Source organism: Leiobunum rupestre, chromosome 2 (genome assembly GCF_980474605.1).
Source record: "Leiobunum rupestre chromosome 2, qqLeiRupe1.1.hap1, whole genome shotgun sequence".
Lineage (NCBI taxonomy): Eukaryota > Metazoa > Arthropoda > Arachnida > Opiliones > Sclerosomatidae > Leiobunum > Leiobunum rupestre.
The window spans coordinates 42,352,899-42,424,987 of record NC_143385.1 but is presented as its reverse complement, the minus strand read 5'-3'; the positions used below and the strand labels follow the sequence as shown (position 1 = coordinate 42,424,987).

At 35.5% G+C, this 72,089-nt stretch overlaps 1 protein-coding gene across 1 annotated transcript; it reads left to right on the top strand.

Annotated features, from left to right (window-relative positions):
- The first annotated feature begins 19,227 nt into the window (after positions 1 to 19,227).
- LOC149957552 (uncharacterized) lies at positions 19,228 to 52,982 on the top strand. The gene is made up of 3 exons (XM_090164833.1): positions 19,228 to 19,924; positions 31,289 to 31,489; positions 51,088 to 52,982. Exons 1-2 carry the CDS (start codon positions 19,426 to 19,428, stop codon positions 31,441 to 31,443), a joined length of 654 nt encoding a protein of 217 aa, XP_090020959.1. The 5' UTR covers positions 19,228 to 19,425; the 3' UTR covers positions 31,444 to 31,489; positions 51,088 to 52,982.
- The last annotated feature ends 19,107 nt before the right edge of the window (positions 52,983 to 72,089 follow it).

The window sequence follows — 72,089 nt, the reverse complement described above, 5'->3', positions numbered from 1 at the left end:
TTGTTTTCAATTTACTATTTAGAATCTCAGAATATTCCCATAACAAGCCATAACCACAACAAACCGGATAGTACAGGAGTTACTTAAGCCTTTGACAAAATATCATTTCGCAATTAGAATTTTTTGTTTTTAATTATAAGATTATCTGCTGATTTTTTTGGGTTTTGAAAGAATTAATTGACTTATTTAAAAATTATAATAAAAATTTACCTTATATTAAATTCTCACAGCCAAAATATTCGCGAATCACGTCAGAGTACCTAAAAGATTACAAACACGAACATGTGTGACGTGTCACGTGATGATTTTATATTTTCTCACCTGATCGACAGGCGTCGCTTAAACGTGGTACCACAGGAATACAGAACAAATACCGGTTGTCTGCTAGTTATCGCTCCCGTATATTTTTGGCAAATCAAACTCCGCGTAAGGTGTCTATTTCTTTATTATATCTATGGTTTTGCACGACCTTTATCTTGCAACCTACGATTTCTTCAGTTGGTTTCGCACCACGGGTTTGCCCAGGTAGTTAAATAGTAAATATGTTTTGAATTATTTAACAGTGTTTGTAGGCCTATTAATTTTATTTGGAATAAAAGTTTACGCAATCAGGTAAGATGTTAAAGAATAATCTAAGATCGTTTAAAAATTTATCACTGAGGCTTCTAACTTTCTATGATTCCTTTATTTAATAGACTTAATTTTTAATATTTTGATATCTAAATGATCACTCAATTAGGTCTGATGTTGAAAATTTATATCTTACAAAGTTATCACTACTGAGCCTTCTAATTTTTTATGAATACACGTTATTTTTGTTACACTAGGCTTAACAAAAAATATATCTGATTATCTTTAGATCAGATGTTTAAAATTTATTAAACATAAAACAGTTATGACTGAGGTTTCTAGCTTTCTACGACTACGAAACTTAATAAAATATATTTTACACAAAAATGAACTTAAATATTTAAACAATAAGTGAAAGATTTTGTAAATTTAAAGTTAAAATCTAAGGTACTGTTAATAGGTTAGAGACTAGAGTACGGGAAAATTCATCATTCATAATTGTTGAGATAACGTAGGACTCGAGTTCGCGTTGAGAGAGAAGCTTAGACTAAGGCAAACAAGGGAGTATGTATTGTTTTTGAATTTTAAATATCTTACGTTTTTAGTTAGTGTCTGTAAGCGAGTCTGTAAGGGATTTGATTTTGCTTTACAGGATGGAAAGAGGTTTGGGCTAGCGGGAGAGGGATCGAATATAAATGAGGGGTAATCGGGCGGAAGAAAAAATTACTTACCAAGTGTCAGAAAAATTGAACTCTACAACCGGGAAATTTTAATTTAGCGAAAATATTATCGAATTTTCCACGGTTTTAACGCATTTGACCATAATTATCCACATCTGATTTGAGTTAAGTTCGTACCGCTTTTTTCTAGTCCTGAATAAAACAAATTTGTTTTATCTAGAATCCAAATATTGCGATTCGGTCTAGCATTTATGTTCTAATTTTGAATAAAAACGTTTTATTTAATTATCATGTATTTGGATTCAATGGATTCTTTTTTTTTCAGTGAGAAACTGAGAATAGTTAAGTAAAATTTTATTTCTTTTAATTACCTAAAATTTACAAAACTTTGATCCCCCGTGGAAATTCTCACCCAAAAAGAGAAACAATAACAAAAAAAAAATTATATCTGGAGGGTTCTTGTCTTTGAAAAAAAAATAGGCTTTTTTCAACACTGGGGGAGTTTTATCGGTTTGCCCCCCCCCCTGAAATAAAGACCTTCCTACGCCCCTGGTGTTCCGTTTTAAACTTGCGCGAGGAGTTGAGTAGCTATTTGAAGTGGGGTGGCGGAGTGGTTAGCACTTTCGCCCCGCAGCAAGAGGAGCCGGGTTCGATCCCAGCTTGTGGCACTGGCTGAAAAACTCGGAACAACGCCTTCTGCGTTGAGTTTGCAAGTTCTCTCCCCACTGGTTTAAGGGGTTTTCCCCCGAGTTCTTCGGTTTCCCCTTCCATAAAAACTTGTCTAGGTTAACGGTAATAGTTAGTGTAGGGAGCTGTTGGCTCGATCTCGTGGCATGCAGGGCTTGCCACCACCCTCCTACGCATTGTAACCCGGCCACCTAAATTAAGGGCTTCAAAAGTCGCATGATGACTTAGGCCATGGTGCCTTGGGTATTAGCCTAGCTGATTTTCCTTCAATATATTCGGAGATTTGAGTATTAAGTGTACTTTTGCTGGTTTTGGGGTTTTATTACCGTCTAGTGGCTCCATATCTTCTCTATTTAACAGAAAACTATAAATTATTAAGTTATTTACATTAGATTTATTTCATTTAATTAAAATTTTAACTTACCCAACGTTAAATATCTTAACGAAGGACCACAGAGAACGGTAACGCCGCTAACGCGTGTGGCGAAGCTTACAGTTTAAAGCGAAATCTGGGATTTAAGTTGGCTGTTTCAAAGAGGGTTGGCTGTACGACTACCCGATAAAATCTGGTAGCCGTGTAACAGAAATTAAATCACCTATTTCTGGTTTTACGCGGCGGGCGGGATGGAAGGGGGACGTAACTTTTATTGAAAGACCTATTAGCTATTCTAATACCAAGGCACCACTTTAGGCCCAAGTCATCTAGCGACTTTAAATGCCATTAATTCCAGTGACTATGTTGAACAGGGTCAAATTACTCTCGGCACGAGTGAGTAAGGGAAAACGTCCATACTATGGGATTGATTCGCGTCGGAAAATGTAAGTTTTAGGGAACCAATGAGATACCGAGCTGAATTAATTTATCTTAGGGGAAAGGAGTTAACTGCTAGAGCGTGAGCAGTGGTTTGGGAGCAAGGCCAAATGCCAAAATGTCATTCTCCCGACAGCAGATATAAAAACCTTTTTGGGAACCAACTCTAAAATTGGAACGAAAAAGGATGATAATCCTACATAAATTAATCAGTTTGTTTTTGCTCATGAGCTCGAGTCATAAGTACGTAAATTAGACCTCGTTGTCAGGCAAAAAAAATGGTCTGCTTTGTGCTTAGACATTTTTGTGGCGCATACAACTGTGGTTGCTAGTGCTTTGACATTTTGATAGCGCATCCAAATGTGGTTGCTTAGTGCTTAGACATTTTTGTGGCGCATCCAACTGTGGTTGCTAGTGATTAGAAAGTGATTAGACATTTTTGTGGCGCAGGCAACAGTGGTTGCTTAGTGCTTAGACATTTTGGTAGCGCATAGAAATGTTGTAAGTTAGCGCTTAGACATTTTTGTGGCGCATCCAACTGTAGTTGCTTAGTGCTTAAACATTTTTGTGGTTGCTTTAGCAACACTGTTAACCTGGGGGTCTATTTCCTTTAGATATTTGTTTACCCGCTATACAAAGGAGTGGGGTCCATTTTTGTAGCATGGGTGACGAAATTTTAAATTTAATTAACCTATCTACCACCAGGTTTAACAGAATCAAAGGATGATTGATGCTAGTTACCTTAAAAGCAAGTCATAGAGCGTGATTTCTGATTTGGTTCATACTCTATTTATAGAGTAGTATCGCTCCGTAGCTTTGGGTTATGGCCGCCATTTTGAAGGCAGTTTTTTATATATAGGAAAAAACATGGGTGACGTCGACATACGTCATGCCGATACTACTCTATTGTAGTTATATTTTTATTATAAGATTTTCGCAGATCTTCGAGATAAATAATTTGACTACCATTTTGAAGGTCTAAATCGATCTGTTTATTGTAGTTATATTTTTACCATAATATTTTGGTATATTTTTACTATAATATTTTGGTATATTTTTACTATAATATTTTGGTATATTTTTACTATAATATTTTGGTATATTTATACTATAATATTTTGGTATATATTTACTATAATATTTTGGTATATATTTACTTTAATTTTTTGGTATATTTTTACTATAATGTTTTGGTATATATTTACTATAATATATTGGTATATTTTTACTATAATATTTTGGTATATATTTGTATAAATATTTTGAAGGTCGACAATACGGTTTTCAAGGTCAAAATCGCCTTTGACGAACATTTGAGACACCGTGGTTTTATAAAAATTCGTGGTGACATCGAGCCCTAAAATCGAATATCAGTTACATATTGGCCGCAAGGGTAATTAAAATTATTATTATTATAGTGACTATACGGGCCATTTAATATATTTTATGGCCCGCGCACCTGGACTCCTCCAACTTTACTTTCTTCTAAAACAGCGCGGTGAATATGGATCCCCTGGGAACCCTTTCCAAAGTATAATGAACGGAGCGGATTGTGGTATACACGGGTTTCGGACATAATGACATTTCAGGACGTCAATCAAACAGAGCGGACAGGAACGAGAGATTAAATACCTTCTGCGACGCCCATATTAACTGTCCTGGCAGCACGGTATCATGCCGTGCTGCCAGGACAAAAGGATCCTTGTCCCGAACCAAAGAGCGTTTGAACCGCACGATAATCTCCCATAAATCTGCTTTCTTGACGTATAATTACTTTTAATAGGTAGGCGTATGTCGCGATAAGCTGTAAATTACACCCAGACAGCAACGATATTACATTGAAACGGCTAGATCGTGCGACCACTTTCACTATTTAAATGACACGCGAAAAAATTTAACTTTAACTCGGGTATTGAAAAATTGCTTCATGTCGTTATTGGATTCAGAGCACCTTGCTTCCTGCGGTCTAAAGACCATAGACCTGTTCGCATTGGACACAGGGCTGGCTGATTTAAATCCAGTTCCATTTAGCAGACGATTTTTTGAATCACTGTTATTATTTACCAACGTTTTCTACAACCATATGGGGTAAAGAATTCGTCAGGACTGCCCTATACAGTTAGAGTAACGCTCAAATAAAGTGTCTCCAAGCAGAGGCGAGTAATATCCTGCTACTTTTATTTAATTTATACCTCGGGTGCAAAATAATGAAATCGAAAAGTATTAATTCTTTCGTGTTTCGAGGTTTTCAAACTGAAATAATTAACATTAAACGGAATCTGTAAGGTGCACAAATAGTTAAAGTGTGATTTAAAAACCATTTTTTAAATAATTTTTATAAAATAACTAAGGGTCTTAACTGGAAATGTGCTGTAAGCAGATTTTATCTAGCAAAATTTAAATTTAAAAATTCACAAAATGTTTTGTTTGAGTTGCTTCGTCAAGTTCAAGATTTATTAAAACCATATTTAAAGGGTCTATTAAACAATTTCTCTGAACAAATACGAAATGTTACTATTGCTACACGATTGTTACTGATTAATTCGTTTACGATGATTACCTTTATTTCGATTTGATTCCTCAATTAATATTTAACAAATTTCATATTTTCCATTGACATCAGATGAGTTTTTCTTGAATTCAATATTACTTATTTTAATTGCAGTCCGTTTATAGAACTGCAACCAATTACTTTTCAAAATTGTCTTGAATATAGTGGATTACCTTCACTTCTTTATGATTTCTCAATATATCTATCTGATTAAAAATTTAAAAAAATTCCATAGAGTTAAGCAAATTATAATGCATTTTGATGATTACCTCATTTCTATCTTAGTTTTCAATATTTAATAGATTTTCTATAGTAATTGCATGATCGGTCTTCAATTCCCATGATTAGCTTAAACAACTTAAAATTAAATTTTTACTATTCAAGAAGAAATTGAAGTACCAGAGGTTACATGGCTCGTTAAAAATTATCATTGTTACAAAAATTAGTTCCTGTACTTTTAGTAATTAGTATTCTTAATTAATATATTAATAATTTGATATGATGATTTAGTATTCATTATTTATAAATTCTTAGAAGCCTTTTTATACATTAATATTTATATTTATAATCACGATTTAAATAAATGTTTTTTATTAATTTATATTAATTCTAAGAAGCCTTTTATATATTAATAAATATATTTATAAATATTACGATTTAAATAAATAATGTTTTATTATTTTTTTTACAAATTCTAAGAAGCCTTTTATGTATTAATAAATATATTAATAATCAGGATTTAAATCCATGATTTTTATTTATTTATATTAAGTCTAAGAAGCCTTTTATATATTAATAAATATATTTATAAATATTACGGTTTAAATAAATGATTTTTTATTATTTTGTTTATTAATTCTGAGAAATCTTTTATATATTAATAAATATATTTATAAATACGATTTTAATAAATTATTTTTATTAATTTTTGTATTAATTCTAAGAAGCCTTTTATATATTAATAAATATATTTATAAATTTGATTTTTTTCATACGAGATTTATCCTTTAAATGCGAACTCCACTAAAAATAAACATACAATATCAATGTTATTTCGAAACTATACAATAACGAGTGGTCGCTATATCGTGTCCAGGTTCGGAGAGCCGCTTTGAACCGAACGCGCGGCGCATAAGTAATGTTTACCATTCGATTATTTGTCGTCGGTAAACAAAGGTGGGCATTATGTCGTGGCGCGCCGTTCACGCGGATATATTTCATTTCCAGTGATAACATTAGACTGATTAACCCCTAAGAACAAAGCGTCCTTCTCTCGCGCGTTTGTAATAAAAGTGCAGCTTATCGTGACTCGGCCGGCTTTTCCTGTCAGAAGTGGATGTGACGCGGTCGTATCCTTTGTTTGAATATGTCATTCTTTGTTTAATATATTGACCGAATTAATGGATATTGATATAGCGACAAGTATGTACACGGGATGACGGAGAATATGTGGCTTTAGCTAGAGCCTCGTGATTTACCGAAGATATTCTCCACACGGAGACAGAGAGCCTGCAATGGTAGCGGAGTGTATTCCCCCTTACCGGCAGAAAGAGGGATATGTTACAGGTGGAAAGGCAGACGGGCGTGGTTTTTCTGCCGGAAATCACGAAGCTAACACGGTGTTGCCTACAAATCCTATGTTTACTTGGATGCATTCTTACTTTTTTAGGGGCACTTAGTGGAAAGAAGCCGACTTTTCCATCCCATATGCCACGCACACACTGACACAAGCTCGTTACATAAATTATGTTTTTTTTTGCACAGGTACGATATTGCAAAACCAGATTTGTATCACCATAAGTGAATTATATTGTTACAATATTATAGACTTGTGGTATTACTTTATCGACAAATTTTACGGTACCAGCACCACCATCCGCTAATGCGTATATTATACTAACAATTATAATATTTCGTACAAAAATTATTGGACAATGTATTTCGTGATAGTCTGGGAAAATGACACAATGTGGTTCTCATAAACAAAATTTTAATGGAACTAGTGTTAAATTAGAATCAATTGATTTTGTTTAAAACCCTAGTTTATAAGCAATGCATTTGAAATCAACAGAGCCACCGAGAGCGGACCCGGGGCCCCGGGAAAATAGTAATTCCGCTCCCCAATCAGTAGCAAAACTAGGCCAATGCACCCAATGCGATGCATTGGGGCCCGTCAAATTTATAGGGCCCCGCAAGCTTAGGCGTCCATCACAACGGGTCAACTGTCACGGGGGTAAATATAGCGGGGCCCATTTTGCATTGGGGCCCAATTTTTCTAGTTACGCCGCCACTGGCCCCAATAGAGCCTTAACTATACATTTTAGGGGTGAATTATACCTCGTTGGTTCCGAATCCGGCCCCCGAGGCTGCACGGGCCCAGGCCTGGCAATCAAACGCGTAACGAAATTAATTATTAAATTAGATTGTATTTAAGAATTGAACAATTTTATTAAACCTTTAATTGTTGTATCTCATTAAAAGAAGTCTGTTGAAATAATAGAAATATTCAGATTTGAAATCTATTAATTTCTATAATTGAATAATAAAAATCATTATCAACTAACATTTTTTTATGTAATTTTGTTTTATTTAATTTGAAAAACAATTTAAAAAGATTGATCAACTAAGAATAGAGAACCAGAGACCTCTAGCGGTGTCTATAAAAACTATCAAAATAAATTTTTTAATCCAACGATTAATTTTCCGTTCTGAAATTTTATATTTCTAAAATATTCGACTTCTGTACAAGAATTAACCCTGGTTCACTTTTTAGGTCAGTTTTGCTTTTTTTTTTAGCTAGACTTTGTTTCGTTCCCAAACGTTGCCGCCGTTACCACTCACTGATTGTAGGTGGTGATTTTGGAAAATTTATCCCATGTTCCGCAGTTTTGGTTCTAAATTCAATAAATATATTTTAAAAGAAAACAATTGTACATACGTTTCGGGGGGCATGTGAAGCTTGTGGCCCCCTCGCCTACGCCTCTGACTCTGATGTTCCAATAATCATCGTACATGTTTCTGCTGAAGAGTACGTGTTCTTAGTTTTGAATATGAAGCTGCGAAAACTTGACTATATTTTAAAAATGAATGCGAAAAACCACTAATTTAACAGCGAAATAATAATCATTATCAGCTAGGCTAATTCGCAAGGCACCACCTTAGGCCTAAGTCATCGAGCGACTTTTAAAGCCATTAGTTCAGGTCGCCGGGTTACAAGGCGTAGGAGGGTGGTTTCCAGCCGTTCATGTCACGCGAGCCGCTCCCTATTCTAACTATTACCGTTAACCTCGGCAAGTTTTTATGGAAAGGGGAAACTGAAGAACTTTGGGGAAAAACCCATTAACCAGTGGGGAGAGAACTTGCATACTCAACGCAGGAGTGGCTCCGATTTTTCACCCAGTGCTACAAGCTGGAATCGATTCCGGCTCCTCTTGCCGAGGTGAAAGTGCTAACCACTTTGTAAAAAAATACCTTTTCTATTCAAAATAATAGAGTGTTAGTGTGTCAGAATTTATAGGCTGGTGTACCTAGTAACAGAGACCATACCACCGGAGGTCCATCATCATAGTGCCCTACGCCAGCGACCCCAAGCCCAGAAAGGTGACAAATCCAGCATGGGTAGTAGTACCCTACTACTGATGGTCGTACCGTCGACGCAAGCCACTCAACCAGAAGATGCAACAATGGAACGACCAATCCCCACTTTGCACACAGCAGTGGGATTAAGTGTGAATGCTATAGCAACTCAAGCCGACACCCTACCTACGTAGATAAAGAGTCAAACCCTTTGGAGAGAGCTCCTAAAGGGGAACGACGGCACACAGCGGTCCACATAACCCGGCACAGCTGGCACCGGATATTCCGGTGCGCTCCAGATGACCGGGAAACAGGACCACCGTGCCCTCATAAAGAGGCCTGCCGCCCCACAGCAGGCTACCCAATCCGCCGAGGTGGCCAGATTGTCTGGACCCTCTCCGTTAGCCTGAGCCGAAGCTCAGTTTCTAGCCCATACCTGACCGAAATTGGAGGTGGAGGTAGGACCATTTGATTTCCCAGTGCGCCACCGCCCTTATGGGTTACAAGGGCCGGACCACGACTCCCCGGTAAAGCCACCAGCTAGTGCACACTCTCACCCAATTAGGGCCATCGTAGAGTGTTAATATTCCTATATATAATTAATATTGACAAAAATAAATAGACATAAACAGAAAGTCTCGCATTGGAGGCAAAGTTCGCGCCCTGTAATCTGAGAAACTACTTTATCCCCTTTCGGTGGTGCCGACCCCTTCGCGGACCGTTACAAATTTAGGGCATTGCACGAGGTAAATGCGAAATCTGGTTTTAAAAACGTCGATCTCCGCGAAATAGCTAGCAGCTAAGTTCGTAGTGCCGGGAGTAGTGGCTCACTCCTGTAATCCCAGGCGTCCGGGAGGCAGAGTTTGTGGAAGGCCGTGTGAGGACGACCACTAATCCCCCAACGGGTGGTTGTCATACTTCCGCCACGGGTGTCCCAACCCTATCCCCAATTATCCCCCCGTTGGCGTGGCCGTAACACATATCTCGCACCTGATTAATCAAGTGGACGAGCGGACTGTATTGTCCCACCCGTCACAATGGCTCATAACGAGCAAAAAAAATAAGTTCGTAGTCTCCGCGCGCACGTGTGTACCAAAAACGAAACTTAATGTTTTAGTTTTGTGTTATAATGATGGAAAATTCTCGGAGAGTTATGGATGTTATTATTAAGAATTATGCTGAAGATGTAAACCTATTTAATTCATCCCATTTACTTAAAGGAATTATAAATTTGAATATTTCAGTGTTCGTTTTTTTCTCTTCCACAGATTTTGGATATTCAGTTACTAAGCCTAGGTCTACCTTATGCCTTATCTAAGTCTTCTAACACTTGCTTTTTAAAAAATATCTTCATTGTTTTCAATTTCAACGAGTTCAGTTTGGACTCCAGTCGTATGCAACTCTTTTATGTAAAAATTACATTGACTTGCCTGGTTTTTAGCATTTTTAGGCATTAATGCCAATTGAGCAGGGGTTTTTTTCAAGTCATCTAGAACTGAAAATTAAGCGGACGATCGAAAGAGCTTATAGGAAAACCCACCAGGGTGTTTAGCATCGCAAAACACTACTTTTACAAATTTCCGACAAAAATTTTCCAATGCTTTACAGGCGATCTGATTGGGTGGCACTCAAAGGATGGGAAGCATAAGGGGGTTTGCACCTTAGATTTCATGGAAACCAAAGGGAAAGGTACAGAATACCGCAAATGCGAGAATTTCTGTTTGTCTATTTATTTTTGATATTGCTATATATTGAAGAAATACTCAATGATAAAGTTTTTACTCCGACTATGCTAAAGATGGCGCCACACAACACTGGGAGCCAGGGAGGTTTTCCAGTTTCATTTTGAAAACGGCACATGACGCACGCCCTTGTCACGCGCTAGCGGGAGCGTATTGTGTGCCACCATCTTCTGCCTAGTCGCAGTACATTTCTTCCCTTTGGCTAAACGTGAAAATCGACCGTCTGGCTGGCCATTGAAGTGTATCCAATTTAATGCTACTTAAGTACGGCTCAGACTAGGTAATTTTATTGATGGCGAATTAGTTGTTCATAGATGTACCGACTAATTGGTCACCGTACGCTGCTCACGCCTTTCAACTAATAATGGATTTTATATTCAATTTTTGTCGGTCGCGATAGTAGGAAAATTGTCCACACGAGGGCGAATTTTCCCTCTATTAAATTTTGAAATTAGGTTTAGCATGGCAAAATTAGTTATGTTTTTAAAAAATCCAATATTAGATAGCCAGTTGTAGACGATGGGTCACATGTTTCAAAGTTCCCGATTACAGAATACCTTGATTTCATTTGTTGAATTTCAAATAGTTGCATATTTCAAACAAATCAGTCACCTATCCGAAACACGTTGCGTATTTTGGTCCACCAAAAAGTGTATTAAAAATTGCTGTTCACGCTGCTTAATTCACTGGACAAGTTTGGGGCCAATCTAATTGGCTTCTAAAAGTGTTATCTAGGAGCAACAAACACCCCATACAAAGATAACGCAACCCGTCAAAAGTCGTGGATTTTCTTGTGTACATTTTTCATTCGTTAAACGATTTAGAGCCTGCTGCCGTCGGAAAATTCGGAAATGGTCTTCGTAAAACGTTCAGCGTAAATGCTCGTCCAATGAATTTTGTACACAACACTGCCTTAGCGTGTTTAAAGGCTAGCTGAGTTCTCCTTGTGTTTGTTGTTCCTAGGTGTTATAGTCTGAACGACCCTATAGTGTTACAGTTCCCAAGAAAATATACCTGTAAGCAACCATAATTTCATAACCGTCGTGGATTTCAAAAGTTACCCGGAACCTACCTGTTTCTTTGATATACATTTCTCAAAAATTGCGTTAATTTTTAAGCGGCAAAAATATTTTGCAATAAAGCCTGATTTATACAGAGGAAGAGAAAAAATTGTTAATTTTAAAATATACCCATTCATTTCATTGTATAGCGCCGCCTACTGCAAAAGAGAAAATCAGACGGCAGCCCTGTCGGCTCTCCGCGCGTGCTGCGGAACACATCAAAGGTGAACAGTGTCCTTCGGCGGAGTCTTCAAATTCCCTTCGTTCTATATAGCTTATCAGCCGTTAGTCATATCGCTGACATAATCGAACGTTGTCTGGAATAAAATTACCTTCGGAAAAAAATCTTTCTACCACGTCTCGTCAAATGTTTTTTTTTAAACAGTTTTCTCGCGGTTTCCGGTGTTTCAATAGTTGGGATTTTAAATGAATTCGGAGCTGATTCATTGAGATTATATCGGTACTGCAGTCGATTCGCCTTCCAGCAAAAATATCTCTTGAATGGTTATAGAATCGTTCATTTTTCTGTATACAGGGTTGGACATAAGGCACTAGTCACGGCATTTGACTACTAAAATAAATGCTCTGACTACTAAAATTAATCGAAATCTGGGGGCTAACTATAGTCAATTTGACTAGTGAAACATTTACCTAAATATTCATACATAATGGCGAATATGGCGTTTTAATAATAATAAGCACCACCTTAGGCCTAAGTCATCAAGCGACTTTTGATGCCTTAAACAGGTGGCCGGGTTACAATGCGTAGAAGAGTGGTGGCAAGCCCTGCATGCTACACGAGCCAACAGCTCTTTACACTCACTATACTACCGTTACCCTCTACAAGTTTTTAATGAAGGGGAAACCGAAGAGCTCGGGGGAAAACCCCTTAAACCAGTGGGGAGAGAACTTGCAAACTCAACGAAGGAGTATCATAAATTCATCATTCATTAATCCCATTTTATTTCAAAAATTGTGATTGGCCATCAATTGATAATAAATTTATATTTGGATTCTGAAGGGTAAACCAAAATGTTGGCTGTCCTTCTTGTTTATACCCCCATTTTTACACCCTAGTCAATGACTACTGAAATAAATTAAGAAAGGAGGCTCACTAGACTGATCGGATAGCTGGCGTAAGCAGACGACTTTGCGATTAAGATGATACTCCCTTTATTACCTTCTGTAACATATAGATCTCCCTCGTTAATGGGGTTGTTAGGTAAACACTTTCGCCACTATTCAAGACTATCAATGGGATAAATAGCTCTAGTCAAGACTAGAGATGGAATAAATACTTGTAAAGATCACTAATGGTATAAATTCTGGTGGTTAAGGTTTGTAATTTAATAATAATGGAATAAATACTTTTCAAACCTACTAATGGAATAAACACTTGTTGTCGAAACTATACTAAATGAATAAATAGTTGTTGACAAAACTACAAATGGAATAAATCGTTATTGTCAAGATTACAAATGAAATAAATAGTTGTCAAGATTAAAAATGGAATAGTGGTTTTTGTCAAGATTACAAATGGAAAAAATAGCTGTTGTCAAGATTACAAATGAAATAAATAGTTGTCAAGATTACAAATGAAATAAATAGTTGTCAAGATTACAAATGAAATAAATAGTTGTCAAGATTACAAATGAAATAAATAGTTGTCAAGATTAAAAATGGAGTAAATAGTTGTTGTCAAGATTACAAATGGAATAAATAGTTGTTGTCAATATTACAAACGGGATAAATAGATGTTGTCAAGATTACAAATGAAATAAATAGTGGTGTGCCTGACGAAGACCGCGAGGACGGTCGAAAGCTTGCCACGGCTTTTTGATTTTAATAAAAAGTTTTTTACCCATGAGACCTTTTCGAAACTGTTTTCTTTATTAATAATTACCATGGACGTACTAGGTTTTCAAGTAAATAAATAGTTGTTGTCAAGATAACAAATGAAATAAATGGTTGTTGTCAAGATTACAAATGGAATAAATAGCTGTTGTCAAGATTACAAACGGAATAAATAGTTGTTCTCAATATTACAAACAGAATAAATAGATGTTGTCAAGATAACAAATGAAATAAATGGTTGTTGTCAAGATTACAAACGGAATAAATAGCTGTTGTCAAGATTACAAACGGAATAAATAGTTGTTCTCAATATTACAAACAGAATAAATAGATGTTGTCAAGATTACAAATGAAATAAATAGTGGTTGTCCAGATTACAAATGAAATAAATAGTTGTTGTCAAAACTACAAATGGAGTAAATAGTTATTGTCAAGATTACAAATGGAATAAATAGCTGTTGTCAAGATTACAAATGAAATAAATAGTTGTCAAGATTAAAAATGGAGTAAATAGTTTTTGTCAAGATTACAAACGGAATAAATAGTTGTTTTCAAGAAAACAAATGAAATAAATAGTGGTTGTCAAGATTACAAATGGAATAAGTAGTTGTTGTCAAGATTACAAATGGAATAAATAGTTGTTGTCAAGATTACAAATGAAATAAATAGTTGTTGTCAAGATTACAAATGAAATAAATACTTCTTATCAAGACTACTAATGGAGTAAATACTTCTTATCAAGACTACTAATGGAGTAAATACTTCTTATCAAGACTACTAATGGAATAAATACTTCTTATCAAGACTACTAATGGAATAAATACTTCTTATCAAGACTACTAATGTAATAAATACTTCTTATCAAGACTACTAATGGAATAAATAGTTGTTGTCAAGATTACAAATGGAATAAATAGTTGTTGTCAAGATTACAAATGAAATAAATAGTTGTTGTCAAAACTACAAATGGAATAAATAGTTGTTGTCAAGAATACAAATGGTATAAATAGTTGTTGTCAAGATTACAAATGAAATAAATAGTTGTTATCAAGATTACAAATGAAATAAATACTTCTTATCAAGACTACTAATGGAGTAAATACTTCTTATCAAGACTACTAATGGAGTAAATACTTCTTATCAAGACTACTAATGGAGTAAATACTTCTTATCAAGACTACTAATGGAGTAAATACTTCTTATCAAGACTACTAATGGAATAAATACTTCTTATCAAGACTACTAATGGAATAAATACTTCTTATCAAGACTACTAATGGAATAAATACTTCTTATCAAGACTACTAATGGAATAAATACTTCTTATCAAGACTACTGATGGAATAAATACTTCTTATCAAGACTACTAATGGAATAAATACTTCTTATCAAGACTACTAATGGAATAAATACTTCTTATCAAGACTACTGATGGAATAAATACTTCTTATCAAGACTACTGATGGAATAAATACTTCTTATCAAGACTACTAATGGAATAAATACTTCTTATCAGGACTACTAATAGAATAAATTGTTGTTGTCAAGACTACTAATGGAATAAATACTTCTTATCAAGACTACTAATGGAATAAATACTTCTTATCAAGACTACTAATGGAATAAATTGTTGTTGTCAAGACTACTAATGGAATAAATACTTCTTATCAAGACTACTGATGGAATAAATACTTCTTATCAAGACTACTAATGGAATAAATTGTTGTTGTCAAGACTACTAATGGAATAAATACTTCTTATCAAGACTACTAATGGAATAAATACTTCTTATCAAGACTACTAATGGAATAAATTGTTGTTGTCAAGACTACTAATGGAATAAATACTTCTTATCAAGACTACTGATGGAATAAATACTTCTTATCAAGACTACTAATGGAATAAATACTTCTTATCAAGACTACTAATGGAATAAATACTTCTTATCAAGACTACTAATGGAATAAATACTTCTTATCAAGACTACTAATGGAATAAATACTTCTTATCAAGACTACTAATGGAATAAATACTTCTTATCAAGACTACTAATGGAATAAATACTTCTTATCAAGACTACTAATGGAATAAATAGTTGTTGTCAAGACTACTTATGGGAAGAATTATTGTTGTGAAGACTACTAATGGGAAGAATTCTTGTTGTGAAGACTACTAATGGGAAGAATTCTTGTTGTCAAGATTACTAATGGGAAGAATTCTGGTTGTCAAGATTACTAATGGGAAGAATTCTTGTTGTCAAGATTACTAATGGGAAGAATTCTTGTTGTCAAGATTACTAATGGGAAGAATTCTTGTTGTCAAGATTACTAATGGGAAAAATTCTTGTTGTGTACACCACTTTATGGTTTAAAAATTATTTCCTAAGCATGTAAAATATTTCAATTAAGCTAATTAATATATCATTTTCCGCTGTAATAGTTTTAGAAATTCATATACATCTATAGGGTGCCCTATATTTTAGAAACTCGCCGTATGATGAAATTCAATCCGCAATATATTCTTCCCAGAAAGCTTTGTGAAAAATCTGAGTAAGCTGGCGAAGGTCCATGTTCCTAACGAAGAACATTAGCAGGATAGGGGAGGTGAATACTTATATCGTAAGAAATATATCATACACTTCTGGTAATATGGTTTACAGTAAATCACTGGAAGAATTGATCGGAAAAAGAGTTTACAGTTATCGCAACAACTCGTCATCTACGAAATATTCCCCTTTCTAAATTGCTCGTCAACAAATTTAAAACTGAAATTTCCAACTATATATCTTATCTAAGAAGATTTCAACTGGTAGATATAATATATTTATGATGCATTACTGGCAACACTGATTGGGATAAACGCTAAAAATCATCTCAACATGGTCCTTCTCCCTAAGTATAAGTTTGAATTCCTTGTTTACGCTAATAATTTTCGAGATCAGCGGTCAAGCTGAGTTTGTAATGAGAGCCAAGGTGAAAGTGACGCAAGTGGTACCAACTTTATTTCTGTGTCGTCTAAAACGGCGCCATATTTTTAAAACGGGAAATTTTTAATTTTACGAATCTTCCGTTGAGCGCGCCTGTACCGTGAAATCCTTTTAGTTTCTTTCGTAATAACGATTTGAGGCGCTTTATCAAGAAAAAGTAAACAGCTTTTTAGTCGCCTGTCTAGACAGCAAATTAAAGCTTAGGCAACAACATCAGTGTCAGACCACTGACCCTATTACAGCGCCGTGTCGCGAACAAGTGAGTGGATTGCATAGCTCATTCTATCACGACCACTTTAATTATAAACTATTCGTTAGATTTTTTACCCAGGTGCATTGTTGAAAGAATTTACAATCGTCTTTCAACTTTATAATTTGAAAAATAAAAATCTGTCAATTTTGTGCTGTAAAATGCTATTGTTTGGTTAGGTTAGGCTTGTAGATCTAGTAGCGATTGACCGGATTGCGGATAGTCCGTGAAAAATACAATCGTTCCAATCGGTACGGTACTACGGTTAGGGATAGATGTATCGGAACAATTGGATGGATTAGTTGGGAACGAACTTCGATGTGGTAGGACGGATAGACTGGATGGATTGGATTTGGTTGAACGGATTGGATTTGGTTGAACGCATTGGATTTGGGTGGACGGATTGCATTTGGTAGAACAGATTGGATGTAGTTGAACGGATTTTATATGGTTGGATGGATTGAACGGATTTTATATGGTTGGATGGATTGAACGGATTAGATGCGGTTGGACGTATTCAACGGATTGGATGCGGTTGGACGTATTCAACGGATTGGATGCGGTTGGACGTATTCAACGGATTGGATGCGGTTGGACGTATTCAACGGACTGGATGCGGTTGGACGTATTCAACGGATTGGATGCGGTTGGACGTATTCAACAGAGAGGATGTGGTTGAACAAATTGAACGGATTGGATGCGGTTGGATGGATTGAATGGATTGGATGTGGTTGAACGGATTGAACAGATTGGATGAGGTTGGACAAATTGAATGGATTGTATTTGGTTGGATGGATAGAACGGATTGGATTTGGTTGGATGAATTGAACCGATTGGATTTGGTTGGATGGATTGAACGGATTGAATTTGGTTGAACGGATTGAACAGATTGGATGCGGTTGGACGAATTGAACGGATTGGATGCGGTTGGATGGATTGGATGGATTAAACGGATTGGATGCGGTTGGACAAATTGAACGAATTAACCCAAGGCACCACCTTAGGCCCAAGTCATCGAGCGACTTTTAATACCTTTAAACAGGTGACGGGGTTATGATGCGTAGGAGGGTGGTGGCAAGCCCTTCATGCCACGCTGTTAGATTTTTCTCATCTTTATTCGTAAATTTATCTTTATAAATAATGATACATCGTTTGCTTTATTTTAATAAGTTTATTTAAGAAAAACGTTCTTGTGACTTTTTAATTTGTCTGTATCAGATGCTAGTTCTTAGACCCTACCTCGGAGAAGCTAGCGCCGTTACGCCACCTAGACTCGTTTCGGTCGCGAATAAACAAAATAAAGTCCAATTTTTATAAAAATCTGTTGCATTAAAAGATCAAAATTTTAACCAACTCTCAACCGAAACGTGTCTAGGTGGCGCTGCGGCGTCACGATCTCCCGAGATGGCGCCTATGATCTAGCATCTGCTTTTTTGAAGTTTCGCCTCGAGTTTTGTTAAAATGTTTAATTGTAGGCGACGCATTTGCTCTGTGTACTTGGAGGAAATGTAAAATGGTGTGAAATTATAACAATATTAGAATGTTATTCTTCATATACCTCTAATACGCGTAAATTATTACGCTAATTGGCTTCAAAACTCGAATAGCCTCTGCTAATATGCTACCTTTATAGTTATCGACGGCACCCAAAAGAGGGCGTAGTGATAGTTTCCGGTCGCGAATAACACGCAGTACTTATTAAATGTTATTGGGTTAGTTTTGAATTATAATTGTTACAAAACTATTTTGACGTTACTAAATTAAAGTAATGAATTATTTAAGAAATAATTTGATTTAAATAGTGACTTTAAGAAATTTAGTAAACTCAGTCCAGCCTGTGGTTGTGAAGCCACGACACCAATTTTATGGCGTAAATTTCAGAATAAAAATTAAAAATGTAATTAACTAATTATTGATTTTTAAAATGTTCGTTATGGCGACGGTTTTTGGAATCAGGAAATTTTGACGCAAAGTATAATTTTACAGGGTTGCCATGCATTTTCTAAACCTTAAAATGCATGGCAACCCGGTAAGGTATTCCAACGATTAGAAAACAGGGTTACCATACAGTCATTTTAAAGGTGAAATCAATCATTTAGAACGCAAATCTGATAAAATAGCGTTCGCTTCACCCTTTTCCACTTCTAAAAATCGCCGCTTGGAGGAAATAGGAATAGCTGCGCAATCATTGATTAAAATAACTTTATTTTAAATAAAATTATAATTATATTATCACATTATACCTATAATAAGTATAATTTTCATACCGCCTTTTTGGCTACAATATACCTATGTCCATTGTCAGAGTAGGGAAAAATACGAAAAAAAGAACGCGTTCCCTGTGACGATGACGTAATTCTCCCGCGAGGAGGCATTGTGCGAATCGAGCTCTGTGATTGGCTCCCCCCAAAACATCGTCCCGGGGACGCTATTGACTGGCATAGTAGAAAACGAGTCTCCCCAGGCCGAGAGAGAGAGAGAGAGAATCCCGCGAAATCGGTACGCCATTACGTCGGTTTCCTCAAAGCTGCGGTTGAGTCTGCTCGTAGCTCGCGAGTGTTTCAGACATACGTCAGTAGAGTTCCGCGTTTAATAACAACGGCTTATTAAGTCTTAATAGTTTCGCATCGCCCCGAAATCAAAGAGTCTATAATACAATGGTGATGGGACCAGTGCAGATGATGGCCGATAACGGTCCGTCGTTATTCCCGTTTTCGAGTCGGCTGCAGGCGGCGATGGTTCGTCCAGCCGCGGAGGGCCGTTTACGAGTCCGTCGTTGTCTCTTCGGGCCTCGGGTTCCGGGCGAAAGTCAGGATTTCGTTCGACGAGAGGCCCAAGCGCAAATGGAGAACGACTGTCGCAAATACAACTTCGATTTTCAGAACGAAAAACCGTTCGTTCCCGCCGAAAATCAGAATTTCGAATGGATCCAAGTTACGCCTAATACCACCACCACCACCAACGACAACGTCAACAAACCCGCTCAAGAAGAATCGTCAAAGGATTCTGTCGTGACTTCGAGCGGCGATTGCCTCAGTCGTCTTAAAGGGGAACAACAAGAAGACCTTAAATCGAACATTATCAATAGCGAGAATGCGCCTGAATCTTCCAAAATTAGGCGCGCTAACGGCAAATTCGTGCAAACAAAGTTATCCGGTAAGTCTTATCGTAATTTTGTAATTTCTTTAGAACGCTTTGGAAAACGTACGTATTATTGTCACGCGTTATTTGTATGACCTATTTTTCGTGGAAAGTACGAGAGAGATTTTGCAGTAGAAGTATCGCGCACGCTAGCCTGACTGGCTGCAATCGTAACGATGGGAGGCTTTTAAAGAGACGAAAACAAAATAGGCCTGTTTGGCGACCCTCCCTCTCCGCAAACCATCGCGTCTGATCCGGGTCTTATTTTAAAGCGATGCTTTTGAGCTCGACGTGTTTTTTTTGACGTGCCCGGCCTCATTCGTTCCGTGTTGTGATAAGTTTGCCTCTGTACAGACCCTGTTAGACCCTGGATTTTCTTTATCGATAAATACTAAAGTTACTACATTATGCAACAAAAGTGCATATTACGTTGCGATTCTAATGCAAATAAATAGGACAGGCTCGTGGGAAAACATACTAAAAGCCAATTTTGAAAACTTCTGAGTTAGTAGTAAATTTAAACTTGGGCTACGTTAAAGCTAGAGTTAGGACTTTTTTTTTAAACGGGTGACGACATGCGAATGGAGTTAGTCAGTAAATACGATTTACATTACCGTAAGAAATAATTATAATCAAACAAACTGAAGTATCCCAAATTAAATAAAATGGCGTAATTCGAGTTTACTAGGTTTTGAAATGAAATGATCAAATAATCCTAACAGTGTTGCCACAAATTTAGGGAAATTTGCAAATTTAAACATGGATCTTAAATGTCAGAAAATTTTCATTTATATAGAAAATAGTCTCTGAAATTGGCGAAAATAGTCTCCTGAATTGGCGAAAATAGTCTCCTGAATTGGCGAAAATAGTCTCCTGAATTGGCGAAAATAATCTCATAAATTGGCGAAAATAGTCTCCTGAATTGGCGAAAATAGTCTCCTGAATTGGCGAAAATAGACCCATAAATTGGCGAAAATGGACCAATAAATTGATGAAATATAGTATCATAAATTGGCGAAAATAGTCCCACTAATTAGCGAAAAAAGACTCACAAATCGGCCAAAGTAGTCCCACAAATTGGCGAAAATGAGCCAATAAATTAGATATGGCAAAAATCACCGAACAAAAACGGCTTTATTTCGGAATGGAAATCGCTGTTATGTCACCCAATTTCGACGACTCAACCCGTTGCGTACAAAGCAATATGGATGTCCTAATATCCGTTTTGATCTGGCACCGCTCCCATCCTGTTTACGAGATTAGAAAACGGTCCGCAAACTTTGTTATGAATTTGGGCGCGTGCCTCGAGGGGAAAAAGTGTCCGTGTTTTCAGAGAACCTCGCGACAACATTTCCAAACCGAGAGCAGAGAGCGATGCCAAATAAATATACACTTAAATTGTATAAATTATACCGTCGATAACGCGAAGATCTGCTTTTTTAAACCGCGCAGGAAGTCGCATGGGGGACTGGACACCCTTCCCTCCCCTCTCGGTCTAACCCACTCGGGCGCGTGCCAAAATATCAATCGTAAATTAACCCTAGCAACAACAATGAAGTATTGCCTAGCTCATGCTTTGCCGTACGTACAGGGTGCTTGGGGTATAACCCACGCTAATTGCGCGTCTAAGGTACGAAATTACTCCGAAATGTCTATTGGATATTGGGGCCCTACAGTGTGCACAATCAGGGGAGTGTTATTAGGGTCGACGTTGGTCGAAAATTACTAATTAACACGGTACCCTACATGGTTCAGTTTCAAGGTGGTGGTGTTATTAGGGTCGAATATGGTCGAAAGTGTCCAATTAATTTTAGGTCTACAGTCTTCAGTTCATTGGCGTGTTATTCGGGTCGAATATGGTCGAAAGGGTCCAATGAACTGAGGGGCAGTTCACTTAGATGATCAAGTTTGCACCATTGATCGATTAAATCATGATTTAAGATTAAGATGATTAAATGGCTTAAATGAAGTTAAATCACGATTAAATAGTGTGATTAAGCCGATTAAATCATGATTTAAGATTAAGCCAATTAAATCATGATTTAAGATTAAGCCGATGAAATGACTAAAATCACGATTAAGTCGAATTAGCGATTAAGCCGATTAAATCGAGTTAGTGATTAAGTCAATTAAATTACGATTAAGCTGAATAAATCGCGTGAAAATATTTTCCAAAAATCAGGATTAAGTTTATTAAATCGCTTTTAAAAGATTAGATCGTGATTAAAAATTATTATTAATTTAGTCACAAGTTAAACATTAAATCAAGATTAAAAGATTAGATCGTGATTAAAAATTATTATTAATTTAGTCACAAGTTAAACATTAAATCAAGATTAAAAGATTAGATCGTGATTAAAAATTTAATCGCGATGGGCTCCTACAATGTAAAATGCGCCCGAAATAATAACCTTTTAAAATAATTGATTTAAATTATAATTTAATTTTAATTATTTTTAAGTTCAATTATAGTTTAAGCCACCCTTATACGTTTTCCTGCCTATTACTGAAAAGACGCTTAAGCAAAATCTCGGTTAATTAGACCAAATATTACATTAAATGCTTTTAAAATCCAAATAATATCAATAATATATTCCCAACTTCTAAAACCAACGAATTAAGGTCGAACACTATCAAATGATCGAATCATCTTATTATTGAAATTAATTTGATCGAAAGTGAATGCTCGAAAATACAATTAGGGGAAACTAGTAAACCTGTAGTAGAACTAATTAAAAATTTTTTTCAAGTGATAACACAGTACTACGTGTAAATACACATTTCAAAACTATAATATAATTCGGCCGGAAACTGATATCGCCTAAGAAAAAACCTATCAATTATAACCTAACCAAAAGGGTAACAAAAAGATACTTTTAGTATAGTCGTCCAAACCACTAATCCCTTTAGCAGAATCTTCATCAGTGTAACTACACTTATTTTGTCCTAAAACAAAATTAAACAATACATTTTTAACTATTCGATCAACTGAAAATTCTATCAAATGCAACTCCTGCCAAGGTGTATTTGCATCCACGAATATGTGGCACACTTAGCATAAACACCCTGTGTGTGATAATCACTTACGTATGACCAAGGTCACCCGAGCAAACTCTTCCAAACTTAATTGCCTTTTCTTTCTGTTAGTCGTCATTTCAATATTCAATTTGGTCCAAGGCCCAATTATTCATGGCTTTTAGCCACTTTACCGACAATTGTGAGTTTACGGCCAATGTGAAGATTTAAAAAAATACTATTTGGAAACCAAATTTAATTTCGTTTGCTGTAAAATTATAATACTAGACATTACTTTTGTACATTAAAGTACAATAGGTGATTTAAATCGTATTGATTTAACTCAAGTTTTATTTTATTTTAAATTCATAAAATATAATAGTACAAAATAGTTAATCAAGCAAATTAAAATTAAAACAAATACAATTACAAGTAGTCATTAACGTACGTTAAAATGAATATAAATTTTTAATACCATGAACAAAAGAAATTAACAAATAGTAATTAAATTTTATTTTCCATTACTTATTTAAGCAATTAGCAGGCGTTAATTACTATTCAATATAATTCCTCCTAAATTATTTTGGTAAAAAATATCAACACTGAATTAATATTACTTTTTTAATTTTAATTAATAACGTGGTAAGAATAATATACAATAACAATGCATTTCACAGTTAACCCTAATTTAGTAAATTACCAGATATATTTTTCTTATGTTACTTAAAGGCAACCACCCGTCAAAAGAGTGTACAATACCTGTATTCAACGCTTTTTTAAATAAGGTAGGTACACGTGAACGTTGTGAGTCATCGTCAAATCTTTCTTTTTCCCTGCTGATTTATTCCGCGAAATTTTCCCCAAAGTTAAAACAACGTAACTCCGTTTTGAACGCAAAATAATCTATCTTTAACACCTAATACGGATTATTTATACTCTAATTTAGTAATTTGATAATAACCGGTATTTTAAAATTATGTTCATTACTTAAAAAATCTCGATGATATTGTTTTTTTGGTTTGTGTTTAAAGGGAATATGAACTAAATGAAAAGATCGTCCGTTAACACGCGCTAGTTGATCTAGCAGATTGCAGGGCTTCCAGAGTATCTATAATACTTATAAAACCTATATTTTCAAATTGTTTTTATTTTTTCCATATTTTTCGAAAAAATATCAAAAAATAATTTCTTCTTATATACTAATGTTTTAGAAATAAATATTATAAATTTAAGTTTTAAAGTATTTTACTTTTATTACACGGGTTTTTATGTGGAATATAATCATATTTTTCAAGATAATTCAGAGGTTCAATAATTCCTATAAAATCCTATATTTTCAAAAATGTCCCATAACATCCTATATTTGTAGCAAAATCCTATGATTTCGATATTTTGCCCATTTTAAATCCCGCAACTCAGTGAAATTGCTAAATTTAGCTATAGAATAATTTCCAATACAAATTAAGTCTAGTCTATACTTTGGTTATTGTTAACATGGTTATCTACTAGTATATTTTTGTGATAAAATGGTTAAATGTTTAAAATTTTTAAGTGAAAATCAAAGATATATTTCACTAAATATAGATTTTGTCTATAAATACATAAAGTTAATAAATGAAATAGCAAATATAGTCCTATAAAATCCTATATTTTTAGAAATATAATCCTATAAAATCCTATAATTTTGGTCCTATATTTTTAGAAATATAATCCTAAAAAAACCTATAATTTTGGTCCTAAATTTTTAGAAATATGGGCCCGGAGAGCTTTTTGCATATAACAGGGTTGCCACACGTCAGGGAATTTAAAAAAGGGCCAAAAAGTCAGGGAAATGCCAGGCAATTTTAAGAATTGGTAAAAATTCTGGGAAAAGTTAGGGAATTCAATTTTACCGTGGCACTTTTTGAAGGTAATTTAACTCTAGATCTATGACAAATTCTACGATTATCATTTATTTCCTTGAATGTTTGGCTACTTTTTTCAACGTTGCAATAACATTTTTACTAGAAATATAAGTGCATCTAAATTTATTAACTTCTGATAAAAGTAAAATATAAAAAAAACATTTTGGCCTTTAAAAGTTAAATGGTCAGGGAATTTGAATCTGAAAATTTTGTGGCAACCCTGTATAAATTCCTATTTTTTCTGTGTTAAGTTCCTATAATTCCGATAATTTAAGAAAAATAATCGCTGGGAGCTCTGAACGAGATAAATCGTGATTTTGGTAGTTGCCTCGTTTTGATATCGGCTGGCCTGTATTATCGTAGCCACGCCTAGCAGGTTTATTTTGGTGTCTTCAATGTACGCCAAAGGGAGATTTTCTTAGACTAGCCCGAACATGCCCAAAAACGGCTCGCAGTGTTCTTGAGGAGCCTCCACTCTTGCCTAACATTTGTCTGAAGATAAAACTAGAGATTCTCAGCCGAGTTTAGGCTTGTTTCACCCCCTCCCACCCTTTGGCTTGTAATCGTTCGAATACAAGCGAGTTCTTGGTAATTTCCTTTCCACTTCGCTGGGGAGAGCTTAGTCATTTATTGCCTTGTTTGTTATTATTATAACCTGTCCATTATAAATCATAGGGCGGTGAGTAACTGCCTGCATTTGAATTTGACTAGACTTTTTTGGAGAGATTTTACGCGGTTGCTTGATTTAAATCTAGTGATTATTTTTAAAAAATCATTGATTTAAATCAAGTGGTTCTTTTTAAAAAATCATTGATTTAAATCAAGTGATTCTTTTAAAAAAAATCATTGATATAGTCAAGTGGTTCTTTTTTTTAAATCATTCAAATCACCATTTATACTTCAATGTATTTATGCAAATGTATGTATTTTACAATGCTAATTCAGAGCCAACTCCAATAATTTTAGTTTTAGTTAATTAAATTTTAGTTAACATATCAGCTGCACTCAAATCATTATTGAATTTCTCAACAAACACAAGCGTAAAACCCTAAATTCAATATCCAAAAAGCTATAAAAAGTGTATTTTAAAAATAGATTTATTTAATTGAAATTGGATTTTAGTTGATTTTTTTGGTTTTATCTAGAGTGGTATGCCTACTTTGTCTTAACTAATTATTTAATGATTAATTAATTGCAATAAAAAATAGATTTATCTGAATTGGCTACATAGCCTATTTTTGTAAAATAAGTATAAACATTGGTTTAAATCAATTATTTATTAAATAACTTGATTTACCCTGCTGAAGATTGTCTCATTGTAATGTTGACTGGTAATATTTCAAATGCAAAATATTTCTTCAATTTCCTATTATATAGGTAACTGCAATAAGTTTTTAGGAATAAATATATTTAAATCATTGACATGTGTAATATAGTTCATTTTAAAAAATAATTATAACGAAAATAAACGGTTATTAAATTTAATGAAATTAAATAAGAATCGTAGTTCAGATTATTGTAATTTCGAGAAATTGATAAATTAAAGGAATTGAATGTTAAGATATTATTAAGGATAAAATTAATCCATTTTAATTAATGATGGATAAATTAGGAAATATCGATAAAGAATCCTTACATTTTCTAAATTAACATAATTTCCTGTTAATTAAAATATAGCTGTATTATTTCATCATCTAACTATTTACTATATCCTTAATTTTCCCAGGAAATATCAAAATCAAAGGTCTTTGTATTTTTATCTGGGCAATTTCCTCAATTCCTGTAAAAATATCCGAATCGGAAGCAATCTGCAGTTTTCAATTGCGGCCTACTTCATAATAAAGGCCGGTTGAATAAAACACACATTTTTAGACGTTATTGAACATTTCTGTGTCAAAATTATTTTGCGGAAATGATTATATTTTGGTATTCGTCCATGAAATTTTTTTACACTCGTCGTGTGTTCGGAGATAGTTGCTTTACCAAAATTTGCAGAAGAGCACGTGGGTCAGAGCAAAATTTTTAAAAAGTAACATTTAGCGTACGCAAGTTTTACTATTTCTGCAAATAAAAATTTGAAAACGCCTTATTTTTATTTCATATTTATTTCATTTATGCCCATCGCGTATCCTACTATACCGCAAACGGAAAATGATGTTAGAAAACGTTAATTTTCGAAAATTAATATCTCGGCGTATTTTCATTTCCGCGAAATGATTTTGACACGGAAATGTTTAATATCGTCATAAGTCGCAAGTGTATAATATTGTACCATAAGTGTGACACTTCCAATTCTTCACATGCCAAAGTTTTACTGAGAGCTATTCACAAGACAGACTGCATTACGGGCTTCGTCGCGGTTTTGCGTGCGGTTACTAACGCGTCTCACGTAGCCTTTGACAGCGCCTCGCTAGGGGGAGATTTTCTTCTTGTGATGACGTCACTCCGTTACTAGCTCTCAGTAAAATATTCCCCAAAGTTACAAACTTATGTAACAATATTATAAACTTATGGTATCGTCTAAAGGATCCAAAAAAAAATAATAAAAATTGGACGTGCGTTTTTCTGTTGGTATTTTGCCTAAAGGCCAATACACGCCTCACGAAAAATAATTGACGAAAGATCTATGGCTCTCTCATCTAGGCTTAACATTTTGCCTTGAGACAAAACAACAATTTCTATTAAAACCAAATACGAGAGAACCTAGTGGCCAAAATAGTCGAACTAGATTACCAGAAATTGAAGAAAATTCCCATACACTGGTCTTTATAATAACGTAAGCAATAATTCAATCGAAGGTCATCCAAATTTATAAATCCTTGGTAGTTTTTTCTGAGATTCTAGACTGAGATATCCCAATTTCCCCCCAAAACTAATATATGCCCAATAGTTTAATTGAGTAATATTGGTTCGACAACAACATGGTTAATCTTATCGAGCGAAATCGTCTGTCTGGTGGGATGGGCAAAGACCTCTTTCGATACCGGCTTTTCGACGCAAAAACGCGCCCGAACAGGTGAAAAATCCGAAGAAAGTCTCGATTGGAAGTGGAACGCGGGGTGGAAAAAGCGCGGGAAAATATCCGGATCACGCGTTTGGTTGCCAACAGAGACTGTTGGGGGGAGGGAAGGGGGTGAGTCTTTTCGCAGCGCGCGCTTGTGCGTCATCAAGTTATCGACGCACTCTACGTAGATGGAGGCTTTTGCTTTTTCAATTATCTCGCCTTAATTTCCGGCTTTGGTTTTGCTATTTTTAACGCGGTCTTATGTCGATTTAAATTTAAATAATTTTTAGCGATGCGTTGGAATAGCAGCAGGGTTGCCTGATTTTCTTTATCGTTGATTTAAATCGCCTACTATTTATGAAAATAGTACAAAAGCAATGCCAATTCAAAGCAAATTAAAGTTAAAGTAGTAATTAAATATAATTAAGATTAATGTCAATTAATCTATATTCCAAGAAAAAGTTACGTTGTTTTTTTTAAATTGATATATTAGATTTAAATTGCATTTTTATTGATTTATTAAAATTTCAATCTGGGTCAATATTGTGAAATTGGATCGTGACGTCACTTCCTTCTCTTAAAGTATATATCTATTGAAGTGAATTTAATTGATGCTTCCAATTTAGGCACATGTTCAGGAGAAATTTGATGCGGGAATAATTAATGTTTTGAAATTTAAAATGTTAATATTTGGTTGTTGGAATTTAAGAGAAAATATAAGCCTTGATTTAAAAAATTCTTACTGTTTTACTATGATTTTCACAATTAGTTCATTTAGAAAAGAAATTATAAACTCTTTTTATTTCAAATGATTTTTACATTTAATTTAAAATAAATAAATTAAAATAAAATAAATAAATCACGAATAACATTTTAAATATTTAATTTAGCGTAAATTAAATTAAAATAATTGAAAGCAAACCAAATTACATCATTTATTTAAGTCAGCCATTTCAAACCTATTGTTTTATTTTAATTTTAGTTAATTTTAGAATATTTAAATTCATCTGACACTATTGAAGTCAAATGCGGACAATTTTCAATTATTAGCGATAAAATGAGCGGTTTCAATATTATTAAACTTCTTTCATATTCAAGTTTTTTTTTACAACCCAGTATTTATCCTTGGAATTTTAAGGCAAATAATTGTCTGTGCATTTCTGATTGCGATGAATTCTGAGTTCTTGTTTATCTGAAGATGCGTCTCTTTATCGATATTCGATGTACAACACAGTATAGGCTATGAAACTTTGGAAATACATAAAGATAAACATTTTACCCGCTGCCCTAGAAATGTCGAAATCTGCTCTTAAAGTTGCCAAGATAATCTCGCAACGTAATAAACTAATAATGCTCCTAAAATAAATAGAAGTGCTAAAAGTTATCAGATAACCATTATCCCTCGTTGTAATCCTTTTGAATTTAGTTCTACATTTACTGTGTTACTTAGAGTAACATTATATATTTAATTTTAATAAAATGGCAATAAAAATCAGTACATATGACTGAAATTAAATTCTGGAAGATACCTGAAATAAAGAGTAAATTTATTCAAAATATATAGAGCAAATGTATCAGATCAAAATATTGCAATCAAACAATAGTGAGCAAAATATTGCATTCATGCATTAGACAGCCAATTACTGCATTCAGGCATTAGACAGCCAATTATTACATTCAGGGTATAGAGAGCCAAATATTGCATTCGGGCAATAGACAGCAAAGTATTGCATTCAGTCAATAGACAGCAAAGTATTGCATTCAGTCAATAGACAGTAAATTATTGCATTCAGGCATTAGACAGCCAATTATTGCATTCAGCATGATTCAGGAAATAGAACAAATTTTTGCATTCAGCATAATTCAGGCAACAGAGAGCAAATTATTGCTTTCAGCACAATTCAGGCAAAAGAGAGCAAATGTATGATTTAAATATATAATGATCAAATGATTGCTTATGAAAATCAAATGAATAATTCAAACATTAAAGTGCAAATGAATGAAATCAAAGTATAAAAGAACAAATCCCGGATTTAATAATCGCATCCGTTTTCTTTTGACCTTTTTCAGACTTCTGCCGTCTGTGCAAGAGAGGGTAAATAAAAAGTCCAATTAGTACTTCTAATTACAATCCCGAATAACACGCGAGCCTTAGCAGACGTGAATAATACCAAGAACTATCTTGCCATTTTTTTGTGGTTTCCACGGCTGGCGCTATCCCGGAAGTAATCCAAACACTTCTAATTTGAATGCCTATTTCCAAGCACGCGAGGTCGTAGCACTACCGCTGTCTTTGGATATGAATTCCTTCCCTCCCCCCGCCGCTGCATTCCCCGAACGCCGAACGAAAACAAATTCACGTTTTCTTTCTCGGAAAGAACGCGTTGTTGGCGCGAATTCAAGCTGTTGCGAAATCCGCCATCGAAATATCTTCTCATACATTCCTCGGGTACTTGATTTATTGTAACAGAATCTTTCGACGCGATTCAATTCCGGAAGACCTTGGCATTCATTTTCGTCATTGGCCTTGTACCGCTTCAGTGTATCTTTTCGACGAAACGTGATAATCTTTTCTTTTTGCGCGTTTAGCAGTGTTCGTACAGACCTGCCAATATCGGGGAATTAAAATTGACGACAGAAAAGTCAGGAAAATATTAGTTCAATTAATTTTTTGAATTCGGAAAAATATTCTAGAAATTCCACCCTTTTTTTAAATAAAAAGTTCGGAAATTTATGACGGTTCAAAACGTTTGCCTTAAAGAGTACAAATTTAGATCATTAAGTTCTTCTCTTTATTAAAAATATGACATAATTACTTAAGTCAATTAAGTTGAAGTGTCAATTATGAAATGGTAACCCTAAAACTCTTCGTGAAATGATGGTTTAAGTTAGCAATGACGCTTGGGAGATTTTGCGACATGATAAGATAAAACCATAGTTTTTATTTTGTTTATTTTGCACGTGGTAAAACTGGGAAATATCAGTGGGGAAAACTGGGAAATATCAGTGGGGAAAACTGGGAAATATCAGTGGCGAAAACTGGGAAATATCAGGGGGGAAACTGGGAAGTATCAGGGGGGAAAACTGGGAAGTATCAGGGGGGAAAACTGGGAAGTATCAGGGGGGAAACTGGGAAGTATCAGTGGGGAAAACTGGGAAATATCAGGGGGGAAACTGGGAAGTATCAGGGGGGAAAACTGGGAAGTATCAGTGGGGAAAACTGGGAAGTATCAGGGGGGAAACTGGGAAGTATCAGTGGGGAAAACTGGGAAGTATCAGGGGGGAAACTGGGAAATATCAGTGGCGAAAACTGGGAAATATCAGGGGGGAAACTGGGAAGTATCAGGGGGGAAAACTGGGAAGTATCAGTGGGGAAAACTGGGAAATCGGTTTCCAATAAACTCCTGTATACATTCTTTTACTCATGGGTGTCTTTCTCTTTGTGATATTTGGTAGATTTCATGAAGTCCAGGAAGCGGAATCCGTCGGCCAGCACGAGCGGCGCGTCCAAATACGCCAGCGAGGCTTCCACGACAACTCCCGGTGTCTTTTCCGCGTCATGCAGCGCCTCGCCTCCAGTCAAGGTCAGGAGGACATCGACCACTTTCTAATCGCGGAAGGTGGCCTTCCTTTCGTGCTTCGCTGACTGCCTATCAGGTAATTACTCTCTTTCCTTATAAGTAGCTATCCATTCTGAGTGGCAAACTTATCTGCACGGCTCTTATCAAATCATTTATTCGGGGGTGATAATGCACGACTTGATTTAGACAGTCCACTTCGAATAAAAGGCTTGAGAAGTATTCAATTGAGGTCTCAGTTGATACAGAAATCGAGATTTTGCTAGGAATAAAAATCGATTTCTTAGTTGCTACAAAAGTATCTTTGTATCGAAAAATCAAAATCGTATTTGGTACAAAATCTAGATCTAAGTTGGCAGAAAATCTAGATTTAAGTTGGCACAAAATCTAAATTTAAGATGGTAGAAAAATCTAAATCCAAGTTCGCAGTAAATCTAGATCTAAGTTGGCAGAAAAATCTAGATCTAAGTTGGCAGTAAATTAAGTTCTAAGTTGGCAGAAAATTGAGTATTAAGTGGGAACCAAAATGCAGGGTGTGTTCATAGAAGAAGTCATTACAGAAACTTCGACACATTAGCATAAACTGGAACCGTTTGCGTGTTAAGACGCGTGGCTTCCAAATCTGTTTCCATAAATCATCGGCAGGCGGCGCCACTCTAACCCGTTATAAAACTCAAAAGAAGCAGGCACCTCATTAAAGCGAAGATACTGGAACTCGGGGTTCGTATCAGACGCAAATTAATTTCTGGGGAACGTCTCTGGCCAGCCTGGCATCTGTTGTTTCGAAGGCTTCACGTTTTCTTGCTAACTGCCGCCTTTCTGCGAAAGGGAAATTCTGACGTATAAACAAATAGACAGGTTTAAGCCATTGAGTTGGGAATAAATAGAGGTACAACTAAATCTGGCTGGCGCGGGACCAATTTCTTTCAATAAGGAAACTTTATCAACTTTATCGTTCTACCGTGGCGTCATCTGTCTCTAGTGGTGGCCACTATATGGCAATTGAATTTTTGCGCGAATCTGATGCGAAATTGAAATGTATGATTTCTCCTAACAAACAAACCTTTGAAGTTGTTTAAAAATAATTTTATTCTGTCAACACGATCCTTTTTAACTCAAGTTACGGTGAGTTAGCTAATAATTATTTATTTTTAAACATACAACTTTACAAAATATAGATGGCGCTACCGCCTAATTATAAAGATGAATTTCGTACAGTCTTCTCAGAACAGGTCCCGCGTAACCATGGCAACCGAAATCGTAATTGTAATTCTAGCAGTATTATTCCCAATTCAATGGTTTAAGCCGCCTCGTCGAAAGCGCGTTTGAATGTAGACATAGGGTCTGTGGCTAAAGTATGCTTGGCGAGGATTATTGGCAAATCCTAGACCAACATTATAACATGCTTTTGCAACAGGCTCTTCCAACGAGTATAAAAAAGTAGGCTTTTTGTTTGGCGCAATTGATTCGATACTTTTCCCCGGGTAATCTTGGCCGTGCGTAAACTCTGGCCTGGTAATTGTAATGTATGAATCAGGCATTCCTCCGACGTTGGCAACCATCAATCCGCGTCAGTGCATTTAGTCGCTGTTTGATGGGACAAATAAATCTTCCCTCGCGATCCGCTTCGAGCCAACGGAATTGGCCCCTCTTCCTTCGTCAAAACCCCCGCCCTCGCATCAATCGCAACTTCATTTGAACCCTGAGGCCCCCTACTACCCTTAACTCCGCTTTGGCACTGACTATAGCAGTAATTTGGACGTATATTATCAGGGTAGTCGATTTTTTATATTATGATAAATCTATTTGCTTTGAATTGTTATTTAAATTTATTTGATTTCGTTGATTTTTAAATATCTTTGGGCAAGGTTACCACACGTCAAGGAAAAGTCGGGGATTTTAAAAATAGACCTAAAAAGTCAAGGAATTTTAAGAACTTGTAAAAAGTCAGGGAATTCAATGTTATCTGAAGGTAATTTTCACTCTAAATCTCTGACCAATTCTGTTCCTTGAAAGTTTTGCTAATTTTTTTCGCGTTGCCATAATCTTTGTTTTGAAATATCACTTTTAAATTTTGATAAAAGTACAACATCAAGTTAAAAATGGTCTAATTTTGTCTTTAAAAAATCCCTTCAGGGAATTTGAATCTAAAAATATTGCTGCAACCCTGTTGGTCCTTCTTTTCCTGATAATTTGTTTAATAATAAGAGCGCATTAATCCCCTTAATTGCATTTAATCAATTTATTTTATTTGGGTCTAAATTGGCATTGCTACAGAAGTTATTCTTGCAAATTTAACCGGGCTATTAGCAGATTTAAATCAATCACTTTTAGATCACAATAAACGTTTTGCGTTTAATTACTGTACTTATGTAAGTAATGAGTACTTGTGGTAGAAGTATTTATTAGAGAAGACAACTTCACGCCTTTGACGTCAATAAAGTATTTCCCACGTGGCGATGACCAGAGCTGCCAGTTGGGTTCTTGTACAGCTCTTTTTATGTCTGCTTGCGGGGGAAAATGAATAGACGCTTAAATAAAACCTGTTCAGCGATTTGCCTAGAAGTAGTAATACAGAGAGTCAGGACATACTTGTAAAAACGTTACATTTTCAAGCACGTGGTGCTTAATATTTCAACATAGAAGGGCTCGTTCAATTTCGCACGCGCCTCCTCAAAGAAAAAATGCACTCGAGCTTTAGCCTTACAAATAAAACTAACATAAATAAATGACTATTTTATTCAGCGACTCGCGCATGCGCGTAGGGGCAGTAAAGAAGAAGAGATCGGCATTTATTTAAGCGCCAATTGGGCTGTTGGGCTGGTTTTAATGAATGAATTAATGGCTTTAAAAGTCGTTTGATGACTTGGGCCTAAGGTGGTGCCTTGAGTATTAGCCTAGCTGATTATTATTATTATTATTATTATTATTATTATACGCTTTAAAGCACTCCGTCGTATATTACTCTCAATATATGAATTCTCTTTATAAAGAAATTCTAATCTTAGGGGAGGGGGGGAAATATTTCGAATGATAAAATATAAAATTTCCCATGACACTTAAAACTGTTGAGAAAGTGCAAACAACAATAATTTGAAAAGCGCGTTTTTGAAAAATAAACTCTCGCCCAATTGGGCTAGAATTTGGGATTTTTTTTTATAAAATATGGCCTATTTTAAATAAGGCTCCTTTGAAGAGCTGTTGGGCTCCATCAAATTAATGGATTCCTTTGTTCCAATACCAAATCGAGACGCTGTCCATATTCGTCTCAGGGCAGCGCGTCGTTGGGTTCCCATTCCTTCGTCGCAAATCCCGTTTCTGGGGCCCATCTCGGTGTTATTGAACTTGGTTCCAGCAATTACTCCGGTAATTACCGTAGCGTGTAACCTAAAAAATACGGTTCATTTTAATAGTAAGGCCTCCCTTTCAGCGTATACACCCGGGATCCGGCACCCTGAGAATGTTCGTCTTTTAAGCGTACCGCGAATGGCTTTACGTTTTAAAGGGACATTCCTTCGGTTGGACGCGGGATGGTGTTACCGGAAGACGACTTTTAACTGGTACGAACCGTCTCTGAGGATACGTTACGCATTATATAACGAAGGAAATATCGTTCGCATGGCCGCGGGTACCATATACGCATGGCCGTGGCTCTGTGAGAACGGCGCAGGCGACGTGCTCTATGAGTTTTAGGGGGACAGGAGGAATTCTCGCCAAAATCCGTATCGCTTTGGTTTTCCGAAATCGCGTCCTGGTTCCGGTAAAGCGCTCATGCCGAAATATTCGCTTTTGTCTCCGCCTCCCACGCCACCCAAAAAACGGACTTTAGAACTTTCGCCGAAGCCCTCGTCATTGTGATCTTACCTTTTATGTTGGCTTGTTTTTTCTGCGGCGGTTAAGCGTGAGAAAAGGAGTTCTTGGATTGGGCACCGTGTCCCCGGTTGATCTCGACGGGCAGTCCATCCCCAATACGCGTAATCCGTCGTAACGCACCGACATAGTGACGTTTTGATTCTTTACCAGGGCCACCTAGGAGCAACAAACACAAGGAGTACGCGGCTAGCCTTTAAACACGCTAACGCAGTGTTGTGTACAAATTTCATTGAACGAGCCTTTACGCTGAACGTTTTACGGGCGGGGGGATGACAATTTTCGAATTTTCCCCTTCCGACGGCAGCAGGCTTTAAAGCGTCTAACCAATGAAAAATGTACTCAATAAAATGCACCACTTTTGACGGATTGTGTATTCCTTGTGTGGGGTGCTGTGTTTGTTGCTCATAGGTCGCTTTTTGTATTCAAAAGCCGAGGAATTTCATTTTTCTTGCAGCTTTTACTGAAATATAGCTTAAAAATTGCCCGATTTTGGCTCATAAATGTCAGGGAAAATTTCAGGAAAAATCTGAGGCCTTAGGCACTGTGCCTAGTGGTAAAATCGGACCACACATATATTTTTATAATTAAAACTATATCAGTTCAGGAAAATCAGTAGAAATTGATGATTAGTTCCATTGACGTTCTGGAAATTTTTAAACCTTGCAATACGCTTTTATGTTAAAAAGTAACCTTTAATCTAAACTGTTTGTAAGAAACACTGTTAAAATAGACGGTTAAATAATGACCAAAACGGATTTTAGAACAATTCCACTACAAAGCAAATCTCATCAAACTAAACTATAAAATAGTAATTAAATTTAGTTAATATTCAATTTTAAATTTCTTTATTGCTCATATGATCAATAAATTGAAAAAGGTCCGATTTGATTTTGATTATGAAGTGTCAACCCTGAAACGAAAGTTCGTTACGGCGACATTGTCATCCGTGGCTGGCTTTTGCAAGAAGTCGAGTATGTAGGCGAGCAGCAGGTGCGATACTATCTCGAATATTATTTCGCATCCGCGGAACACGAGAGGGCGGGTGCGTACAGGGGACTTCAAAGTCGTTCCGGGCCTGGAACGGCGAAAAAAGACTCTTCGAGGCTCGCTCCAGAAAGTGGCATCCGCCCTGTGTACATCCGCTGGTGGCGGCGGACATGCCTCGATAATTCCACGCAGCCCACTTAGTCCTCCTCCACTTTCCCCGTTCCGAGTTCTTTTGGCGTTAATTTCAACGCCCAGTTCCCAGCACTGCCCCCTCCCGACCGTGTGCCTTACGCGCAATGGCCCCCTCCCGCCCGGGATCTCCGAAATCCGATTTCTGTCCATTCCTCAACCAAGGATGTAATATCAAATAATAGAAATTCAAACGCCCAAAAAAACACGAGCTTTTTTTCGGCGGTGTGTGCATTGTTGACCTTCGACTGAAGTTTCTGTTCAGTCATCCTTGAAATAATTTCACCGACCACTGACTTGATGTGGGTCGTTTGTTTTAATGTGTGTATGGCAATCCTTTAAATGGAGGGAAACCTCTGAAGTACAAAGGGTTGGATATCTACGTCCGGTTGCACTCGTGGTACTAGGCGGCCAAAGTATTATATTCAGATTTCTTTACGTACCCTTTGGTTAATATCAGTATTCCAAAAATAGAACCACTGGTAAATATGATACATATATTAAATAATGGTAAATATAATAAATATGGTAAATAATGGTTAGTATAGTAAATAATGGTTAATATAGTTAGTATAGTAAATAATTGTTAATATAGTTAGTATAGTAAATAATGGTTAATATAGTTAGTATAGTAAATAATGGTTAATATAGTTAGTATAGTAAATAATGGTTAATATAGTTAGTATAGTAAATAATGGTTAATATAGTTAGTATAGTAAATAATGGTTAATATAGTATAGTAAATAATGGTTAATATAATAAATAATGGTAAATATGATAATGGACAAAAAAGGAATATATCAAATTAATATCTTAATTATTTTAATTAGTCTACAAGTCGGTTCTAAATCGCAAAGGTTTTATCTCGACAAATGTACGTTTCTGTTTTAAATAGTGTAATTAATTACCACATTATTTACCACTTTTTCAATACCACTTTGGGAACCTCGATAATATTTGTAAATTTTTGAATTATTGGCAGTACGACTAAAAATAAAGGTTTCACTCGAGCTCAGTATCGTAAACTTAATTTGAAAATAATCTTCATTACATTTAATTACTAATTAAAACTAAATTTAGTTTGACATTGTAGCTTGAAACCTGGAATTCCTGTAAAATTCAGAAGATTTTAATATGGGTCTAAAAGTCATGGAATAATCATGGAATTTTAAAATTTCAGGAAATTTAATTTCTTTTAAATGGTAAAACTAACCCTATGCATTAAAACTAATAAAAACGAAAAACCACTGCTGCATGATTGCAGGGCCCCGATTTTTCCTATAATTTCTATAAAATCCTATATTTTAAAAATGTCCCGTAACATCCTATATTTTAAGCAAAATCCCCAAAAAGTCCTATAAAATCCTATAATTTTGATATTTTGATTGTAAATTTAATTTTGATGGCAAATAGGAAACCTGTACTAAATTATAGGGTTAAAATGGTAAAATGTTTTAGGGAATATGAATTTGAAAAAAACTATGGCAACTTTGGCCACTGATTTAAATGATATTAGAGAAGCAAGTATCAGTCGTAGTTGAATAAAGTGCGACTACGGTAACCTTGGTAACAGGAACTATTTTTGTAATTTATCCTCGGAGCAATTAGCGACTATTCTCGTCCATTCCGTAACGCGCCGTTGAGAGAAAATCCTCGTTGGCCAAATCCGTGTGAGTAATATCCGCGTTTGTATCCGTTCTACATTGGATGGTGCGAGATTGTCTACCCCTCCCAAACCAGAGACTTGACTTTCTGTCTCCGTTGAAGGCGTCGCGAATCGTCGAGCGTGACTCACCTTTTTGAAACGCCGCGTTGACTAACACGCTGCTCTACATCTTCTCCGCTACGATTTCGTTATTGCCAATCTTTTCCACTATCTTTCGTTCTCTGACCATTATTTGTAGGCTCAGGGTTGCGACGATCCCTTGAATTTGAAATTAGGCGAAGAACAATATTGGTGGAAAATGTTTAAAATTTTGACAGGGTTGCCACACGTCAGGGAAGACAGGAAAAAGTCAGGGAATTTCAAATTGGGCCTAAAAAGTCAGGGAATTTTAAGAATTTGTAAAGATTCAGGGAAAAGTCAGGGAATTCAATTTTATCGTGGCACTTTTTGAAGGTAAATTTACTCTAGATCTATGACGAATTCTATGATTATCATTTATTTCCTTGAAAGTTTGGCTAATTTTCTCAACATTGCAATAAACCTTTTAGATTTATTAACTTCTGATAAAAGCAAAATATAATATACAAATTTTGGCCTTAAATAGTCAGGGAAAATCTCTTAAAATAGCCAGGGCAAAACAGGGAATTTGACTCTCAAAATTTTGTGGCAACCCTGGTAGAATTTAACGAGGGTGTAGTCACTCAAGTACTCAGGTGTACAAATCATAGGTAATCACGGGAATTCACTTAAAACAATCACCGGAAATCACCCAAACATTATGAGCAATCTCCTATTATTTTACCTAGGAATACGAAAATCAGTAATGAGGTGTACAAAATATTTACGAGTGACTGAGTCGCCCGCTCGGAATTTAATTTTGGTTGCAAAACATTTACCAGGGTTAGTACACGACCTGGAAAACCTGGAAAAGTCAGGGAATTTGAAAATGTTTCCAAAAGGTCAGGGAAAAGTCAGGGAATTGGAAAATGATTCCCAATGGTCAGGGAATAGTCAGGGAAATTTAAAATGGTCCGAAATAGTAAGGGAATTTTAAAATGACCCCAAAAATAAATACGGAAAATAAATTTTTTAAAAATGTTTTAAAAATACATAATTAACATTCTTCAAGATTTTACCTCAAAACATAAATTTATTCTACAAAAATGGTCAGGGAAATTTGGAAATTTAGTCAGGGAAAACCTGGAAATGTCAGGGAATTTTATTCCGGAAATTTTGTACGAACCCTGTTTACAAAATACAGTTTAAAAATCGACAAATTTTGGTTTAAAGAAAACGTTATTTAATTTTGGTTGCAATTGTAAAATATTGGTGAAAAAAGTTCATAGAAATTATCCTATATTTTCCCTTATTTGGCAAATCCCACTACAAATTTATTTTTCTCTTTTGAGCTTTTTATGTTCTACTTAATTAAGTGCGGATAAGATAGGAGCAACAAACACAAGGAGAACACACTAACGCAGTGTTGTGTACAAATTTCATTGGACGAGTCTTTACGCTGCACGTTTTACGGAAAGGGGGAAGACAATTTCCGAATTTTCCCCTTCCGACGTCAGCAGGCGCTAAAGCGTCTAACCAATGAAAAATGTACCCAAGAAAATGGGCGACTTTTGACGGTTTGCGTTCTCCTTGTGTGAGGTGCTGTGTTTGTTGCTCCTAGGTGTAAGTAACATAATACCAATACGGCTTAAATGCTAATATTCCCTGACACTCTCGCCTATTTGAGACGCGTGTCGGCTCGCAGTCTCGAGCGAAGAGATGATTCAGTGACTCACGAGCTGATAATGCCCGCCAAACCACAGGCAGACTTAATTTCACTCACGTAACCATAAATACAGTCACAAGGTGGTGCAATTTGAATACATACCTTACGAAATCCTTAATAAATATGAGACATGCACCTTCGCAGGTTCAAACCGCGGATGTGGACACCGCGTACTACTTTCAGGGTTGATTTTTTTAAAGGTTTTATGACGGTTTTTCTAGACCATTAATAATTTGAATGCAGCGGTAATGTAAACTTAAACTTTAATTAATCTTTTATAAATTTATTTTTTAAATAAATGAAATTGAGTTTGCTCGGAATGAGGACTAAATCATCCTTTGTTTTTATTTGACGTTGCTACAGAATTTACGTAAATACATTGACTTATAAACGGTGATTTATATCCATGATTTTTTTAATAAATCCTATTAAGTCGCTTGATTTAACTAACTGATTCAAGTCAGTTTGATGTAAATGAGACAACACTGATTTATTTTCCCAACCAAATAAAATTTTAGCATTACACTGTGTAGGAAAAGGTTCTAATTAGTAAATCTATTAAGCTTTTTAATTGTTTTCTTCTAAAAAGCATTTTGAAAAATCAGCGTGAGCCTGCGAATGTTTCGAGCGCATAACATTAGCTGGGTAGGTTTGATGGGTACTTCTCTCATAATAAATATATTATATACTTCTGATATTAGTTTATTTCCGCTTGCTTCTAACCTCCCTTCCACTCACTACAAGCAATCCTGTTATTCCTATAACCTTTCCTATTTTCTCCCGCAATCTCTTTAAATGTCGTACGAAGTCCTATAAGTTTGAGTTAGTACAGGCTTCCGTATTGTCTATGCACGTATCTGCAAACATCCCAATTGAAAACTCGCCCTCTATCGTTAGCCGACTGAATTGAATTTTAGCTTCTCTATTGTGAAAAATTACAATGGAATAAAAATATTGTTCAGAAATTATCTTAAAAAATTACTTTAAAATAGTTAAAATTAAATATACTTAAAATTAAATATTAAATATACTTAAAATTAAATATTAACTATACTTAAAATTAAATATTAAATATACTTAAAATTAAATATTAAATATACTTAAAATTAAATATTAAATATACTTAAAATTAAATATTAAATATACTTAAAATTAAATATTAAATATACTTAAAATTAAATATTAAATATACTTAAAATTAAATATTAAATATACTTAAAATTAAATATACTTAAAATTAAATTAACTTTACTTAAAATTAAATTAAAAATTTACTTAAAATTAAATTAAAACTTTACTTAAAATTAAATTTTACTTAAAATTAAATTTAAACTTAAAATTAAATTAAAACTTAAAATTAAATTAAAACTTAAAATTAAATTAAAACTTAAAAATAAATTAAAATTTAAAATTAAATTAAAACTTAAAATTAAATTACAACTTAAAATTAAATTAAAACTGAACTTAAAATTAAAATGCATTCTGAAGGGTTATATTTTTATATATAATGTAGAAGCTCTTATTTTTCGTACAAAAAATTATAATTTTTGGTCTTGGCTTCATGCCATGTGGAACGTTGCAGAAAGTGACAGTTCTCTTAATAAATGTGTACAATAATAAGTAGATAAAATGTTGTACGCGTAACAGATAAAACGCATGGTTTCCACAAGTACTTGAAAAACCTGGAATTTCTGTAAAAGTCTGGGAATTTGAAAATTGGTCTAAAATTCAGGGAATTTTAAAAAATTAGTCTAAAATCACGGTACTCTCGGGGATTATAATTGAAGTCGGGGAATTTGAATCTGAAAAAATAAATGTGGCCACCCTGTAAACGCCCAATCCTGTTATTGTCGAGTTTAATCCGATAAAAATCGAGTGTTGTCAATATCAGTTTCTCGTGATTAATTCTTCCTGATCCCCACATTCTCAGCGACGCACTTCAGCCAGCCCACTGAATGATTCCTCCACCATTGTTCCAAATGACTCTCCCTCTCGAATTCGTGGGCTGTCAGCTTTAATTGTTTCGTTTGGAGTGTTTCCCCGCTGCGGGGCGCTGGTTTCGTCTTCAAGTGCCTTTCTGCTATTAAGGAGGAAGTCTTTCTAAACAATAGTTTCTTGGGAGCCATTGTCTTTCTCGTTATCTGCGCTTTCTCTTAAACACGATACATTTTTTGAAATTGCTTTCGGTCTTCTCGACTTCCCGAAAGTCAAAAAATCAAAACAAAAAATAATGTATGATTTATGATAATGTACGGTTTTAATTACTACCGCAAATGTAATCCAAAATATTAAAATGTCTGGGGCAGTTCATGTCAGCTTGGTATGACTAAATCATCATTAAATTTTATTAAAATCTAATCCGTAGCTTTATTTCTATTAAGTCTTAAATATTATTCAATCATGATTTAAATAGAATCTGTAGGTTGGGTTTTATAAAGCTTAAATATTAAATCATGATTAAAATCAAATTTGTAGCTTTGGTACTATAAAGAATAAAAATGATTAAATTTGCAGGGCTTCCGATATATTTCCTATTTTTTTTTCATATAATTGAACTTTCTTTTTTTCTCCTATAATTTCATTAAATTTTCTATAATACCAAGAATGTATTTATTTATACCTAGGGAGAATATCTATGTCGAGACGGTTTTTAGCCTTTCTTTCAATCCACCCGTTGGTCCCCCCAGTACGCTCCTCCGCTTAAAATAAAACGAATAGTCCCGGTATTTCATTGGCGGCTTAAAATTTACGTCACCTAACGCGATGGTAATCAAACGCCGGTGACGTTTTGTCTCCCCCCCCCCGCGCGAGACGGGGGAAAGGCGTTCAACGTGCCCGGCGATTGTTGCAACATAATCATTCTTCCTAAATATAAATAAATACATTCTTGATACCCTATATTTTAACTCAAAAGTCTGAAGAAATAAAAATATCTGATATTTTAGCCTTATAAGTCTTTAGAACGTCCTAGTTCTTAAAGATTCTTGTTTCCAACCCTTTTCTCTGATCATTTTCGACTTTTTTCGGTTATCAACTTCATTTTGACAACCGGTGTCTCTATTATTTCCCCCCCCCCCCATTTTCTTCCTATATTTCACTGATAAATTTCCTACAATTCCTCTAAAGAATTTAAAAATATTCCGTGCTCACCCTGAATTTGTCATCTTTATTATTAGGATACCCCGCAACAGAGTGCATGATCTGCCCCTGGATTTAGTCTCGATAGTCACATATTTCCTGTTTGGCCGTTACTTTTCTGATCATCTCGTCAGAAGATTTCAAAATTATTTATTTAATTATTATCAAGCCTAAAGTACAACTGTTTAGTAGTAACCCGGCCACCTGAATTAATGGCTTCAAAAGTAGCTTGATGACTTGGGCCTAAGGTGGTGCCAAGGGTATTAGCCTAGCTGATTATTATTATTATTTGAATTATTATATTTAAATATTATTGAAAGCAGGTAGAACCGCTCACTAATTTATGAGCTTCGTCTTTCAATGACACGGAAACGAAACACCAAATGAGTCATGGCTTCGATGGTCGCTCTCGTCAGTTATCGATGTCTCTTGGTGGTTATCGCTTTTAATGCTTCGCACGGGTGGTCCACCGACTGCAGTCTCAGCGACCCATAGCCCAGCCTTCGAAGGCATTCGGATGTCGTTCGTCACTCGACGCCATATTGTATACGGTTTCTACTGAATCTACTCTAGTAACAGACCCGTAGTCTTGAAGCCACACCACACAGGGCTGATACTTAGTCACTTTTTTTTTAAATCGGTTACTAAAAGTCACTTTTGTTTTCAATTTGATAGGTTTTCTCTACAAAAATATTTTTCAGAGTGAAATTTCATAAGGAACGTTACTAATTATCTAGCAAATCTTTTTAATTTAACTCAAATATAACAGAACTAAATTTTTAAAGAGGATATTTTCCCTTCAAGGTCGATTATCTTATTTCTAGCCCTATAATTTAATTACTATTATGTTTCAGAAAATATAAAAAAACACTACTTTTAAGAAAAAGAAAGTTACTATTGCAAATGCTGTGACTATTTAGTCACTTTTTTGTCACTATTTGCACTAAAATTCAGGCTAACTCCGAGTATCAGCACTGCACCACAAAGACAGGTGGCAAATAATGGTGTGCATATATATATATTAAAATCCCGAACAATTTAAATTTTTTTTGGCTATTTTAGTCAAATTTTATTCCTTGTTTTCGGTTTGTAACGAAATAGCAGTTTCTTATTGGTCTTTCATAAAAATTCAAATTTCACTATCTGGGTCGACATTTTATATCATGACATGTATATCACTAGGGTTGCCACGGTACCTGGAAAAATCAGGAAATTTTAAAAATTAGTCTATAAAGTATTGAAATGTCAGATAATTTAATTTCGGTTGCAAATAGAAAACTTTTACTAAAATATAGGTAAAAAATACCAAATCTTGGCCCTAAATAAATCAGGGAAAACCTCCGGAGATGGTCAGGGAAAACATGGAAAAGTCGGGGAATTTGACGAAATTGTGTCCGATTTCAATGGTTTTCTTAAGTGATTAACTTCGATTTGTAGACCCGAGTACTTAAGTGAGTAGTCATCCTGCCTAAGTAGACATAAAAACCTTCTTGAAGACATCCAAAGTCTGGAGGGGCTTTCTTTGGAACCGTGTCTCTCTGGAAGAAGCGGAAGACGGGGGTGCACTGTCCACTTCCGGTGTCTTCGCTGCCGCAGCTGCCACAGCCCGACTTTCTCTCGTGAACCGACCAAATTGAGTTTATTTTTGAAACAACAAGAAACCAGATGAAACTTCGTCTAGGAAGTCTCAGCCATGTGGATGTCATCCCCCCCGCTCGAAATCGCTCTCAGGAGCAAGTCCCTTTCCGGCCACGCCGTTATTCGATCTTCTGACCGGAAACGCGTCCTCCTCTTCCCACTCGCAGCACCCCAAACTTTCACTCCAAAGAGCGCCCTCTGCTTGCATTCTTACGTCCACATTTTTTTGGCGGGAAAACGTCATCCTATATTTCCATATTTCTAACGGAGAGCGCCAAAAAATCCGTGGCGAGTCGCGTCGGTCGTCTGGGAGACGCGCGAGACTGATGGTTGCGGGGGCCGCGAAACGACATGTCGCACGTGGTTCGCTTCCGCCTCAATATTGCGAAAGTTACTCCCCCCCCCTCCCTGTAGTCTTAGCTTTGTTTCTCTGACGCCCCTGTTTCAGTCTAGATCATGTTTCAGACGACAAAAAATAGAACCGCGTGGCACACGCTTTAGGTCTCGAAAAGCATAAATTGTTGGGCGCGCGTACGTCGTTCATAATTCATCAGTGTAGATGGTTTATTATTAGACGCTCGTTTGTTAGTGAAGTGTCGTATGTTTTACGTATGGTATTTAATGGTATTAATCTTATACAATTTTAATTTAATATTTTTATTGAATTATAAATATTTTCAATTTAGTTGAAAGAAAGTGTGGTTTTGCAGTCTATATGCTAGTTGTAATTTATGGATTTTAAACGAATATTTTTGTTGAATTATAAATCTTATACAATTTAATTTAATACTTTTGTTGAATTATAAATTTTATACAATTTAATTTAATACTTTTGTTGAATTATAAATCTTTTACAATTTAATTTAATATTTTTGTTGAATTATAAATCTTATACAATTTAATTTAATATTTTTGTTGAATTATAAATATTATACAATTTAATTTAATATTTTTGTTGAATTATAAATCTTATACAATTTAATTTAATACTTTTGTTGAATTATAAATCTTATACAATTTAATTTAATACTTTTGTTGAATTATAAATCTTATACAATTTAATTTAATATTTTTGTTGAATTATAAATATTTTCAATTTAATTTAATACTTTTATTGAATTATAAATCTTATACAATTTAATTTAATACTTTTGTTGAATTATAAATCTTATACAATTTAATTTAACATTTTTGTTAAATTATAAATCTTATACAATTTAATTTAATATTTTTGTTGAATTATAAATCTTATACAATTTAATTTAATATTTTTGTTGAATTATAAATATTTTCAATTTAATTTAATACTTTTATTGAATTATAAATCTTATACAATTTAATTTAAGATTTTTGTTGAATTATAAATCTTTATACAATTTAATTTAAGATTTTTGTTGAATTATAAATCTTATATACAATTTAATTTAACATTTTTGTTAAATTATAAAAAGTTATTTTATTTTTAATTTATTTATATAAATCTTAAGATATTAGGATTGGATCTTTAAATCTCAAAATTTCATTTCATATTTTTAATTTATTTATATAAATTTAACATTTCTACCACCAGGTTTAAGTTCAAAAAAATATAGCAGATGATTTTCTTATTTAGTTCTTTATCCCTTAAAATTTAATTACTATTAAATAATTCAGATTGTCCAAATTCGTATTAGAATTGTTACAGAACAATGCACGTGACGGAAATTATTTTTTTTTAAATATTTTAATATAAATAATAATTTAATTGAAATCAGCCATTCGTGATATCTCGCAATAATGTGTTCCAATTTGAATTGTAAATTTTAGCTACATCTTTTTAACTAGCTTTAATTTTCCATTCATCGCTTAGACGTTTAACGAACAATTAGTTCATTGTTCTTTTGTCCAAATCTCTCCTATATAAGTCTCCTAATATTCCAGTAAAATATTTATTCGCTTCAAGAAACGCTGGCAATGAAATTACCGACGTGAAAAGGGTGTGAAATTCATTAGTATTGCAAAAAGAAGTAATTTCTCTTATATTCAAATTTATTCTATTGCCGTGACAAATGTGACGAAACAAAGGTTTTGATCGTCTTGTATTCTAGATTGTTTTAAATCACATTCTATTAATTTATATCTTCATACTCTTCCGAAGTAATAGTTAAGCAGCGGCGGCGATCGGAAAACATTTCTGTGGGGGCACGAGCAAATCATTTTTTATCCAAAAATCCATATACTTAAAACTTGAGCAAGAAAGTGTACAGCTCAAACTTTTTCTTACTAAATAAATATAAGTGTCCTTTCTAATAACTCATCCGTCAATGAATACATTGATAATTGGGTATTAGCCTAGCTGATTATTATTATTATTATTATTAAAAGTTAAGTCGATATCTTTCGAAAAATATCTGTGTACATGGATAGATAATTAAGCCTTTCTACGCCACATACTTTACAAAGGTATTTTAAGTAAAATAGGGTACACGACGGGTCGATTTTTTGTTTGGACGAATCTATATCGCAATCAATTATACGGTTATATCATCTTAATGCTACTCGCATTAATTTATTCTTTCATAATAAGGTGTGCCATTTTTTACGTTAGCTTTAAATAGAATATTTTTGGCCTCGAATTTCCCTAGGTTAGCTAATTTTTGGCCGGATTTCCCTTTTCTTTTTTTACCGTTTTTAGGGGTTAAAAATTCCCTAGATATGGGAAATTTCCCTCAATCTGGCATCACTGAATAGCAGTACTATTTTTCGGCACGTTCTCCCGACAGTAGGAATAAATGTTCATCTTTTTCGGTTTTCGTCCAGAAAACGTTTTTTCTTTTGTGTCTTTGGGATGGCCTTGACACTGAACGGCAGATGGCCACAAACTTTCTTCCACTTTTCTTCGGACGGTTGTTGTTCGTGAGACGTTTCTGGATCCCTCGAGGGTACGTGTCCACCTCTCCCACCCCGGCTTCTCCGTGTCAGGAGGACCATACCCCCCCGGGCGCGCCACCGTTAAAGGGGTTGCTGGCGGGGCTGGCTCTTCGGGTGGAACGGCCCAAAGGTCAAATCTAGCTCGGGTTCGCCCTTTTCAAAAGGATTTCTTTATGGCCCGAGAGAATATAAAAAACCCCTCGGTTTCCGGTATTTGTCTGTTACACGCTCCGGCGAGGTCAGAGGTGAATGTTACGGGCCGGAGCGTGCCACCTGCCCCCTAACGGCCATACCCATACACGACGCCTTGTCTACTATTGCCGCCTTTTTTAGAGTCCTTTTGCCCAATTGGGATTGCTAAGGAAAACGTCCGTAGCTCGAGCAATTTAGATTTTGCCTAATTGATTCTATTCTGAGGGTTTGTTTTTCATTTTACGTTTTGAGGTACTTATTATTTACAAAGTATAACTACTGTTCGTTCCACTAATTATTCGTTTAGTTTTTACAATTATTTTTTGCTATCTGATCTTCATTGTTGATTTTACACCTAAAATTGGTTTTGGTTTTGACTGCAATTCTTAAAATTTCGTTTTTAACTACAATATTTAGGACGAAATTTTTGTTTTAAATTGAAAGTAAAATTTAGGTTTTAAATTGAAAGTAAAATTTAGGTTTTAAATTGAAAGTAAAATTTAGGTTTTAAATTGAAAGTAAAATTTAGCTTTTAAATTGAAAGTAAAATTTAGGTTTTAAATTGAAAGTAAAATTTAAGATTTAAATTGAAAGTTAATATTTTGGTTTTAAATTGAAAGTTAATATTTTGGTTTTAAATTGAAAGTTAATATTTTGGTTTTAAATTGAAAGTTAATATTTTGGGTTTTAAATTGAAAGTTAATATTTTGGGTTTTAAATTGAAAGTTAATATTTTGGTTTTAAATTGAAAGTTAATATTTTGGTTTTAAATTGAAAGTTAATATTTTGGTTTTAAATTGAAAGTTAATATTTTGGTTTTAAATTGAAAGTTAATATTTTGGTTTTAAATTGAAAGTTAATATTTTGGTTTTAAATTGAAAGTTAATATTTTGGTTTTAAATTGAAAGTTAATATTTTGGTTTTAAATTGAAAGTTAATATTTTGGTTTTAAATTGAAAGTTAATATTTTGGTTTTAAATTGAAAGTTAATATTTTGGTTTTAAATTGAAAGTTAATATTTTGGTTTTAAATTGAAAGTTAATATTTTGGTTTTAAATTGAAAGTAAAAAGTTTTATTTTAAATTAAAAGTAAAAAGTTTTATTTTAAATTGAAAGTAAAAAGTTTTATTTTAAATTAAAAATAAAATTTAAAACGGTGTATTTTTACATTTTACGTCTATAAGCAACTTCAAATTTAAAACCTTTTTTTAACTTAAAAGTTTTGGAACTTAAAATCATAAATAAAAATTTTATGCTTGATAAAGAAACCCACATTTCAAAATTTGGTCACTCGCTTTAAATATGAAATGTATCATCACTTTCGCTTTTAAGCTTTTAGTCATCAGCATCCCCTCAATGGAAACCCCCGTCATTAGATTCGAAAGAGGCCCCTCTTCGCGACCGACTGGCTCGACGACGCCGGAGTTCGAGAACAATCAATTTTCCCCCTTATCCATCCATCGCCAGACCAAGGTCACGGCCACATCGTAATTAGGGATGGGGAGATAGCAAATGCGCGACATTTTTAAAGGTATCTTCTACTCTTTTAAATATCCTTTCACAGGTGTTTTAATTGTCCCCGGAGGCTCATCCTCATCCTCCTGTAAAGGGATGTCTAGCCCTTTCTGTTCAGAAATTGACACCCGAGGCTAAACACAACGCTTTCGACACCTGACCGGATGCGCTCACGTATTACAATATCCGTTTTAAAGTTTCTTATGACATTTAAATATCCTTTGTGGACATTAATTACGTATCGCTATTACATTCAAAGAATTTTATGTTCAGAAAATCACAGAAAAATTGTGCGAAATCGCTGAAACTTCGTTCATAAATGAACGGGTGTACGAGTGACCATCCCCTAAATATAAATTTGATTTTCGGGGTTGCGAGGTTGATACAGACATTAATTAATAAAATAATTGAATTGAAAAAATTGAAATTGAATTGAAAACTGAAGAGGGTTCAGAAAGTTTGCTCCAAAAAGTACCAAATTACATCAATAATTAAACTAATTCTTATTAAAGAATTAACTTTAATGCTTCTTTTAATTATAATCATATAGAACCAATTAAGTTTAAATTTCCTTCGTGAAATGAGTAACCTCTTCAAGAAAATAGTGGTAAAGTTAGCACTGGGTAAGACTTGGCGATATAATAAGATTAAACCTTAGTTAGTTTTTAATGAGGTTAACTTAAAACATTAGGTTCCCTTACACCGGGACGAATCGGGGAAATATCAGTTAACAAATCGGGGAAATATCAGATGAAAATCAAGGAAATATTTGGGGACAAATCGGGGAAATATCAGTTGAATATCAAGGAAATATCAGTGGACAAATCGGGGAAAGTGGACAAATTTGAAAATCAGGGAAATATTATCAGTTGCAAATAAGGGAAATATTATCAGTTAAATATTATCATTTAAAAATCAGTGAAATATTATCAGTTAAATATCATTTAAAAATCAGTGAAATATTATCAGTTAAAAATTAGGGAAATATTTTTAATTAAAATTAGGGAAATATTTTTAATTAAAATTATCGAAATATTTTTAATTAAAATTAGGGAAATATTTTTAATTAAAATTAGGGAAATATTTTTAATTAAAATTAGGGAAATATTTTTAATTAAAAATAAGGGAAATATTATCAGTTAAAAAGGCTTAGCGAGTTTGCAAGTTCAATATGCGTTAGTAATTATGAGGGAAAAGTAAAAACTTCGTTAGATTTGCATATTTAATAAAAATTGATATATATTTTTATTATATATTTTTAATTAAAACTTAGGGAAATATTTTTAATTAAAAATTAGGGAAATATTTTTAATTAAAATTAGGGAAATATTTTTAATTAAAAATTAGGGTAATTATTTTTAATTAAAAATTGGGGAAATCAGTTTGTCAATAATTGTATGGACCATGGGTTAGTTATATCAATGCTGATTGGTTAACTGACTGATTTCCAATTATCAAAATTTTCTACACAAGCCGAGAAATTTTAAGAAATGGTACAAAATCCGTGGTAAATAGGGAAAAATTAATTTGAACCCAAAACATTTTTGAAGATGAAAAGCTTATTAATTTACATATTTTGACTTAAATAAAAGTCAAGGAAATTTCAATCTGACTAAATTATGGAAACACTGATTGATTGGTTATTGTATTTTTTCAATATCGAAAATTAATATTCTTGCCCGAATAAATGATTTGGTTTGTACACGTAACCGTTCATGTTTCTGATAATATTTAAATATATACAATCGTATTTAATTTTAATAAATTGAATTTTTTTCTTTTGCAGAATTTGGTTCCTGAATGTGTCTTTTGCTCTGGAACACCCAAAATCGAACTAAACTAAACTAAACCGTGAAAAGAAAATAGTGTCGGTTATACAAATTATAAATTAATTAATATTAATAATAATAATAATATAAAAAATAATAGATGTTAGATTTTGACACAACGAACTCCTGCAGTTCGCGCATATTTGAGATCGGTAAATAACTAAATATATAATATAAATAGTAAATCGTTAGTTTCGCGTGACAGCACGCGCTCTGTGGTCGGTCATTTTTCGCACAGATTGCGCGTGTTCGAAAGTCATTTTTATTTAAAAAAAATCAAATCAATAATTCGAGAGAAATAACGTATTTCCTTAAATTTATATTTTTATAATATTTTCTTTAAGAAAGAAGAAAATGTTTTTTAAAACAAATTAATTTTAAGTAAAGGAACCTCCTCGTGAAGTTTTCAACGCTGATCTGTAAAATAATAACCGCGTTTTAATTTAATTTTCTTATTTAACTATATCATTTAACTTATTCAGATTCGTCGCTTAATTGTGTTCCATAACGTGGCGGTTTCAGATTAGTTCCAAATTGAAGACATGAGGAAAAAATTGTACTTAATAACGTACGTTTAGTAAAATTCCAGAATATTAAAACGCATTCGATTGTTATCTGTTTTGACGCAGCCAATGTGATAATTACGTGACCGGGCTACGATAGTTTTTGATCTATCCATAAATTAGCCTTTTAATTTTACATTGCGCCACATAGTGGCTGACGTTAGAAGTTCATTATCTGCTGGATTTTCGTCTGCAGACAATATTTTTAAATTCAGCAACTAATGAACTTCTCGTGTTCACAGCTAAGTGGCGCTATGTAAAATGGAAAGGTTAATTGGCATTTATATTAATACAAATAATAGAAAATATTGTAACATGTGCAAATTCCTTTCGCGCTGTTCTAAATTAAAAACATCAGTTTTTTTTCTGGCAGCTATGGTAAAAGGAAGGTTCGAAGAAAATCTGCTTGAAATTTGCATTATGTTTTAGCTGTGTAACTACGACTAATTTTTAGAATTTGGTAAATCGAACAGAGTAACAGTAACTTTAAAACTAACGAAGGCAACGTCAAAACGTGGATGCGTTCTTTTAAATTTACCTTAGTTCCGTGTGTATTGACATTCGTGTTAAAACAAATAAAAATTAGTTATTTAAAGTAATTATCTTAAATTTTCAAAAAATATTATAAAATTTATAATTTAAAGCCTCAATTTTTGTAATATAATTTGTGCAAAAAGCCTTTAAAAATTAAAGGTAATACCAATCTTTACATATATTTTGAAGTTATCTAATACCTTAATTAAGGTAGCATTTCCGTACTTATAAATATGTTTAATACAACATAGAAAATTCAAGCAATTGGAAAAGTAATCATTATGTGAAAACCAATATATCGTAAACCTGATTTGTGAATAATACGTAAGTTAGTAAACTTCTGAATAATGAGAAAAAATTAAAACCTCTAAACGTTTATTTCCCTGTATATAGTGTAGATATAAAAGAATTCTAAAAATATTAACATATTTATTTAAATGATTGAAAATAGTGTATTCAGATAATAATTTTCGAGTATCAGCTAATAATTGATCTCATCGTAACTTGCAAAATGAAAATGGAAAAGGGATTACGTAATTGAATGCCTTCCTTCGTCAGTTGTGTGTTCTGGAATTGACTCATGATATTAATAACAAAAATGACGTCATTGTAGTCTCTTTTTCTGTATGTAATTTGATTATCATTGTCACGAAATGTTGTGCTTTTTATTACTTCGGTGTTGATTTGATTCTGTTTCTCTCCAGTCATTATGAAACAAAAACTACTCAAAATAAAAAATAAAAATTAACTTTGAATTCGTGTCTCAATATTTCTTTGGCTAAAATTAAAGATCATGACCAATTTTTTGTATGTTCATGGTAACGTTTAATAGCATTGACAAAATATCCCTTAATGTGTTATATATCATGACATCCCTGAATATTTTCAATACGTCCCCGGTTATTAATCATAACGTCCCTTTATATTTCCAATACGTCCCCAGTTATTTATTATAAAGTCCCTTGATATTTTTAAAACGTCCCCGAATATTTTCAATACGTCCCCGGTTATTTATCATAACGTCCCTTGATATTTATTATAACGTCCACTAATATTTTCAATACGTCCCCTGTTATTTATCATAACGTCCCTTGATATTGATTATAACGTCTCTTGATATTTTCAGTACGTCCCCGGTTATTTATCATAACGTCCCTTGATATTTATTATAACGTCCACTAATATTTTCAATACGTCCCCTGTTATTTATCATAACGTCCCTTGATATTTATTATAACGTCTCTTGATATTTTCAGTACGTCCCCGGTTATTTATCATAACGTCCCTTGATATATTTAAAACGTCCCCGAATATTTTCAATACGTCCCCTGTTATTTATCATAACGTCCCTTGATATTTATCAAAACGTCCCTTGATATTTATTATAACGTTTCTGAATATATTCAATACGTCCCCGGTTATTTATCACAACGTCCGTTGATATTTATTATAACGTCTCTGAATATATTCAATACTTCCCCGGTTATTTATCATAACGTCCCTTGATATTTTTAAAACATCCACGAATATTTTCAATCCGTCCCCTGTTATTTATCATAACGACCCTTGATATTTATTATATCGTATCTTGATATTTTCAGTACGTCCCCGGTTATTTATCATAACGTCCTTTGATATTTTTAAAACATCCACGAATATTTTCAATACGTCCCCTGTTATTTATCATAACGTCCCCTGTTATTTATCATAACGTCCCTTGATATTTATTATAACGTCTCTGGTTATTTTCAGTACGTCCCCGGTTATTTATCATAACGTCACTTGTTATTTTCAAAACGTCCCTTTATATTTCCAAAACGTCCCCGGTTATTTATCAAAACGTCCCTTGATATTTATTATAACGTTTCTGAATATATTCAATACGTCCCCGGTTATTTATCACAACGTCCGTTGATATTTATTATATCGTCTCTGAATATATTCAATACTTCCCCGGTTATTTATCATAACGTCCCTTGATATTTTTAAAACATCCACGAATATTTTCAATCCGTCCCCTGTTATTTATCATAACGAGCCTTGATATTTATTATATCGTATCTTGATATTTATCATAACGTCCCTTGATATTTAATATAACGTCTCTGGATATTTTCAGTACGTTCCCGGTTATTTATCATAACGTCCCTTGATATTTTTAAAAACGTCTCCGAATATTTTCAATACGTCCCCGAATATTTTCAATACGTCCCGGGTTATTTATCATAACGTCCCCTGATATTTATTATAACATCTCTGGATATTTTTCACATAGTCCCTAGATATTTTTAAAACGTCCCTGGATATTTTCAATACGTCCCCGGTTATTTATCATAATGTCCCTTGATATGTTTAAAACGTCCCTGGATATTTTCAATACGTCCCGGTTATTTATCATACTGTTCCTTGATATTTTGAAAGCGTCCCTGGATATTTTCAATACGTCCCCGGTTTTTTATCATACTGTTCCTTGATATTTTGAAAGCGTCCCTGGATATTTTCAATACGTCCCCGGTTTTTTATCATAACGTCCCTTGATATTTATTATAACATCCCTGGATATTTTTCACTTAGTCCCTCGATATTTTTCTTATAGTCCCTCGATATTTCCAATACATCGCTGGATATTCTTATCACGTCCCTGGATATTATTAATCTACAGGAATTTCTCCCAAATTATGGAGCCATACGCAAAGCAAACTCCAAAATATTAGATTTTAGATAATAGGTCTATTCGGACGTTTCCTTAAAACGCACGGAGAAGCTAGGGTAACCTAGGAGGGTCAAATAACCCTCCTAGGTGAGCATTTTTACTGTCCGAACGCTCGGCGAAAAGACGGACGAAAAAACCGGAGGCGGACCTCGAAGATGTTCGCCTCCGGTTTTCTGATCACCTAGGGGGGTGAGATACCAATAATTGACGGATTACGGGAAGTCCAGTTCCGAGAACTTATGCACATGCGAACGCTTTATGGTACCTTCTTTGAGTAAATCTGATTTAATCATGATTAAAGATTAGATCGTGATTAAAATGATTGAACTGTTTCGAATAATTTAATCGTCATTATTTTTATTAGATCTTGATCTTAATTAATTGAATGATTAAATCGTGATTATTTTGATTAGATCTTGATCTTGATTGAATGATTAAATCGTGATTATTTTGATTAGATCTTGATCTTGATTGAATGATTAAATAGCGATTATCTTGATTTAATTAGTTTACTTTGATTATATAACGCATCCAAACCTGCCCTTTTTTAATTATAATAAAATGGTAATAAATAATACATTATTATCTTTCAATAGTGAATCTATTGACATAAGCAATGGCTCCAGGGAAGTCCACTTCCTTGATCAACGACGCACCCCTCATATGATTAAATCCAATTTATTCATGATTATATTGATTACATCCGTTTTAATCATGATTATATTGATTAAATCCGAATTAATCATGATAATATTGATTAAATCCGATTTAATCACGATTAAAGATAATATCGTGATTAGAGCACCAGAAAATCGAAATAGCTGTGTGTTGTAAAATCGGTGCAGAAAAAGAACGTGCGAACGGTTTCCGGAGTTTCAAAATTCTGGGAAAACGGAGAGAAAAATTCCTCGTCCGAACGGTCACCGCTATTCACCTGGGAGGGTGAGCTAACCCCCCCTAGGTTACCCTAGCTTCTCCGTGCGAACATGGTAATTATCGGCAACACTTTGGATGGCTTCTTTAAGTTTTTGAGTGAAGCTGAGTACACGACGATGCTATTCGATGGTTGGACAAAAGTACTGCTAGACTCTGTTTTAACCTTACTATTCCATCAATGTACTACCATGGTAAATGTTTAATTCCGTTGAAATTTTGTATGTCTGCATGGATATGTTTAATATATTCATAAATAATCATTACTATAATGTATAGTTTATACACGGTCCGAAACGTTATGTAAAAATGTCAAGGCTTAAAGTTGATTGAACTAGTTACGTTAACTACCAACAATCATCAGGAATGATAGTTCCAAAAATTAAACTGACTTATAAAAATACAAAAAAGGTATACTACCATTTCATGAACATTTGAGATAAATTCGCCATCTTTTTAAATACGACTGTCACAAGAATGTATATATTTAGATTTAGAGATAATGACTGTTGAGACAGTGTGTCAGAATTTATAGCCCGGTGTACCTAGTAACAGAGACCATACCACCGGAGGCCGATCATCATAGTGCCCTACGCCAGCGTCCACCTAGCCCGGACAGGTGACAAATCCAGCATGGGTAGCAGAACCCCACTACTGATGGTCGCACTTTTGACGCAAGCCACTCAACCCCGCAGAAGGTGCAGCAATGGGTGGACCAATCCCCACTTCGCACACAGCAGTGGGATTAAGAGTGGATGCTATAGCAACTCCAGCCGACACCCTACCTACGTAGGTAAGGAGTCAAACTCTTTGGAGAGAGCTCCTAAAGGAGAACGACGAGCACACAGCAGCCCAAGTAACCCAGCACAGCTGGATCCGGAGATCCCGGTGGGCCCCAAAAGGCCGGGACACAGGACCGCCGTGCCCGCATATGGAGGCTCGCCGCCCCACAGCAGGCTACCCAATCCGCCAAGGCGGCCAGTTTGCCTGGACCCTCTCTGTTAGCCTGAACCGTAGGTCAGTATCCAGCCCAAACCTGACGGAAGTCGGAGGTGGAGATAGGACCATTTGATCAGAGCTAACATCTCCCAGTGCGCCACCGCCCTTATGGGTTACACCAGTTATTGCACACTCTAACCCATTTAGTGCCATGACTGTTGAGACAGCGGACATTATGTGGTCCAATTTCCCACAGGCACGAAAATCGTCATAAACAGCCACTCTCCCGAAGTAGAAATAAATACAGGGTTGCCACACGACAATGAAAACAGGGAAATCCAGGGAGTTTAAAATGGACCTAAAAAGTCAGGCAGGTAATTTTAAGAATTTGTAAAAAGTCAGGGAATTAAATTAAACAAATTCTATGATAATCATTTATATCCTTGAAAGTTGACCTAATTTTTTTTCAACATTGCAATAACCTTTTTACTGAAATATTTCATTGTTTGGCAGGCCAGGAACGTTTAACTGTCCCCGGTTGTAGTTTTCACGGCGTCGATTTTGTGAAAATTGGTGCCGCCATACTTAATATCAGAAAATATATATAAAAAAAACGAAATTTCACAAATTGTTTCTATCGAACAATTTCAGAAAATCCAACTGTGCGTAAAAAACAAAACAGAAGCCAACGGCACAGACACTGTGTCGCTAGGAAAATTTCAACTCTAAAAAAATCCTTGACCTTGGTTTTCTGTTCCGAGGGGCTGAGCACTCCGCGTAATCGGTGTACAGAGCCGTACCTTTGACTGTACTAATGGGATTACGCGTAATCTTCAAAGTCCCTGCCTTTGGCAGTGCTAATCTAAGCGTAATCCGATGTACAGACTTTCTAAGAGTGGTTAGCCCCTCGTTCTGTTCTTACGCGTCTCAAGACTGCCAAAATAAAAGCAATGAAAAAATAAGAAATAACAGAAGCTGCAGCTGTAAAAAAAATGCAATTCACTTGTCAACACACTCCCACGAAACGCTGCTTTTAATGCTTCTGATTGAATGACGAGTATTAAATACAAATTTAAAAATTCATTAAATGTCAAATTCAAGTTTCCTGGATACTTTCGATTTAATAGTAAAAAATTAACAAAAGTAAAACGAAATGATTTTTGTAGAAAAACCAATGAATAATAACCATAACTGTAAGTAATAATATTAAATTTAAAAACAATCTTTAACAGTAGCAAATAGAAAAAACGAAAACGTTATCACTATATTAATCATAATCGGCCGTATTCTGCATGCCCCCCGCAAGTAAGAAGGGGAACGCCTTCTTATTTCGGCGCTACCATTCGTCGAGAGCTCACTGATTTCCCTCTTCTTCCCCTCTTGCTTGGCCAATTGAACGGCTGCAGTGACGTCACTAATATGACGTGACTCTTGATGACCCATGTTCCGCAAATAACGTTAAAACGCCCTCTACTCCAAAATTAAGCGTACAGTGTCATCTAGTGTTATTTAAGGGAAGATAATTTGCAATGCCATCTATTTTTCATTTTTTATTCAAAACTTCTGTAATGCCATCTTCTTACAAACCAAAAAGTAATAGCCCTAAAACAATGCCATCTACTTTATATTTCATTAACTTTAGAACACCAGTAATAATAATTAAAAATAGCCTTTCATAGTAATCTGAATCTTATTTGAAATTAAAACAGAATAAAAATAATTATGTTTTACAATATTTTTATTACATATTTAGCTTTAGTGTACAATTTATTGAATAAAATTTACATAAAAGTACTGCCAACTTTGACCACACAGTTGCTTGAGAAAAACGAAAGAAGAGCTTCATGAAGTTACTAATAAGTGACGAATATTCTTTAGTTCGTTTACTTTATGGAATTAAATTCTAGCAAGAAATATGAACCTGTAGGCCATATTAAATTATGCACCTATAAGCCAATCGAAATAGGAATCTGTAGGAGTAGCGAACTAGTGATTGTATTATCAGTAGCTACTAAGCGGCTGGAGCTCAGTTCCAACAGCCAAATGTAGGCGGTGATAATTACACCTTTTATGGTGCTATAATTGACTGTTTTCAAATAGGGATGGCTCTTAAATCCATTTATGGAAATAACTGCTCACCCATTCGCCATCCCTACAGGTTGTTTCTCCCAATCACAAAAATAAATGAAGTTTTTTAGTATTGTTTGGAAAATGTGTAGAAATTTGTGAAATAAATATTTGACTCAATTCGGTTTTGTGAAATATTTTCGTAAGCACTAAGCAATTGTTTAAAAATGGGCGATGAAGACTCTTGATATACTGCGGAGGAAGTGAGAGCCTCTATTTCCCCTCTTTATTAACCCAAATGTGAAGGGCTACAGAGGCATAAAAGCAGTGCTCATAACAATAAGCAGAATAATCGATGGGAAACAGTTGCACTCGTGGTTAATCTGCTTTGCTAGCTCCCAAAATTTCCTCATCTGATTTTAAAATAATGGAACAACCTAAAAACTGATGCAAGAAATAACAATACTGGTGGCGATAATATCCAGACATACTTATAAATGAACCACTTAAAAGAAAACACTTGTACATATTATTGCATAAGTGTCGTACGGAGGAGTACCTTGTAGTATTTACATCTGAATAGGGGCTTTCTGTGAAAAATCTGCAATATAAAGCGTGGTAATGATGCGAGGAGATAATTGTTAATAATAATCAGCCTTTTCAATCTGACTGCATCCAGAGAGAGTGAGACGTTCGGAAGATTAATGATGCTTCTGGAGTAGGGAAATTTTTTTAAGTAAAAAGCAATTGTGATAAAATAAATATTATCTTTAAGTATAATGCTAATGAATTAACTGAGCTTACAGTGCGCTTGATTGAAAAATATTCTTGCCAATTGTAACAGGACGGGGGAAATTTTTCAAAGTTCGAATAATTATGCAAGAGACCGCAGGATAAAATTATATTCCATCGACACATCGGCCCTAACAGTAAATAAAAAAAAACATTACAGTAAATATCATTCGTATTGACGTATTTTTAAGCCCCAGCCTTGGTGGGTTAGGACACTACTAAGCCAACGTGCAAAGATATCACCCAAATATACATGCGAATGTGTATTATTGATGTGCGCAGAGTTCATTCGGTAGTATGCATCTGCAAATAAAACTATTTGTATTTCCAAATTAATAATGTAATCATAATTTACAAAGAATATTGTACCATTATCTCTTCAATTTTATAATTTTGTACCGGAAAGCCGCATGTGTTGATGAGCGTTACTGAACGTAGCCCAGTTTCGTGGTTACTAGACAAAACACGTTGAAAAGAGCCTTAACTGTAAAAATAACGCCAATTAAAACCTTATGTTCAACGATTGTAACGTACATATGAAATACAGGGGGGGCTATTCTGTAAACATTCGAACGGGAATTCGATTTCGATACCCTATACCATGTCGAGATCGACTTCGACAATTTGTATTGATTTATGCTTATTCGAAATCTTTACCGAATACCATTCGTCGAGATCTCGAAGTTCGAAATCTTTACCGAATACCATTCGTCGAGATCTCGAAGTTCGAAATCTAGTTTTCGATCGAAAATTGGATTTAGAATATTTACAGAATAGGCCCCCTGCTTCTCCAATGATGCGCTTAGCTCAACATTCTCAATTCCATGCTACCTTCGTTAAAAATTTCTACTTCTTCCGCTAAGCCTATCGCTTCAATTCCCACGACAGCAGCAATAACTCCTATTGCAGTTTCGGCAAAATTAACTCTACAAATGATATTAAAAATGCCGGAAAATTTTAACCGGAAGTTAGGAATTCAAAACAAGTAATACGTCACACTAAAGCAGCCCTTCAATTGGCCAAGCAAGAGGGGAAGAAGAGGGAAATCAGTGAGCTCTCGTCGAATGGTAGGGCTGAAGCAAGTAGGCGTTTCCCTTCTTACTTGCGGGGTCATGCAGAATACGGCCGAATAAAACACAACATCACGGTATTAATTTTAAATGTTTAATTTCTGATCCATGGTAAATTTTAAACTTATAAAATAAAAATATCAAAGGAACTGCTACGGCCGGGAGTAGTGGCTCACTCCTGTAATCCCAGGCGTCCGGGAGGCAGAGTTTGTGGATGGCCGTGTGAGGACGACCACCAATCCCCCAACGGGTGGTCGGAATACTTCCCCACCCCTGTCCCCACGTATCCCCCCGTTGGCGTGGCCGTTACACATATCTCGCCCTGATTAATCAGTTATTGTGTGTTGGTGTCTAAGGCCTTGGGTCGACACCGATGTGTGGATGTCAAAAAAAAAGGAACTGCTACTTCATGGTTAAAAATATTTATTTATTTATTTTCTTGGAGCTTTCGGAGCGAGGTCCTTCGCCAGCCGTTAACTCGTTACTAATGAACATTATACAAATTTAAACATCACGGTATTAAGTAACAACTTAACCATTGTTTGATAACATTATCAAAAAAGGAACGCATCCCACAGATGAGGATCAAATTCACATACTCGGCATTTCTCGGCTGTACTGCTGTATAAGTACCGCGCGCTAACCACGGGATTGTATCAGCTTGATAACTGTATTTTGTACGACAAGAAGCAAAGGTAACATAATGAAAAATGTACTCTTCCCCAGGTGAGGCTCGAACTCACAACCTGAGACCTCGGTATTCCTCGCAGGGTTTAAAAAAACCCGGGTTTTTTTTTAAATACCCAGCCCCGTGGGGTTTTTAGGGTTTTTTCGGGTTTTATTGGGTATTTATGGGTTTTATTGGGTTTTTTATTTTAAAAATATTAAATATATTATGTTTATTAAATATATTGTTTATTAAATATATTATGTTTATTAAATATATTATGTTTATTAAATATATTATGTTTATTAAATATATTATGTTTATTAAATATATTATGTTTATTAAATATATTATGTTTATTAAATATATTATGTTTATTAAATATATTATGTTTATTAAATATATTATGTTTATTAAATATATTATGTTTATTAAATATTGTATTGTTTCTAGAAAATATATTATATTTTCAAGAAACAATTTAATTTTACAATTTTAAATGTGAAAAGGCAATGAAACTTGTGAAAGTCTATAGATATTTCCACGCTGAACCAAAACACTGGCTAATAGTCTAATAGAGTAGCTGTAGCACTATCTGTAGCTTTGGCCATGGTCGCCATTTTGGTTGCAAATTTTTATCTATAGGAAAGAGCATGGATGACGTACTAGGACGTCACAGTGCCATTACTCTATAAAGATTTAGATATGAGGTTGTTTAGATAATAAAAGTAATAAAAATCTTACTCTTACAAGGAGACTACCCGAGGTGGTTATCTCCGATTTGGTTCAAACTCGGGTGGTAAGTAGACCTTCATGTAACTTGAAAATGCCTAAAAGGGTGGACAAGAATGTGCTTTCATATTGCCATGGCAACCAAAAATGTTTTTCTCTATGAAAATTAACATGGGAAAATCGAAGATAACAATATTTTTCAAAAATTTAAAAAAGTTCATCAATTAGATACATAATTCAGATCATGGCTAAATCTGGTACCTTTGGACCAATATACGTCAATTTTGGTAAATATGAGAAAATATACATATATTTGGTAAATACGAGTAATCCGTTTTTAAGTTGTTAAAAACGAAAGCCCATTCTTGTCCACGCTTTTAGGGATTTTCAAGTTACATGAAGGTCTACTTACCACCCGAGTTTGAACAAAATTGGAGATAAACACCTCGGGTAGTCTCCTTGTTAGTAAGTTAGTCTTTTTAAGTTCTTAACAAGTTTTTAAATTTCTAAAATAATAAAAATCGAAAAATTTTCCACTCATGTTTTTTAAAATTCAAAACTTTGAATGTGGGTTTTTTAAGTGGGTTTTTTTAAGTGGGTAATACCCAATAAAACCCATGGGTTTTATTGGGCTGGGTTTTTTTAATACGAACCCTGATTCCTCGGCTGTACTGCTGTATAAGTACCGCGCGCTAACCAATTGTGTCACAGGGGATTGTATCAGTTTGATAAATGTATTTTGTACGTCAAGAAGCGAAGGTAACATAATCAAAAATGTACTCTTCCCCAGGTGAGGCTCGAACTCACAACCTCAGCATTTCTGTCTTTTTTTTTTTAATCGTCACGAAGCTCGTCCGCGGCAGGACTCGAACCTGCAATCTTCTGATTCGAAGGCAGACGCCTTATTTTTTTATTTTTTTTTAATTATATCATTAAAAAATACATTGTTAGTGTATATCAAAAAAAGAGCAACTATCATAAAAATACAGGAATGCTAATGTGGTGATGTATATTAAACCAAAACAAACATATACACTTTTGGAATCCTATATTTATGAAAGCAATTGAAGAACAATAGTGAAACGCCGTAAAACAGACTGGTTTGCGTTTAAAAAATTATTGATACTGTTTAATTAGAATTCTTACAATATTTTCGACAACATAGTAGTAAATTCTTTTTCTTTACATAACAGAATTAAAATCAAAATTAAGATGTCTGGACATTTCTCTTTGTTGTTTCCAATAAATAAATAAATAAATAAATATTATATGACCCTTGAGTTTTAAAATATTTTCAACAAAAGGTTACAAAATCTTTTTCCTTATCTTTATAAATTGCAATGGTTTTACCATTTCACACATAATTTTAGCCTAAAATCGTTTTTTCACAATAAAGAGCGGGACATTATCATGGGTAATATAAAAAGATCTACTATCGAGGATAAAATGTACAATCTGCAGAAGTCTGTGGATCAAAGGCATATAAACGGGAATTTAGAAAATAAGCGCGATGGGCAATTGTATAATTAGTATCTCGTTGTTCGGGACCCAACAATTTTACATTTAGCCAATTCCACCCTGGTTCGGGTAATTGACCCCCGAAATATTCCCGCCATTTGAGTTCACCGGCCGATTCAAAAGCGCCAATCGTAAGATACCGCGGATAGATAGTCGTATATAGATCCATTTGGAGCATAAATCTTAATCTCGGGACTGGACAGCTGCACATTCGAAATAGCGTGTACAAGGGCAAAAAAAATCTGGGGTAGCGCACTTTTAATGACCGAATAATCACGCAGGACTGCCGACGCGGGCACTTCAGATTTAGAATTTTAAACGCTTTTCGAAAACGGGAAAAATTGATTTATCCGCTCCAAAAAAAGGGAAAAATAAAGTCACCCGTGTGGAAACACTGGTTAGAAATATCGCACAGTTCTAACATACTGACTTCCGGTAAAAAGCCAGGTATAACCTCGTAGCAAAACTCGCGAAGACATAGTAGACCGTGAGACAGAAAAGGAAGGCGCTGTCGATACGATAGGTCGGGCAAGTTAATGTACCTACCGTAGAAAACTGGTTCATGTAACAGATTGTCAGATAGCTGGAGTCGCATATTCTGGGAGTCAATAAACGTCCACCACGTGATCCACATTTCTCGATACCGCGGAGAAAGCCGACTGAGCCATGACTGTGGTAACACGCAACGCAGAATGTTGATACCGGGACTTGCCGTACCGTCAAATGGGTTTAAAAGGGCAATCACGAGATCGCGCTGAACCGAAGTGCTTTCCGGAGAAAGAAGAGTCTGCAACTCCCGGAAGCGGAAAGTGTAAGTCTTCCATTTTAGATCGACCAGTCCATAGCCACCCAGACGAGTAGGGCGCGTGAGAGTGGTATACGAAACTTGATGAGGCCGAGACCCCCATAGGAAGTCCAGCGTGACTTTGCGAAATGGAACGGCTATACTATCAGGAAACGGAACCGAGCGAAGAGTATGATACAAAAGCGACATGGCCAAAGTATTAATTAAGATAACCTTTCCGGTGACCGTCAAACGCCGCGCCTGCCAAACCCGTACGACTTTCTTGAATTTTTCTAACCGTGAAGTCCAATTTAGATCAATCGTATCGGTATACGATGAACCAATATACACGCCAAGAACCTCGAGTGGTTCAGAAGAAATAGTAATGCCGGAAATGACCTCGGGGACATTAGCGCGTTCCGACCCAAGCCATAAGCCGCGACACTTGCTCAGATTTAATACCGCGCCCGATCCTTCCGAAAAGCAGTGATACTCGGCCACAACTTCTTCAACCGATTTCCGGTTCCGAACGATTGTCGTCAACGTGGATGCGCAATAACGGGGCTGAATGAAGACCAGGCCAATTGACTCGGACAATCGCACGACGACTCTCTAACGCGAAACGCAAGGCTTCCGACGTCAGCACGTATAAAAGTGGGCTCAGCGGACACCCTTGACGAACCGAACGACTGAGTTGGAAAAAATCGGTTAAATAACCGTTTATCTTCAAGCACGACCGACTACCGATAAGAAAAGTTTTAATCCAGCCACAAAAAGTGGGACCGAAACCGAAATCGCGCAAGACAGCGAATAAATATGGCCAAGAAACACAATCAAACGCTTTGGCTAAATCCAACTTCAAAAGAATTCCGCTAGTGTTCACGCGATTGTGTCCAATAAAAGCGCGGGGGTACTAAATGACCCGCGACCTTTGATGGCTCCCGTTTGACGATCAGAAATTATCGTTGGTAAGACCGCTGGAAGTCGCGTCGCCTGGATTTTCGCTAAAATCTTATAATCCGCATTTAAGAGGGTAATTGGACGCCAATACGATATGTGCCGCAAGTCGCCAGTCTTCGGAAGCAGAACGATCATGCCTTCTTTCATACTCGAAGGCAAACGGCCCTCACTTTGACAAAAGGCAATCAACGCTAAAAATTCGTCCTTGATTTCCGGGAAAATAAACTTCCAAAACTCATTACTTAGGCCATCTTTTCCTGGACTCTTACCATTTGGAAGGTTCCGGAGGCTTAAGGTTACATCCGCCCAAGTCACTGAACTCTCGCAGATAGCGAAATCGGCCTCCGACAACCGGGTCGGAATAAATGTTAGGTATTCTTCAGCACGGGCGTTATTAGTAGGTCTACCGCGGTACATGTCGCTAAAATGTTCAAAAACCCTGTGCCTGACACATAACGGATCCTCGAGAAGAGTCTGGGACGCGGAATAAATGTATCGTAAATTTTTCTTACTTTGGCGATACTTCTCAAGGCGTAAAAAATACGCCGTAGGCCGTTCACCTTCTGCGCGCCACAGTTGATTAGAACGAGCTATAGCTCTACGAAGGACATACCGGTCGAACATTTTCAGATCGTCCACCTTGGAAGTTAACTCCACCACGTCAATTAGTCCATTCGTAAAGTCCTCCTGAGCGCGGACCACCGCTAACCGTAAAGCCGTACGATGATCGCGTGAGCGCGCCGCTTGTATTTTACCAAAAAACATCGCGTGATCACGCAAATACGACTTTAACTTTTCGTACCAGGCAATAACCGACGTAGAATATTCCGGCCACGTACGACTGCAACGAATAATACGAGCCACCGCATCGCGATACGAGTCTAAGTTGAGGAAGCGCGCGTTGAAAGACCATGTGCCCGGGCCCATAGCTACACCGTCCAAATTGAAGCGGATTTCGACAAGTTTATGATCCGTAAGCGAACATGGTATAATTTGGCAAAACTTTACATTCTTACGCTCCAACGCCGGTACGAAAATATAATCTATCCGAGATTGTACATAGCTCCCAAAAACATAACCAGCCCATGACCAGTCGAAAACATGGGGGTGTGTGTCCCTCCGGACATCGACAAGACTTAAGGCACTTTTGAAGCGAAACAGATCAGTATGGCGGAAGCGCGTGGTGACCAAAGGAATAGGACAACGGTCCTGACTACGAAGAACAACGTCAATGAAATCCCCCGCAACCACGGGGCACTGCAAACTAGATATTTCCGCCCGGAGACGCGCGTAAAACGGCACCCGATCATTCGCGTCGTTGGGTATATACACGTTGACTACATCAAAAGACACGTCATCCAATGTAAGTGAAACAATCACGAATCATCCTTCATTACTGACGACAACACGGGAAACGGTAACGTTGAAAACCGGAAGAACTAGGGTCGCCACGCCACGAAAACCCGTCGTCGAATCATTGTCAAAAAATACTACACCACGCCAAAGAGATTTAAACCTTTGCGCGTGCTCCGCTAACCAATGCGTCTCCTGAAGGCAAATAATGTCATACGGCTTACTAAGTTCCAAAAACTCTAAAATCTTCTGATCATCCCGCAGTCCACGAATATTACAACTGGCCAAACGCATCATAGAGACTTAGGTCCCACCGCCATCCACTTTCTCCGTCGCCGCCAACTGATCCCCGTTCTCTGGCGCCTCCATCCGAAGATTTCCCACAAACCAAACCACCTGATAGCGATGGCCTTCTCAAAAGTTTTATTGTCACGGAGCCTTTTAGAATGTGACGATTTACTAGTCGAGGCGGGTAAAGACAAATTACCAGTGGGGCGGACACCATCGTCACTACCAGTGGAAGTAGAAATCGGTCTCTTAGCCGCGCTTAACGATAAAATTGAGGAGGGTCCTTTATCAGCCATTTCATCCGGAGTTCCCGCATCCCCGTCGGGTGGAAGGTGAGGATTACCCGCTTCCCCCTGATCCATCGGCAAGTCATGAACAACAGCTGGGCCCACTTTTTCGTTGACTTGTGCAGGCCGGCCTCGGGCGCCCTTCTCCCATTCCGGACATTGACGGATTCCGTGACCTTGAAGGTCGCACTTTCGACAACGAAAATCGGGCCATTGGCGATATAAATGTGGAAAAACATTTGTTACAGACCTTGGCCTGACAGTCGTGGCGGAGACGGTAATTAGTTTCAAGACCCAAGACATCACGAATACGAATAGTATAAGGCAAACTTGACACACCTTCCGGTAATGACACTTTTAGCGACCTTTGACCGTAATATTTTCCATTTTCCCGCGCCAACATCACGTCAGACTTTACCTCGCATTTCATGCTGACAAACTTATCTTTCACCGCTTCATCACTGACAAATTCCGGTAGACCAGATAACGTCATCAAAACTTCGCGGCTCCCAACCTTCGTAACGACACATTCTACGACTCCAATCTCCATACCATGTTCAAAGCAAGTATCCGCATCTTCCAATGTTATAAATGTGACGAAAAAGCCACCCAAAGTAGCGACGAATAGGAATCCAAACCAAAATGCTCTTACAAACCATCTTCTACCAAATATGCTGTAAGAGTACCGCGCGCTTACCAATTGCGCCACAGAGGATTGTATCAAGTTGACAACTGTATTTTGTACATAAAGAAGCGAAGGTAACATAATCAAAAATGTACACTACCCCAGGTTAGGCTCGAACTAGTTCCTCGGCATTTCTCGGCCGTACTACTGTATATGTACCGCACGCTTAACAATTGCGCCACAGGTGATTGTATCAATTCCATAGCTGTATTTCGTACATCGAGTATCGAAGGTAACAAAATGAAAAATGTGCTGCTGTATAAGTACCGCGCGCTTACCAATTGCTCCACAGGGGATTGTATCATTTCGATAACTGTATTTTGTTTGACAAGAAGCGAAGGTAACACTATCAAAAATGTACTCTTCCCCAGGTTAGGCTCGAACTAGATCCTCGGCATTTCTCAGCCGTACTGCTGTATATATACCGAACGCTAAACAATTGCGCCACAGGTGATTGTATCAATTCCATAGCTGTATTTCGTACATCGAGTATCGAAGGTAACAAAATGAAAAATGTGCTGCTGTATAAGTACCGCGCGCTTACCAATTGCTCCACAGGGGATTGTATCATTTCGATAAATGTATTTTGTTTGACAAGATCGGAAGGTAACACTATCAACAAGTTGGCAAGCCAAAATATACCTCTCCTCGGAAGAATCGAATGGTCCCTAGTGGTATTAATTTCTCGACACGATCCCCAAAGATATCTCCGCAATTCAGAGTTATTTACGAAAAACGTTTTCTCGGTTCAAACCCTGCCTGGTATAAAATTTTAATTTTAATTTAAATAATTGAGACGAAACAATCGAGTTTAATTTATTCAGAATATTATAAATTAAGTAGTTACAACAGCGAGTTGAACTTACTAAAACAATGCACAATTGAATTTAACCCTTTTTACAGTACATGTTTATCAGTTGAATATAATACTAAGCAAATTTTAATGAAAGAAATATCTACAGATGGTATTTGTATTTTTCTCGCTTACGAAATACTTGCCGCATCTTTAACGGTCATTTTATTTCAACGCTCGTAGACTTCCAGTTGACGTTGTGACACATACCGCATGAAAAGACCAATGTCGTCCAATTTCCAATATCATATAATGATTCACACACCCAGGAAATCATTGACTGCGTTAGATATCGTAGATATCCTAATATCCACACCAAATATATTTACAAGAAGCAAAAACCTTACCATCAACAAAGCAAAGAGAGCCACTTGACTAACCGCCAGCTCTTAAAGCAATTAACGTTAAATTATCTCCTTTGAATGAACACAACTATATATAGGTCGTTAAGAATACCCGTAAATAAATAACAAAAAATATAACAAAGTGGACCACCCACAGGGTCTACCCTTTAACCCTCTAATCTCGGCTGACTGCGCTAAAACAAGATTTAACCTTTAAAATTTCATTCGTAAAAACACCAGATTAGGCCTTCATAAATTCATTAATAAAAAAAGACTTTATTACCTATTGTGCTTACGATGCGTGTCTTAATTACAGTGATCCTAAGCAGCTATCGGTGGTTCTGTGGTAAAGCGCTCGACTGCCAAGCCGAATGGCCTGGGTTCGAAACCTGGGTGGCGCATTTGTTTTTAATCAATAGAGAAACGCTAAATTAAAATTTCTTCGATGCAATAATTTCAATTTCAATTCTATTTCAATTAAACCAAAATTTCGTACTCTATTAAATACGCTTCCGATAAAGCTGAAGGTCTAATTTTCAATAAAGCGAAACAAGTGTCAGTAGTTCTGTGGTAGAACGTCCGCATGTCAAGCAGGAGGTCTCGGGTTCAAATCCCGCCCGATGCGATCGCAAATTGATACTAAGATGAATACCGTGTACAACTGGTGAAAACCCTGCCATTGGACGTTGAGAGGTAGCATTACACTCAGCACTCGGTCCGTCCCAAAGTCATTAAGAAGAAGTTGGAGAGAAAACCCCCATACAAACACAACAGACAAAACAGACTCAACATGCGCAACCATCAGAACACAAACACAAGAAACTCAACACTCACAACCTACGCACAAACATTACAAAAACTTAATACACCGAACCGTCACGACGGTGAGCGAAAAAACACATTCCAAACCAAACCGCAAATGGTTCCGTAAACGCTCACCGTCACACGGTGGTTTTGCCAACCCTTCGAGAAACTGCGAACGCAGAGGTCTCGAGAAACTGCGTACGCAGTGATTACCCTTTGCCCCGAAAATGCGAACGCGTTCGCAGGCCTGACAGACCCACAGACCCACAGACAGACACGGTGATTGTATAACCCCTCCTAGGGGACTTTGTCCCCTCGGAGAGGTAACAAGTTGGCAAGCCAAAATATACCTCTCCTCGGAAGCATTGTGCCTAGTGGTATTAATTTCTCGAGATGACCCTCTAAGTTATATCTCCCCAATTCAGAGTTATTTACTAATAACGTGATCCCGGTTCAATCCCGCCCGGTATAAAATTTTAATTTGAATTAAAATAATTGAAACGAAACAACCGAGATTAATTTGTTCAGAATATTATAAATTAAGTAGTTACAACAGTGAGTTAGACGAACTAGAACAACGCACAATTGAATTTAACCCTATTTACAGAATAATTTTATCAGTTAAATGTAATACGAAGCAAACTTTAATAAAAGAAATATCTACAGAGGGTATTTGTATTTTTATCGCTTACGATATAACAACACAGAAAACCTTCTTTAAACCACTTCACACGAAAAAATGATAATTAAAGCCAACAATACCGCCCAAAAGCTCAACACAATCAAAATACAACTAGCGGTATTAATTTCTCGAGATGACCCTCAAAGTTATATCTCCCCAATTCAGAGTTATTTACTAATAACGTAATCCCGGTTCAATCCCGCCCGGTATAAAATTTTAATTTGAATTAAAATAATTGAGACGAAACAACCGAGATTAATTTATTCAGAATATTATAAATTAAGTAGTTACAACAGTGAGATAGACGTACTAAAACAATGCACAATTGACTTTAACCCTATTTACGGTACAAGTTTAGCAGTTAAATATAATACGAAGCCAATTTTAATGAAAGACATATCTACAGAGGGTATTTGTATTTTTGTCGCTTACGAAATACTTGCCGCATAGTTAACGCTCATTTTATTTCAACGTTCGCCCGATCAAGATACCGTAGATATCTGGTAGTGGACGACTCGTAGACTGTCGGAACCATCCTGTTGACGTTGTGACACATACCGCATGAAAAAGACCAAAACCGTCCAATTTCCAATATCATATAATGACTCGCACACCCAGGATATCAATGACTGCATTAGGAATCGTAGATATCCAAATATCCACACCACCAAAAAACTTATTAACAAGAAGCGAAAAACTTACCATTCACAAAGCACAGAAAGCCACTTGACTAAACGTATATCAATAAATGACCGTAGAGGGAATAGTTAGGGTTCTTTATAAATAAACACAAACGAACCCAATTGATGAACTGCATTAAACATCTTAATCAGCCGAGAAAACGTTTAAAATAAATTACGACCGAGTTGAAAACCAGACCAACTCGATATGTTGTTAATAAATGAATTATTAAGCTTGAAAACCAATACGCTAAACCTAATAGATAAGAATATACGACTGAAAAAACTAAATAAATTACAAAAAACTAACGGGTTCTACCCTTTATCTTATCTGCTGACTGCGCTAAAACAAGATTTGACCATTAAATATTTTGAAAATGCGACGTATACACTTTGAAGGTTCCGTCAAAAATTATCCTTTCCCAAACGTAAAGGTTCTCAAAACATTAATACACAAAAAATAAGTAAAAAGGTTCCTCCGAATACCGTGAACAATTGGTGGAAACCCTGCCATTGGATGTTGAGAGGTAGCATTACACTCAGCACTCGGTCCGTCCCAAAAGTCAATAAGAAAGAGTTGGAGAGATACCACCCGTACATACACACCACAAACTCAACACCCACAAACGTCATAACAATAACACAACATTACCACCCTACACATAAACATTACAATAGCGAAATATCCAAACCACTGAATTAAACCTGTCG

Coding starts and splice junctions, on each gene's coding strand:
- LOC149957552 (XM_090164833.1), top strand. CDS start 19,426: ATGGTGATGGGACCAGTGCAGATGATGGCCGATAACGGTCCGTCGTTA. Junction 19,925..31,288: donor CGTGCAAACAAAGTTATCCG/GTAAGTCTTATC, acceptor GATATTTGGTAG/ATTTCATGAAGTCCAGGAAG.